This window comes from Protobothrops mucrosquamatus, unplaced genomic scaffold, assembly GCF_001527695.2.
Source record: "Protobothrops mucrosquamatus isolate PMUCROS unplaced genomic scaffold, P.Mucros_1.0 scaffold2329, whole genome shotgun sequence".
NCBI lineage: Eukaryota > Metazoa > Chordata > Lepidosauria > Squamata > Viperidae > Protobothrops > Protobothrops mucrosquamatus.
Genome location: NW_015388412.1, coordinates 44,737 through 114,772, shown reverse-complemented (window position 1 = coordinate 114,772; position 70,036 = coordinate 44,737). Strand labels below are relative to the sequence as shown.

Below are 70,036 nucleotides of genomic sequence, written 5' to 3'. Positions count from 1 at the left end.
TTGCTGATCCCTGAGTCAGGAAAGAAGTCAGTGGTCCACCACCACCACTTCTCCAGCAGGAAAAAAAAACAGAATTTATGGTTTGGATAAAGTAGACAAGTTTGCGCGCGGATTGAAGTTTCCAATCGCTCAAGTTCTCCAGAACGTTAAAGGAGATCTCACCGTTAACACAACTGTAGGATATTTGTGGGACTCTCAGTCTTCTGGAGTTTGTCTCAATCCTTTCTCGTTTTCCTTTTAGTTTTTGACCAGCTTGATGTAGTGTCTTACGAGGAGGTGGTCCAGCTACCAGCATTTAAGCGGAAAACTTTGGTGCTTATAGGTAATGAAGTCATACCTCTTCTTCAAGCGTTAAATCAATGAATTCCTAAGAAGGATTACTTGCCTACTATAGAAGAATGGACGTTTAAAGTGTCAAATTTAGCAGAAATGGCTAAGATTTCTGCCTATTTGAAGGATCACTCACAAGAAAGATACATTTCGGTTTGGAGAAGATGGATAGATTATATTCAGAATAAATACGGGACTAAAAAGTTCCATTTAGCCTATGAGTAAATTTTAGAGTATTATTAGTATTAATAGTTTATTATAGTGAAATTTTTATTAGTTTTAATTATACTATTACTTTTAGTATTAGTATTGTTTAACAATATGGATATTCCATTGTTTAATAATTAGGGTACTAATTTATGTTTTAATTATTATTATTATATTTATGTTAAAGGGGAGTTAAAGCGCATTATGGACTTGGTTATTTATATAGTTGGTTAATGGTAGTTAGATTATGATTATTATATTTGTAACCCTGTATTCAGCTCTGGGAAGTGGGGGGGGGGGTTAGGATGGGTTGTTTTTGGGGTTTATATTGTAACTTTTATAAAACTTTTCAATAAAAAAAAATGAATTCCTACAATTCTAATGTTTTAGACACCCAAGTTAAGTATCAGAAAAAAAACATACACTTTTTATCCACTCCCACGCTAACAATCGATATATGAAAATGTAGGATTTAAGTTTAAACTCAAGGTGGACAATGTTTCAGACCTTAGAGCTTGCACTGAAAGCAGAGTTTCTTGAAACTAATAGCAGCTTCCAGCCAATAGGATATAGGAAAACAGATAAAAATAACTCTTTGTGGTTCCTGACTTTTTTCCCCCCTTTCTTTTGGATCAGGAGCAAGTGGTGTTGGAAGAAGCCACATTAAGAACACGCTGCTCAACAAATACCCGGAGAAGTTCGGATATCCTGTTCCATGTATGTCTGCCCACAAGAAACCTACTCAATATGTCTCTTTGGGAGGAGACACTAGATCCCTGTTTTTCAAGCTTAGCAACTTGAAGATGTGTGGACTTCAATTCTCAGAATTCCCCAGCTAACAATGCTGGCTGGGGAATTGTGGGAGTTGAAGTCCACACACCTTAAAGTTGCCATTTTGAAAAATGTTGTTCTGGATCCTCCATTGGAAATTTGCCTGGCTCAGAATATGCTTCTTGGCTCTTTCCATCTGCATATTTTTTTAAGTTGGAATGTTTTATCCCACTGTTCTGCTCGCAGAGCTCCTCAAGCCATTATACCCATACAACTCTGATTTGCACTGCAAATAAAATTGGACATGCTATAATTTAGAGGTTTCCTTGGGGAGAACCATTAAGGAAGGGTTTTATTTATTTACTCACCAAATCTATATGCCTTGGAGAAGAGATTATATAGTCCAGCGATAGAAGGTAGTGTAAGAAAGAAACTCAAAATATTTCCACCTTGTTAGCATAAATTGGCACCAAGAAAACTTAAAAGGCTTTCCAAGATTGATGCCAGCCCTCTGAAGTAGGCTTGGTCAAGAAACAAACCTTGCATGGATTCCAAAAACTTTACTGTTTTATTAAAAGGCATATTACCAGAATCTTGAAAGTCTGGAATGGGGTCTCTGTTTTGATCCCCAAAGTCCCTTCCAACTCTGTTGTTGTTATTCTGTCCAGGTTCCTTTCTGTCTAGTCCAGGGGTAGGCAACCTTGGCTCTTTTATGACTCGTGGACTTCAACTCCCAGAATTCCTGAGCCAGCATGGCTCAGCTTGGAAACCTCTCCCTTTTCCCTCAGCATGGCTGGCTCAGGAATTCTGGGAGTTGGCCCACGAGTCATAAAAGAGCCAAGGTTGCCTAACCCTGGTCTAGTCTGATACTGAACAGAATCAAGGTGGAGTTATTTTGAATTTCTTTCTCACTCTTCCTTCTATCTCTGGACTGTACAATTGCTTCTCCATCTCTCTCTTTAATGCTCTCTCATGCATTCTCCAAGGCCACTTCTAAACTACTTAAAAATATGGAAGTCTGTGTCTTTTTTTATCTAGGGAAAAAAGAATAAAAGGCTTAGTTGGGATGGTGGGGAAAGTTTGGTAGCTACCTCCAGAGGTTGGACTGGCCATATTCACCCTACCCAAATTCCATACGTGCCCAGCAATTAGTTGCCAAGCCTGGTTGAACTGGTATTTCCATCTCGTTCCCCAGGTTCTTGAGTCACAAATTTTCCCGTGTATTTGGACTCAGGAACACAAATATGAGGACCTCTTGGGTTCACCCATCTCCACGTAGATGCAACAATTCACTTAATCGCACCTCCCAAATTATTCCATAATTTGAGCAGATGCTATGGGGACCCACCTCCTTACAGTTTTTTGTCATGTTGCGCTGATTTTCACAGATACCACTCGGCCCCAAAAGAAGAATGAAGAGGATGGGAAGAACTATCACTTTGTCTCCACAGAAGACATGACAAAAGAAATCTCGGCTAACGAGTTCCTGGAATTTGGAAGTTACCAGGGCTACATGTTTGGCACCAAATTTGAGACTTTGCACAAGATCCATCAACAGGGCAAAATTGCAATCCTGGACATTGAGCCTCAGGTAGGAAGAGGCCTGTCACTCATCTGTTTAATCAACAGGCACCCTTCTACTTCTTGCACTAAGAGAAAATAAAGAGGGCAAAAATGTAAATTTCATAAATGCGGAAGGAGCAGAGACAAGTGAGCCAAGACAAAGGACAGAAGTAAATCTTTCCATATTCTTCAATCAGGGGGTACCTTGCTCAATAGTAGTAACTGTGAGAGGGACCTCGCAGACCTAGTGGACAATCTCTTAAATATGAGCCAGCCGTGTGCTGCAGCTGCCAAAAAGGCCAACACAGTGCTAGGCTGCATTAACAGAGGGATAGAATCAAGATCACGTGAAGTGTTAGTACGGTTTTATAAAGCCTTGGTAAGGCCACACTTGGAATACTGCATCCAGTTTTGGTCACCACGATGTAAAAAAGATGTTGAGACTCTAGAAAGAGTACAGAGAAGAGCAACAAAGATGATCAGGGGACTGGAGGCTAAAACATATAAGGAACGATTGCTGGAATTGGGTATGTCTAGTTTAACGAAGAGAAGGACGAGGGGGGACATGATAGCAGTGTTCCAATATCTCAGGGGCTGCCCCAAAGAAGAGGGAGTCAAGCTATTCTCCAAAGCACCTGAAGGCAGGACAAGAAGCAACGGATGGAAACTAATCAAGGAGAGAAGCAACCTAGAGCTAAGGAGAAACTTCCTGGCAGTTAGAACAATTAACCAGTGGAACCACCTGCCTCCAGAAGCGGTGAATGCTCCAACACTGGAAGTTTTTAAGAAGAGACTGGACAGCCATTTGTCTGAAATGGTATAGGGTTTCCTGCCTAAGCAGGGGGTTGGACTAGATGACCTCTAAGGTCCCTTCCAACTTTATTATTACTATTACTATTATTATTAGCCGAAAGTGGTCCAAAACTCCTTTAGAAATTGACATACCATGTATCAGTTGGTACTGTAAAGCAAATTGAGTATGCACCAGTCAAGGGAAGACCACCACTTTCCTTTGTATTATCCTTAACTCTGTAATTTCTATTCAGATAAATATTTTAAGAGGTTAGAATCAAGAATAGAATCACTTTATTAAGCAGGCATGGAAATTAATCACCTCCAAGCTCTACCTTGACAGTCCTAGGCAGTCCCATTATAACTCAGGGAAATAGGCTATCTTTTTGATTTAAGGCAAAAATTTACTCTCTCCCTCTTCCTTTTGACAGACACTGAAAATCATCCACACTGCCGACTTTTCTCCTTTCGTTGTGTTCGTTGCTCCTCCAAAGCAAGCTGATCAGGTACCTGGTGGTGGGCCCTTAATGTGAAATTATGAATGCTTTTGGGGGGTTAATGAAGAAGCCTCTCATCCTTAACATTTAGTTCTCTTACGCAGTTTTTTGCCCAAGTCTTCACCTATGGCAGTGATGGCGAACCTTTTAGAGACCGAGGGCCCAAACTGCAACCCAAAACCCATTTATGCATCGAGTGCCGGGTGGGTGTGGCCCATTGGCTGGGCGTGGCCAATCGGGTGGGCGTGGCTGCGGTGGTAACGGCAGACTGGGTGGGACTAAAAAGTTCAATCAATCAATTCCAACTTTGCAAGATCTTTTTTTTTCCAGCAAGAAGTTGAAATTGACTGAACCTTTTTTTTTTTTTGTACATGGCGGCGGAGGCCTAAAGCGAAAAGGTTTTATAAAACCCAGCTGAAGGCCTAGGACTGGGGCGACGGCGCACGTGCCCACAGAGAGGGCTCTGAGTGCCGCCTCTGGCACCCGTGCCATAGGTTCGCCACCACTGACCTAGGGGGTTGCTAGGTGCATGCAGAGATGTGGCTATCTGAATTTCAGCAGCTCTGGGTATAGAATCTAAAACCTCTTAGTTGTTGTGATTTTTGGAAAGATTTTTGTGTCAACCATGACTTAAGTTGAGTAAAACCATGTAGAGGTGTGGTGTGGGTCTATACATATGTTGTATATAGTATGTTTAGGTGTGTGTCATGTATGTTTCACTTTAAGAGCGGGCAACTAAATTTCATTTTTGATGTGTGCCGTTGTGCCCACAGTAAAAAAAAATGACAGTAAAGGTTATCTTAAAAAAAAATACACATGCGGATTATTTAGAAAGTCGAAACCTTTTGTTTTCTTCAAATCAAATACAAGTAACCCTCAACTTACAACTGGATGCTTAGTGACTGTTAGAAGTTGCAACAGCCGCCTCCCCCCAAAGGTACTTATACCCTTGTTCTGAAATTTTGATAGCCACCCCCTTCAGTTGTGTGTCCACATTGCGGATACTTGGCAACCAGCCCACATTTACCTGTTTTTTGCCATTATGGTTGTTAAGCCAAGGGCAACCTGTTATAATTTTTTACGTCAATTAGAAAAGCATCTGTAGATAGAAAAGACAGAGAGAAGAGTTGGCTCTTAAGGCTGACGATCTTAACTTTTTTTGGTTGAGCATCTTGTCTTTACGGTAATGTCAAGAAGAGTTTGGGCGAAATATCTGCATGCTGTGCCGTGACCTAATCCTTGTGATTTTCTTTCTCTACAGATGGAAACCTTGCAGCAACTTCAAAAGGACACAGAGGCCATCCGGAGCAGATACGCCCATTACTTTGATTTGGTGCTGGTGAACAATGGGGTTGACGAGAGCCTTGAACACCTGCAGGCAGCGTTTGAGCGGGCATGCAGCTCCCCACAGTGGGTGCCAGTCTCCTGGGTGTATTGAGCTGGCAGCACCCATTTAGGCCACCTCATTGCAGCATGTTGAGGACAATCTTCCCTGCTCCATGCTTCTGCCCAATACGCAACCTTCTTGGAGCTGCACCGTTGCCTGTTACTTCCCAGCTGCAAAAAAAACATCCTTAGAAGAGCATCTATGGATGCAGCTTGCCCCTCTTTTGTTCTCTATTTCCATTTATTTGCAGATGTTAGCAGCAGGGGACAGTCTTAACAATACTCCTCTTCCACTACCAATAAGGTTTTAAACAGGGATACTAAAAACACGTTCTGCGCAAAAGCCATAAACGCCATGAATGTTAAGAGCCGTGTTTTAACTCAACACATTTTCCTAGTTTTTCTTTTCCCCGCCCCGCTTGTGATAGAGGCGTCTTTCAAACCTCTGCATGGATGAGATTTACTCCTTCACTCATCCTTTTTGGGAAGGGAACTGTGAACTGATGTTGAACGTCCCGATTTGAGTGTTCTTTTGCCTCCGTTACGAAAGTATTTGTTCTACACTACACCGAAGCACACCACCGGGGGGGGGGGGGTATGGCCCTCAAATAACTACCTTTGTAACAGGGATAAACAGGAGGGAGCATGGCTGACCATGTGTTAAATCTCATGCTCTTCTTGAGGATGCCAAAAATAGACAAATGTGCAATAGAAACATTCGGTTGAATCCATTACAGGGAAAATTTAACAAGCAGCAATAAAGTCTGATTCAAAAATGCGACTGGTTCACCTTACTGTCTGTACCCATCTTTTATGAAAAACTGGAAACTGAAGGCTGTAGGAGAGGCGTGTCAGATCATGGTGGAAGAGAACCGAATGCGGTAGCAAAATGAATGGACTAACCAATTTTTATTAAATGGCAGAAACTGCTGAAAGCGGATGAAATGGATCTGATGAGATAGGACGCAGCTTGCGGAGTCCAAGGGATGCTATCAAACTTCTGAAAAAAGTGGAGAATAGTTCCTCTTGGTTAAGGCACATTGCAAATTAGCTCAACCCGCAATTTAAGATGGGTGGACTTCAACTCCCAGAATTCCCAGACAGCACACGCTGAATTCATTACATCATGAAAACTATGGCAATGCTACCACTCTCTTCTCAGCCATAGGACTACAATGAATCTTGCCGATGAAATAAAGGCAGTCCTTATCTAATGGCCAGTTGCTTGGCGACTATTTAAAGTTACAACAGATCTCTCTCTCTCCCCCCCCTTCCAAAAGGTACTGATGACCTGGCTTCTGGAGTTTTAATAGTCCTCTTGTAGTCACATGACTTCATTTTGGGTGCTTGGCAACTGGCTGGCCTTTCTAACCAGTTGTGGTGCTCCATAGTTAACGTGACACATTTTTTTGTGTGTGTGTGTGTGCTAAAAACGGATCTTTTCTGCCCCCCAAAAATGCCCATAGAAATATATTGACTTGCTTAATAACTCTGGCGTTTCTTTAACCACCATTGTGAAAAAAAGCAGTAAAATTGGGTTGTGGGTGTCTCAACTTACGATGGAAATTCCAGGCTCCATTATGGTAGTAATTCGAGGATTAACACTATACTCTTGAGAATGGCAATCAGGAAAATAGTACCAATTCTTCCTGCCTCTCTATGTCAAGATGTCAACTGTTGCCAGTTCCTTCCTTGGGTTTTGCAGTATTGCAGCCCAGCCCAAAGAAAGCAGATTCGAAATCAGATATGTAAACTTTTAATTAGAAAAGTAGAATTGATTATTCTGCCTAGAAAGGGAGAGCTGGGTAAGACAGGACTAGCTCATCCTGCTGGGTATGGTGATGTCTCTACTACAACGGCGATCACAGAGATATGATTTGCAACCCTCTTCTGGGGACTGTTTGGGAAGGGAGTAAAAACATGGAGAAAAATAAATTCTGAATTCTGCTCTTGAGTTAGGCCAGACGGAACTAACAAAAGCTTTAGACCCAAGTGGGGAAGGCCTAGACCAGGGGTAGGCAACCTTGGCTCTTTTATGACTCGTGGACTTCAGCTCCCAGAATTCCTGAGCCAGCATGGCTCAGCATGGAAACCTCTCCCTTTCCCCTCAGCGTGGCTGGCTCAGGAATTCTGGGAGTTGAAGTCCACGAGTCATGGGGGGGCTATAGTTCCCCCATACTGGCTCAGGAATTCTGGGAGTTGAAGTCCATGAGTCATAAAAGAGCCAAGTTTCCTATCATCTAGGCCAGAGGTAGGCCACCTTGGCTCTTTTATGACTCGTGGACTTCAGCTCCCAGAATTCCTGAGCCAGCATGGCTCAGCATGGAAACCTCTCCCTTTCCCCTCAGCGTGGCTGGCTCAGGAATTCTGGGAGTTGAAGTCCACGAGTCATAAAGCGGCCTAGGCCTAGGCCAGAGGTAGGCAACCTTGGCTCTTTTATGACTCGTGGACTTCAACTCCCAGAATTCCTGAGCCAGCATGGGGGAACTATGGCCCCCTCATGACTCGTGGACTTCAACTCCCAGAATTCCTGAGCCAGCCATGCTGAAGAGAAATTGAGAGGTTTCCAAGCTGAGCCATGTTGGCTCAGGAATTCTGGGAGTTGAAGTCCACGAGCCATAAAAGAGCCAAGGTTGCCTACCCCTGGTCTAGACTTAGTTCTTAAGGGAATCAAGGCAAGTAGGGGGGGGGGGGGGACACCAGAAAAAGAAAAGGTTACAAAAACATTTTAAAAGGAAGCATCTGACAATATCAGGCTTAACTGATTTCTCCTCTTAATTAATCTTCACCAACCTTCAGCAGCTCTTCGGGCTGATAGGCATAGGAAGAGGGTTGCTAACCGTGCCAAGACCGAATATCGCCATCTCCCAGGTAGCACTCTGAAAGTCCCAAGGACCAGGGAAGCGAGTCTGCTGCCTCAATTATCTGAAACTATCCTTAGAACAGGACAGAGAGGGGGTGCCACACTTGGCTCCCCCCCCAAATAATTTGCACAGCAATCAGGACACGCCTCTACACGCTGCTCCAGTCTGCATTTTTTTTTGTCTGTCTGCGAAGGCCTTTGCGTTTTTCCTTCCCAAACTGGTCCAGGCTGCTGGCTCGGGATGGCAGTGAGGGAGTTATTCAGAGCTCTCCTCTACTTCTTCTCGTTTCTTCTTCTTCTTTTTCTTTTTCACGCTCAGATCACTGACCTGGGGGGGGGAGGGGGGGGAAGAAGAGAAGAGCTCAAAAAAAGAAAAGAAAAAAGATCCGAATTCCTGTCCCTCTTTTCTGGAGAACCCAAAGATTCCAATGTTATTTCCAAGAAGATTTAGTTCCCACGAATGCCAGCTAAAGGAATTTGAAGGTATATCGTGCAAGGTTTTTAGTCTGGCACAGCAATTTAAAAAAACCAAAACATTGTGTTAATTGTTGTGCCTCCCTTTTATTGCTGGATATATCCGATGCTGCTCTGGATACGCACGCCTTACTCTTGTGAATGGGCCGTCCCAGGTAAAATCTGTCACATCCCACGACGATATTTGCAGCCGTTTTAAGCGGGTTATAGAACCGTTTTGCTTTCCATACACTTTTCCAGCATTTGTGCATCAGGCTAAACCACCAAAAAATTTACCAAGGTGGTATGAAAATGCTGTACAGGTAGTCTTTGATTTATGACCGCTCATTTAGTGACTAACTGAAGTTCTGACAGACCTCCCTGGCGATACTTAGAACCCTGGATTCAAAATGCTGATGATCGCCTTAGCAACCAGGCAGCATTTACAGGTTTGTATTTCACAATATTTTGGCAAAAACATGCCCAGAGCAATTTTTTATAATAATAATAATAATAATAATAATAATAATAATAATAATAATAATAATAAAAAGTTGGAAGGGACCCTGGAGGTCATCTAGTCCAACCCCCTGCTCAGGCAGGAAACCCTATGCCATTTCAGACAAATGGCTGTCCAGTCTCTTCTTAAAAACTTCCAGTGTTGGAGCATTCACCGCTTCTGGAGGCAGGTGGTTCCACTGGTTCATTGTTCTAACTGTCAGGACGTTTCTCCTTAGTTCTAGGTTGCTTCTCTCCTTGATTGGTTTCCATCCGTTGCTTCTTGTCCTGCCTTCAGGCGCTTTGGAGAATAGCTTGACTCCCTCTTCTTTGGGGCAGCCCCTGAGATATTGGAACGCTGCTATCATGTCCCCCCTGGTCCTTCTCTTCATTAAACTAGACATACCCAATTCCATCAACCTTTCCTCATATGCTTTAGCCTACAGTCCCTTGATCATCTTTGTTGCTCTTCTCTGTACTCTTTCTAGAGTCTCAACATCTTTTTTACATCGTGGTGACCAAAATTTATTTGTTCATTAAACGACCACTACAAAAAAAAAAAAAATGTAAAATGGGGTCTGTCATNGGGGAACTATGGCCCCCTCATGACTCGTGGACTTCAACTCCCAGAATTCCTGAGCCAGCATGAGGGAACTATGGCCCCCTCATGACTCGTGGACTTCAACTCCCAGAGTTCCTGAGCCAGCATAGGGGAACTATGGCCCCCTCATGACTCGTGGACTTCAACTCCCAGAATTCCTGAGCCAGCCATGCTGAGGGGAAAGGGAGAGGTTTCCAAGCTGAGCCATGCTGGCTCAGGAATTCTGGGAATTGAAGTCCACCAGTCATAAAAGAGCCAAGGTTGACTACCCCTGGCTTAGGAGAAGAAAACAGGGGCCGTGGATTCACCAGCCAGAGGAGAACTGAATGGTCCCGGGTGGATCAGAGATCAGTTGGCAGCTATGTTGATCGCCCTTCCCATAGTCAAAATCCCACGGGGAATAAGACAGCAGCAGTATTTGTACAGATAACCAGAAATATATGAAAGCCGTAACGGTGATGCAAATGGCCCATGCGCTCATCTTTCTTTTAGAAGCCTCCGCTTTCAACTTAGTAACAAAAGTACCACTCTCTGTCCACAAAGAGGCAAGATACTGATACAGATAGTCCTCGACTTACGTTTCATTTAATGAGTGATTGAAGTTACAACGGGACTGAAAAAAAGTGATTTATGACCATCGTTCACTTGCAACTGTTACAGCATCCTCATGGTCGCATGATCAAAACGCAGGACTCTTGGCAACTGGCTTGTATTTATGGATGGTTGCAACATCCCGGGGATCACGTGATCCCCTTTGGCGACCTTTTGATGGACAAAGTCAACGGGGAAGACAGATTTCACTTAGGTTCACCAGGTTACTAGGTTTAGGTTACTAACTGAACAACTGCAACGATCCACTTAACACAGGCGGCACGAAAACGTCACAAAATCAGGCAACCTCTCCCACACTTAGCTACTGTCTCACTTAACAGAAATTTTGGGCTCCAGCGTGCTGGTAAGTTGAGGACTTGTCGTACAGATCTTTGCAGTAAATAAACCAACCTTGGGCATCCTCACTGCCGGCTCTTGAACCTCTTCTGGCTCCGTCTTCTCTTCGACTTCCTTCTTTACCGAAACCCTGTGAAGAGGCAGGCGTTTAATTTGCACTTTCCCTTCAAGTAATGTGAAGGGCCAGTCTTCCCTGCTCTGCCCCATTTTTACCCCAAAGGGGAAAAGCGATGTCTGGAATGGCTGGCGTAGACCCCCACGGGCAGAGAGCCACAGAACAGCTTTCCCGGATTCATATAGCAGGCTGACTCCCTCTAGAGCCACGGAAGGCAGGCAAAAAAGGGATAACTGCCTGCTAACCCAAAGCAGCAAAGAGGACGCGCTCCATCCGCAGCGCCTTCCCACTTTTCCTAGCGCAGTGATGGCGAACCTTTTAGAGACCGAGTGCCCAAACTGCAACCCAAAACCCACTTATTTATCGCCGGGTGCCAGGTGGGCGTGGCCCACTGGATGGGCGCGGCTGTGGTGGTCATGGCAGACTGGGTGGGTGTGGTCACCTCGATGTTGCTCGTGGGGAGGGACGCCTGTGGGGGCCAGGAAGGGTTGGGGGAGATCCAGGGGGTCTCTGGCAGATGGGCAGTGGGCAGGAGGCTCATCCTGAGGGGTGAGGCGAGGCAATGCGAGGTAGGGCGGGGGTACCATTGTGGCAGGGCAAGGCGAGGCAGGGGCCGGGGCGGCTGCTGCCTGACACCATTGGCCCCCGCACAGAGAGGCCAGCGAGCGCATGAGGGCCGACAATGTCCGTCAGCAGCCACAGCCTGCCGGCCCGTCGACCGGCACACTCTGGGGCTCCCCAGCCTGCCCCCAGCAGTTCAGAGAAGCCGCCTCTGAGCTAGACGGCCGGCCGACAGCTGAGGAGGCGATGCAGTGGGTCGTGCCTGGGAAAAGGAGAGCATGCGAGGCCAGGAGGGATGGGAGGGGGGAGGGAAACCAGCCATGCTGGGATGCATCTGGCCACGTGGGACCTCGGCAAGTTAGCAGGTGGCTGGTTGAAGAGGGACAGTTGCCATCTCCAGGGCATGGTGCGCGTGCCCACAGAGAGGGCTCTGAGTGCCACCTCTGGCACACGTGCCATAGGTTCGCCACCACTGTCCTAGCGCGACTGAGTTAATTGGCCAGAAACCAGCGTGTCTTAAAACCGGTGCACAGCCATCGTTACCTGTTATAATCCACGTAGTCATTTTTCCAAGCTTGTGGGGTTTTTTCGTTAGGCTTGCCGCGAGCATCCAATAATCCTTGCTTGATCATCATCTTCTTCTGAGAAGCCTGGGGAGAAATGAGGAGACCGTTGAATTTCTGCATTGCCTTTGTCTGGTAACGCCGTGCAATCAGGTCCCACCGCTCTGAAATAGAAACCAAACTGCCATCCCATTTGAAGGCGGTGAGCCCCACAGGTAAAAAGGGATGTCAAAAAGGGCAGGGTGGCTTATGTGAGCCGAAACCTCCAACTGTTGCATGCCCAGTCTATGGTGGAGAGCCATCAGTTTTGGGTGATAGATGGGTGTCATCTTTGCACAGAGCGCTCATCGAGCTATTTTAAACATCATTTGGCTCGCCAGAAAGATTTCGCGCCAAGGGCTGCTGCTCGAACTGAGTCAAGCTTAAGAGCGTTCAAAACTTAAAAGGAAATCCCTGTTAAAAATCCAGGGAAAAAAGAGAGAGCGAACTCTGACGATGCCAGCGCCCTCAAGTCCATCTCTAAAGGCCTGGAAAGTGGATGACCCAGTGGGTCCCTTATATCTGGACAGTTCTGTGGCTCTGTTAGACAGAATTGCTACACAGAACCAAAACTCCTTCTCTTTAGAATCCAATAAAAGAGAATATTTGTAGCTCATGTTGAACTACGGGGTTCTGGTGCTCTCTGCGCTCAGCTCTTTTCTTGCAGACATTTTATTACCTGACTAAGTAACGTCATCATCATCGGAGGGTGGGTATTTTAACTCTGCGAGAAAACAACCAAGTTTAGAGAGCACTAAGGACCCCCCAGTCTTCAGAATCCTTCAAAGGCAAGTATAGCCAAGGGCTCCCCAAAACTTACTTTCGGACCAAGCCCCCACTTGCGAGGATAGGTGTCTCTTTCCATGATCACACGCTTGATCTTTGCTACAACTCCATGGTCACAGGTAGAGATCACCGCCGTTGTCATCAAAGCAATAGCTGAAGAAAACGGAGAAAGAAAAGCTGAGTATTCCTCAGTAAATCTGTCTTTACACCACCTCAAGAGTTACCTCTGCAAATGCAAATCAATTTGGGCTTAGCAAACCCCAAGCGGTTTAATTCTCTGCTTGAACTTGCGGAGCAGAAATACCAGAATTTTCTTTCCTTAAGGTAGTCTTATTACACCCTTTCTTCCTGGTGTCCTATCTTGAAAGGATTCTGTCTCTAGAACAGTGGTTCTCAACCTTTTTAATGGCGCAACCCCCCAACCGGTCGTAAGTCGAGGACTAAACCGGTCGTAAGTCGAGGACTACCCAACCGGTCGTAAGTCGAGGACCGCGCATGAGCACCGCGCATGCGCGGTTCCGCCCCCTGCGCCGGCCGAGGTTTAGCTGGCAAGTGGCAGAGACGGAGCAGACCGACCACCAGCTGGCCCAGCTCAAGGGAGGTAAGGCGCCCGCCAGAAAAGGGGGAAAAAATGGCGGACAGCCTTGCTTGGCGACCCCCGTGAAATGGTCGATTGACCCCAAATGGGGTCGCGACCCATAGGTTGAGAACCGCTGGTCTAGAAAGCAGATATTTTTCCCTTCTGAATTTTCACGTGGGAAACACACCAACGCACGCAAGCACGAAGGAAGAGATCGTGCCGAGAAAAAAAACACCCCAAGCTGTGCAGGAGTATCTATTATTATTTTTTTCTGCATTTCTGCGCTTAGGATTCGTCACTGTAGAAAGGCGTCTCAGAGCAAAATGTGATCAGACGGCTTCATTCTTCTTTGTTGAGTCAGGCCCCAGAGGAAAGGGGTCTGGCCCTGCTTCCTCTGCCCAGGTCCCAGTCAGCAGCCAGCCAAACATCCCCCACAACTTTCAGTAGAACACTGGAAGCCTGGAAGGTGTTTAGAAGCCACGGAACATCGAGGCTGCAGAAACTGAAGCCTCAACGCGACAGGAAGGGCAGAGCGAGCCGCACTCAGAGAATGGATAAACGTCATCATCATTTCACATACAGCCCTGAGCAAACGCAGGTGGATGCTGAGAACACGTTTCGAAGATGCGCAAGGACACACAAAGCAGGGCCACGGTTGTAGGGCCACGTTTTGTGAGAATCTCATTTCTGATCTACAGGAAATGCATCTCTTCACCAGCCATAAGTCCTGTAATTTCCCTGTCATGCCACAGCACCAGAGACGCGTTTACTTTGTCCAGAACAAATGCCCAGCAAAGTAAAATTTATAGCATCGTTTTAAGTGATCTCTGCGGTTGCCCTTTTCTATCCCAAAGCAGGCAAACACGAGATTAACCCCCCATTCTATCATGCCCAATTCTTGGAGATTGCCAGGACAAGTTCCTGCAGTTTTCCTGGCATGGTTTTTCTGAAGTTGTTTGCCATTGCCTCCCTCCTAGGGCTGAGAGTGTGTGGCCGGCCCAAGATCATCCAATTGGCTTTGTGCCGAAGGCAGAACTAGAACTCCTATTCACCCATTTTCTAGCCTGATGCCTTACCCACTAAACCAGTGGTTCTCAGCCTTTTTAATGCCGCGACCCCAACCGGTCGTAAGTCGAGGACTAAACCGGTCGTAAGTCAAGGACTAAACCAGTCGCACGTCGAGGACTACCCAACCGGTTGTAAGTCGAGGACTTTCCCTGCCCGGGAGCGCCACGCATGCGTGGTTCCGCCCCCTGCGCCGGCCGAGGCGTAGCTGGTAAGCGGCAGAGACAGAGCAGGCCGACCACCAGCTGGCCCAGCACAAGGGAGGTAAGGCCCCCTCTGGAAAAGGGGAAAAATGGCGGACAAAAAAAATGGCGGACAAAAAAATGGCGGACAGCCTTGCTTGGCGACCCCTGTGAAATGGTCGATCGACCCCAAATGGGGTCCCGACCCACAGGTTGAGAACCACTGCACTAAACCAAACTGGCTCTCTAAAGTTAATATATATTTTTAGAGATCTAATTACTTTTCTACCAGGGAACTTCTAAGTAGCATATGTAAAAGAAAGTAATTTAAACCCCACAATAAAGCAATTATTTGTCACTAGCTCCCTGTAATTTGTCTGTGATTTGCATTGCTAACAAGTCTGTCCATCAGAAGAGCAACTGCAGAAAACAAATTTTCTTCCCATTCTCACCTAGGCAGATAGCCTCCCCTTTTGTGGTGATCACCACGATCTCCTGGTTGACTTCAATCCCGTCGTCATACCGCAGTAATCCAGGAAGCATGATCTTCGCGCCATAGCAAATTGCATTCACCTGAACGAAAAGCAGTGACTAGCTTAGTGGGGAATTCCACATTTCAACCCAAACTGCTCCTCTGGATTTCAAACTCTCGCAAAACACGCGACCCCCCCGCTGCCTTTCAAAGCGGCGAACGTTGTGCACAAGGAGCAACAGACAAAAGCTACAACATTCCGTCTCGCCTTCATTAATTCGGCAGCGCTTTTCGTTCCCGAAAACACGCTTGACGGTTATACCGTGTTAGGCTCAAGAAAATGAACAGGGCCGCTTCGAAGAAAAGGCCTGCTGCAGCACAAAGAATTTTTAGCTTCCCTTAAAATGCATAATTTACATAAACAGGTTTGAACTTATTTCAGATTTTAAGTGACCCGACTCGGGAAACTAGTCGTCTGTAAAAAGTAATAATAATAATAATAATAATAATAAAAATACTGATTCCATCTCTGGCCTGGAAGCAATCCCAGGCACAAATTAATTATTTATCCACTGAATGTACATTGTGCTGTTTCATGTACAAGGTTAAAACAGCCTACAATCAACTGCCTCCTCTTGTTCATTCTTTTAACCCAGGGCCTTTCAACCTTTTCACCCATTGTACCACTTTTAAGGATATGGCAACATCCGAGTACCACCAGTCGCCTAGCAAGGTGTCAAAAACATGAGCAAAAAAAAAAAAAAAAGGAAAAAGGAAAAAAGTGATAAAGTACAGGTAATCCTCAACTTACAACAATTCGCTTAGTGACTGTTTGAAGTTACAATGACGCTGAAAAAAGTGCCCCCCAAGCCACAGCAGAGCAAGACACTTGCCTGCCCGCCCAGCAGCGCTCTTCCTCCTGTCCGAGGTTTTCATTGTTGTGAGCATTTCTGTTGAGGATTGGCAGCGGGGGTGGGGTGGGGTTGTTTGGTTTTTATTCCCCCCGTCTGCTGGGTGGTTGCAGCAGGTTTTGGTCACTTCACATGACCCTGGGACACTGTGACCGTCATAAATATGAATCAGTTTCCAAGCATCTGAATGTAAAACACAAGACCCTGGAGATGCTGCAACATTCCAGCTCATCGGCGCTTCTTCTGGGCTCAGCAGAAGCGCCAGGATCAGCGCCGAGCTCCAGCTGGAGCCTGGCGCTGATCCTGGCGCTTCCGCTGAGCCCTGACAGCCCTGCAGCTCCAGCCATCTCTCGCTCAGGCTTGTGAGGTGCTGCCACTGGTTCAGCTCATTCCCCTCCCCCACTACAACTTTTCTAGGATGGTCGCGTACCACCTGCCAGGTGCCAATGTACCACAGGTGGTACCCGTACCACTGGTTGAAAAGCCCTGTTTTAAGCAACGCCCTGGCAAGATAGACCAGCCTGAGCCAGAGCGACTACAGCTCTAAGTTAGAGCAACGCCATCGGTGCAAATGGAGAGGACTCACCGCACTATCTTTCATAACAAGCCGTTTGTGTGAAACCAACAACTTCTCCAAGGGGAAGATCACTCTCCGGAGGTAACTCTCGTCCTTGTTGTTGTCATACTGCCACTGAGCATCCAGCACATCGTGCATGGTCACCATGTGGTCCTAGAAGCAGATCTCTCTTAAGTTGGAAGTTTTCCACACATAAGATACATAGCACTAACACGCAGGCGTGTTATTAAACGTTTTAAAAACAAAGGTTAAAAACCGATGCAAACTAAAATAACTAAGGGAGAGAGAAAAAATCAGAAAGCTAAAAGAGTAAGTAAGTAGGAGAAAAATAGGGGAAAAAATACACTGATTTCCAATGTTGTTTACAGCAGTTATAATTACACTTAGTTCTTTCTCTAAAGTCACATTGTGACTTTCTTATCATCTATCCTATCTCATTATCAAAACCATAAATCCTAAGTACATTTTTTTGTTTTGTGCAAAAAAAAAAAGCCCATAAGGGGTTTTCAGTCAGCAATAAAGATATTGTCTTTTTTTTCCAGCTGGATCCGGAATCTGTTCTGACCAAGTATCACATTTTTCTGCATTTTAAAGGCCTTGCAATAACAGGCGCTCCCAAAGGCAAGCCAGAGCTGCATTAAAAGCATCGGGGAAGATTTTTAAGAAAAAGATAAAGTTTAAACCACAGATATTTTTGTTGGGTATTGTGGAAGATTTGGATGTAAAAGAAATGGAGTTGATGCTGAATCTTCTAACTGCTGCAAGATTATTAATTGCTCAGTTTTGGAAAATGAAATGTTTACCCACTATAGAAGAATGGGTATTTAAAGTCTCAAACTTAGCAGAAATGGCCAAGATTTCCGCTTATGTGAAGGATTACTCAAAAGAAAGATATATATTGGTTTGGAGAAGATGGATTGATTATATTGAGTTTAAATATGGAACAAAAACATATCATTTGGTTTTTGAATGAATTTTAGAGTATTATTTTTGTTTAAAAGTTATGTTATTTAGTTTTATTTTTAATATTCAAAATTATGTTATTATTATGGTATTTAATAATTGTATATTTGTTTTAAAAGAGAGCTAAAGGAAGTTATAGATTTGTTAGATTAATAGTTGATTAATGTTAGTTAGATTATGATTATTTTACTGTTAACCCTGTGATTGGCTCTGGGAAGTGAGGGGGGGAGGGATGGAGGGTTGGGTTTGGGGGAAGGGGGGATTTATATTGTAAAATTTTATAAAATTTTCAATTAACAAAAAAAAAAAAAGCATGAGGGAAGAACAACTAGTTCTATCACCTCATTTACTCACAGGGGGAACTAAGGCACTTACGTGAGCATTGGTGCAAACCCACCAAACGACCACAATTCTTTGTGCACCTTAAGAACCACTATAGCTCTAGGTAACAAAATTTACACATCCTCTTTCAAGGCCCAACAGAGACTCCACTTCCTCAGGGTTTTGCGGAAGAACAGGGTAGAACGATGACTCGTGACCTTCTTCTACCGGTCTACTATTGAAAGCGTTCTCACACACTGTATTGTGGTTTGGTATGCTGGTGTCATGTGTCTGAGTAACGAAACACTTAAAAGGACTTTCAGGCATGTTTTCTCCTAAAAGCATTTATTAAGATTACAATACGTCAGCATAGCATGGTGGAATGCTTAGGTCTGCTTCTCTTCTGTTATGCATAACATTCCAAGCATTTTCCACTCCCTTATTGTAAGGTCATGGTTCACATCTTCCAATCAACTTGGAAGATGTGATTTACTTCCGGTTTCTTTCTCCNGGGCTATCCTTATGCTCCTCCCTCTTTCCCAGTTGCTGGTTTAACTATATATATACCAGACAGTTCTGCACATTGTCAAAGCAAGAATATACAGTATTTGCAGCGTTGACAGCTGGCTTGACAGCCGCGGACAGGAAGGTATTACAGAGGGTGGTGAGGACGGCACAAAACATCGTGGGCTGTTCCCTGACACCACTGGATGACATTGCCAGGGCCCGTTGCCTTGGTAAAGTGAGGAAAATTCTCAGGGATGACTCACACCCTGGTTGGTACCTCTTTACTCTCCTACCATCAGATAGGCGATATAGAAACATAGCCAGCTGTACCAACAGGCAGAAGACCAGTTTTTATCCATGGGCTGTCAGGATCTTGAACGGGACATAATTTTGTGCACGACAGACTCGTGAGGCCAGCATGCTGTGCAATTAGCTCACAGGGTGTAATAAGTTGGGGGCTTGTAGTCACTGTGAGTTGTGGTGGTGGGAGGCACGGAGGGAGGCTAAGCCTTCAAAGCATTTACAGTCTGGGACACTCCACATCGTCCATCTCACTTGGATGCTTCATAATATTGTGGGCTGAGAGAGGCGCCTGGCAGAAAAATGAAACTTCCTACCCCAACATCTCCCAACTATTTGCTGTCCCAAAGTTTAATTACCAGAACAGGGAGGAAACCCTGAACTGAACTCAACCCTTTGGGTCGCTAAAGCCACCTGCTTGGAAGGTCACCTTTGGACCCACCTTCTCTCCCATGACCCCAGACCGCACTCGCCGGAGCTCCTGCATTTGACCACCGACGCCCAGCAACAAGCCCAGATGGACGCAAAGTGTTCGGATGTAGGTTCCGGCTTCACAGCTCACCCAGAAGATACCTGGAAAGGGAGAAGAAAAAGCTGATGCCAAAGAGAAGACGAGCAACGTTGCCGGTAAGGATCTGAGCAGGCTCTTTTCCATCCAAGCCATCAGGATTGGGTGATAGATGAAACGTCATCTTTGCCCAAGATGGGCTATGTCATCATTTTCTACATCATTTGGCTCAGGAAAATGCTAATGGTGGGAAGGACAGCAAAGCTACTGAAAAAGGCAGATTTGGAAGGCTGAGCTGGAGGGAAAGGGAAGCTGCAAGAAGGAACAGGAATTGGGTATGTCTAGTTTAACGAAGAGAAGGACGAGGGGGGACATGATAGCAGCGTTCCAATATCTATGGGGCTGCCCCAAAGAAGAGGGAGTCAAGCTATTCTCCAAAGTGCCTAAAGGCAGGACAAGAAGCAACGGATGGAAACTAATCAAGGAGAAAAGCAACCTAGAACTAAGGAGGAACTTCCCGACAGTTAGAACAATTAACCAGTGGAACAACCTGCCTCCAGAAGCGGTGAATGCTCCAACACTGGATGTTTTTAAGAAGAGACTGGACAGCCATTTGTCCGAAATGGTGTAGGGTTTCCTGCCTGAGCAGGGGGTTGGACTAGATGACCTCCAAGGTCACTTCCAACTTTATTATTATTATTATTATTAGCCCGACCCCAAAAGGGCCAGCCCTCCCCCCTCCCTGTCTGGGAAAAAAAGGGCGCCATTACCCAGTCTTCTTTCTGGATCATATTCAACCAGTTTGCTTTCATAAATGGTTCGGACTCTTAGCTGCCTCTTCACTGCAGCAATGAGGGGAGGCCTCTGAAAGAGGGCACCTGTCAGTGTTTCTATTGCCTACAGAAAGAAAGAAAAATTAAACATTATTAGGTCAAGCAGCTCAGAAGCCAAGACAGAAGGAATTTCAGTTACACCCTCGACCGATTCAAGGAAAACATCCAATCAAGGAAGATCAATGATGGCCAGGGTGGTTATTTAACCGTGCAGATCTTGAAACACCCATCAAAACTATAGAGCCACGTTCTCAGCAGCGTTATAATCTTTCAGTTCTACGATCACCAATCGTCCTAAGTTCAAAACACGGTTTGCTGGTGCAGTTAACATTTCCGTTCACAGCTAGGCGTAAAAGGGAAAATATCATTTCCAGACTGGCCAAAACTTACCCTCGAAAGTTGGATTTCACCCTCAATTGCATTGTGCAGCCGAACGATTCCCACATACTCTTTGCCTGGAAGATGACAGAAGAGTAGTAAGGAGGGGCCACTTGGATTTTATTGTTCCACCGTGAGGCTGAAGGCTTTGACTATACAGCAGTGCATCTTCTTTCTTATTAGAGACAAAACATATACCTGCACTTTGCTGGGACTTGACCAAACGCGTCGCTCGCTCAATGCACACAATCAGGCACCCGGTAACTTTGGGGTCCAATGTGCCGCTATGCCCCGTCTTCTCAACACGGAGAATGCGGCGGATCCAGGCCACCACCTCATGGGAAGATGGGTTGGAAGGCTTATCCAGATTGATGAAGCCCGTCCTAGGATAAAAACCAGCGATCAGATTGACGGAAATGACTTAACTGAGAAGAAGCTTGACAGGTTAAAAAAAACAACAACAGCGTAACATGTTTAAAGGCTAGCAACTGGGAGACCTTAGGCAAGAAGCCAGATGGGTGACCTTGGGCCAGCCCAGTCTCTCAGCCCTAGGAAGGAGACAATGGCAAACCATTTCTAGAATCTTGCCAAGAAAACTGCAGGGACTCATCTAGCCAACTGCCAGGAGCCAAGATTGATTTGAAGGTGTCCCCACCTGCTCAAGAGAGATTTTAAGCACATTACGGGGTTCACTGTAACTTTAAGCCACAATGAACATTTATCTTTATAATATTAAACTAGACTCCCTCTTGTTTTTGATTTGGCAACTAGTAAACATTCTCTAGATGATTTACTACACGTTATGTGCCACAACAATGGATGGGGTACCCTCGGCTAAACTGTCAAGTGTTATTAAAAAAAAAATGCCGGTGCTGGATAATTGTTAAAAGAGAGAGTCATGCTTGTAAATCAGTGCACTGAAAACTCAAGAAGAGGCCATAATACCCCTTCGTGATTCTGAAATTCCATAGCAAAAGTTGTAGAAGCAACTTTGTTGGTGACGACTTACACTGTGTAACATAAATCTTACCTTACATACTCAGAAATTTCTCTTTTTAAGGGGTTGCAGCCAGAAGGAAGAGGGGTGTAGTGTGCAGTCCTCACATTTAGCTTGTCAAAATTCTACAAAACCCCAAAGCAAAGCAAAATTATATTCAGTTTATAGTTTATACCCAAAATTGTTTAACAGATGTTATACATCTGACCTCACTTGGTGAAAAGCCTCAGCAAAGTGCCCTAAAGCTATCTCCCCTTTACATAAACTTCCTTGCAAAATAATATGCTCCATAAAGACAGCAATACCTGAAATTTACTCTCTTTTGTAGGAGAGATTGGTTTTTTTAATTGTAAAGTATCTCGTATCTGCATAAAAATACTGGCGTTAAATCAACCTATTTCACTATCTTACTTTGAGAAGCAAAGGCCATTGTGATGTATCCAGCTGTGGAACTCTTGATTCGGGCTTGATAAGGAATTCTTCTGTGTGTTGTATATCCTAAAAACAATTGAATTAGTATATGAATAACTGGGACTGTGAACAAGAATGTGGAAACTTCTCTTGAAGCTAAGATTGGCTTTAAGGTAAGCTGCCTCTCTCCAAAAGAGATGAAACACCACGTGCTAGTACCATATTATTCATTAATGACTTAGAGAACAGCTTTCAATAAGGAAATGTGGAAGCTGTAGCACATTCTAATCTCCCAAGATGGTAGCACCATCTTGTGGGGCTAAAGAGCTATGCAGGAACCAAAAGCTGGATGTGAACCAGGAATTCCATGACTGCAGGGCTAAACCAGGAAATCAAAAACCATCCCAGAAAAAGATAACAGCAAGACATTTCTAAACAGTTGCCAAGAAAACCACAAAGACCTATCAATGAAATCAGGAGTTGACTTTGATTCTAGGAAGGCTTTCCTTTTGCTTAAACTAGAAATGAAAAAACCATTAACTAACACTCAGATCATCCAACTTCTCTCACGATGCTTCAGAGAGTGCTTTTAAAAATAAAAGCCAGACGGGAAGCTATTGCCTAGCAGAATAGAACTTAGTCCAAGTCCTTGACTTATTAACCATTTGTTTAATGACCGTTTGAAGTTACAATGGTAGATAATGATATTGTAGAAGTGCTGATCTTTGTGTTGTGAGGTTAATAAAGTAGCAATATTCCACTAAATGCAAGTTAAGCTGTACTTTTAGTTGGGAACACTCATGGTATAACTGAGGATTAAAAGAGTTTGCTACATAAATTGACAAATTATAATCATTGGCCAACTCACTGCAACATCTTCATCTGGCAAAGACTTCTTTTTCTTCTTGTGTTTCTTAGAAACTGAATCTACAGTGATATAACAAAAAAAAAATTAGCATCTGTTGACAACTTAAAGACAGAAACAGATCTGGCAATGCTGTTGATTAGTCTACCAAAACTAAGTTTTAGTAGTTTGATTAATGCTGATGGTGTTTACACATATTTTAATAGAGCAGACAAAAGCTGGATGAATGAGGATGGCACAAAAAGGAGAAATATTGATACTTTTTGTGTCCCAACTTTATTTTTATAAATATCTCAAGGCGGCAAACATATTCAACACACCTTTCTATTTTAACAAGGACTTCCAACTGTTCTCGTAACCAGATATTTAGGGTTCAAAGAGGATGGAAGACTTTGAAAACATATACTTTAGAGAAGGTTCTCCATTTCACACACTCTTTATATAAATATATAAGGACAGGATAAATATATTCGCAGTCAAATGTTCAGCATCAACACAATTTGGTGGATTGCAATGTAGAGAAGGCTGCCCACCACACAGCCTAATCTTCCAAAATGGCCTACCAGGACCAAACACGTGTCTCCCTTCCCCCCCCTCTACCAACCTCTAACTCTTTGGAACAATACCATCAAGATTACAATAAACAACAGGCAACTCACATTAGACACAACCATGCAACTTAATGTTAAAGGTGTTCAAAAGCAGGGTAAAAAGAGTACTAACAGCAGGGAAGCATCGCAAAGCATTCATCCAAACACGTTAATACATGCATTAGGGTGGGTGACTTTAGGCCAGTCGCTATCTTTCAGCCCAGCCCAGCCCACCTCACAGGGCTGTTGTTGAGAAAAACAGGAGGCCAGAGCATTAGAAATGTTTGCTGCCATGAGATAGATAGATAGATAGATAAGAGAGACAGATATTAGAAAGACATGATAGATATAGATAGATAGACATGATATAGATACATAGATAGATAGATAGATAGATAGAATAAAATAAAACAATTGGAAATATAGATAGATTAAAATAATAGAATATTCTATTAAAATAGAATAAAATAAAATGATGATGATACGTCCCAGCATTAAGTTCCCTTTAGAAACGTTGATGCCAGGGCAGCCCCGGGGCCCTGCAAGGGGAAATTCGGGCTCCCACCCCGAAGAACAGTAGACACCTCCCCTTGAGCCCCCCAATTCTCCAAAGCCCTGTTGCGAAGTTTCTGCAACCATCTGCAACCTTTCCTACTCCCGCTCCGGAGCCCTGGTATCCCAGCATTGCACCCTCCTCCGCAGCCCCTGCCCTTAAGGACTCCTGTGCATGCACAGAGTGCATTTCCCCGTGCACCCGAGAAGCACGTGCTTCCCCTTCGCGGGCCTTTCGGAAACAGGGACGTCGGATCTAGGAGAAAAGGGACGCCCCGTCGTCAGCGGCGTGTGAGCCCCGATATCTTTTCACCCACGCCCCTCTGCCCTTCTCGCAGCCCCCGACTCCGAGGGTGCAAACCCGACCCGGAACGCGCGTCTTGCACCCACCTGTCCCGTCCGCCATTTTGCCTGCGCCACGCGCTGCTTCGGACTCACGCGCGCTCCTGCGCTATCCCGCCACCCCGCTGGGACCGGAAGCGGACTCTCCGCCCACTTCCGTCTCCAATCCCGGCAAGCAGCGCGCCGCAGGGGCGGAGCTCGAAGGATCATTGAGAATACCTTTCAACGGCCAGTAGGGGGAAAAAAATAACAACACATAGACTAACGAAAAGTAGACTGACCCCACACTGCTCGTTTGCGGGTCAACTTGAAAGAAAAATAGAAATAGAAATAATGGGAATAGAATAGAATAGAATAAGGAATAGAATAGAATAGAATACAGAATAAATAGAGAATAGAGAACAGAATAGAATAGGAAGGGATCTTGTAGGTCATCTCTAGTCCAACCCCTCACCCAAGTAGGAGACCCACCACCATACAAATGTTACAACACACACGTTGCAAGCCAAATAATGCTAACTGGGGGATTCTGCAAATTGAAATCCACACGTCTGAATTTTTTCAAATTTGAGAAATACCTTACTGGACTGACCTTATTTGCAACCTGATGGATGGTCTCTAACTCCGGTTTGCCCCCTCCCTATTAAATCTAACGTGAACTTAAATGGACTCCAGAAGACGGTAGAGGACAGGAAGACCTGGAGGAACGTTGTCCATGGGGTCACGATGGGTCGGACACGACTTCGCAATTAACAACAAATTAAATCTAATTGAGACAGAAGCAACAAGGCAGCAGGTTGGGGGGGAATGTTTGCTTTCTTTATTGCTTATGGGGGAACTTTGAGACCCCCAGCAATTAAATGATTTTTTTGTAGTCCACCATCCCTTGGCCCATATAGGCAGTAAATGTGTGCCTTGCATGGGAGGCTACTGAGGGTGAATCAGCTTCCCTTGAGAATATGTTATACTGGTACTTAAGACTAGACGGTACAGGAGGCAGCACCCTGCAGACTGACATCAGTTGGGAAAACCCTCTTTGTCCTGCAATGAATTTTGGCTCACAAAGTGAAAGCAAGTAGGACTGGGGACCAAGCTGATCTTTAGGCTGTCTTCTTTCAAAACAATGTAGAAGACATGCCCATTAATTATTAGAAGACCACTTTGCATTCTTCTGTAAGGATAGTCAATATTAAAAATCTCCAATACCAAGCCAAGTGCTTGGTGACTTCAACGTTCCTCCTGCAACAGACATGAGGTCAAATTGATACGTTATTAAAATACAGTATGACAGCATTTTACCTAATTTGTGATTTGTTGAATGGGTCACAATTGCATGTCACATAGATTAAGTCCAAATCAAACAAGCACATACGCTAGCAGCTATTGCATGTTGGTTTGAATGCTTTAATTGTGATGGGAAAAAATTGCAAAAATCAATCTGGCAAGATGTTTAATGCTGCAGCAACATGTCTCTTTTTACTCTGATAACATAAAGGGGCACTTGTTCAAAATGAACAGTATGTATTTAAAATTAAATATACCTTCAGGGAAAAGGTTACTTTTAAAAAAATCAGATTTTCCCACATCCCTATTAAGAAACCAGTTTATTTTCAAAGAACTCATGTCAGATCCAAATGAAATTACACAACAAGCTAAGACTCGAGCAAGGTAAACATTCAGATTATTTCAAGGCAGAAATGAATCCAGCACAGAACCCTGAGAACACAGCTTAGATGTGGGTTCAAACACAGAAATATTTTGAAACTCCTTCTACTCCCCCAAATTGTTGTTCAAGTCATCCATGTTGATTTTAATGTAGCTTCCATCAGAAGCACAGCGCTGAGAAGAACACAATATATCAAAATGGTATAAAGCTTTCCATCATCTCAAAACAAGAGAAACTTGCTGATCAGTTTTCAAGCCAACATTGCGAATGTCATATAATTTTCACTCGGGGCCTGTAGATGAAGGAAGAATTCTAAGAAGCCGTAAAATAAAATATGGGCCAACAGCAAACAACATGTGCAGTTCTCTCAAGCTCATAATTTAAGTTCAGACAATGACAAGCTAGAAAGAAGCAGGGACGTCGGAACACAACTCCTTCTGGCACAGGCAAAGAATGTGTTTAGAAATGGTAGTAATCCAACCTATTGGGTCCATAAGTGTCGTCACTTCAGCCTGGGAACAACATTGTAAATTTCACCTCCTTCTCACCGACTATGCAGAAGTTTATGGGAAGTTTTGCCCAAGTTCTTCAACTCTTCCCACAAGACCAGGGGTAGGCAACCTTGGCTCTTTTATGACTCGTGGACTTCAACTCCCAGAATTCCTGAGCCAGCATGGCTGGCTCAGGAATTCTGGGAGTTGAAGTCCACGAGTCATAAAAGAGCCAAGGTTGCCTACCCCTGCACAAGACCTATCCCTGGATGAAGATTTTTTTGAGAAAAAAAAACCACCCTCAGGAGCCCCAACAGTCAGAACCCCTGACCGGAGGGGCTGATCATCTCCTGCACCACCAAGTGCAGCAGGTTGTTCTGCTCCGCCGTGAGCAGCGGCCACAGCTCCTTCTGCAAAACCTTCAGCGAGTCCAAGTCCTTCTCCTGGCAGGCCATCACGGCCGACTGGAGCAGCAAGAAAAGCTCGGGCGGAACGTAGCCCGAGGCGGCGTCCAGGGCCTCCCAAGAGTACTTCTCCAGGGTCTGAGCGTGCTCGGGCAGCAGCTTGGACGGCGGCGGCTGCAGCAGGAGCAGGAGGAGCACGCGGGTGACCTCGCAGCCGAGCAGGTGGTCCAGGAAAGCGCCGGGCAGCGAGGCGGGAGAAGCGTTGGACGGGCCGCCGCCGCCGCCTCCTCCTCCTCCTCCTGCCTGGGCCAGCTGCTGGGCCTGCGTGAGCACCGCCAGGGCGCCGTCGTAGTCTCGGCCGAGCAGCAGGCAGGAGGCCACGTCGCGCAGCCCGTGCAGCGCCTCCAGGGGCAGGTGGGCCGCGGCCAGCAGGTCGGCGGCGCGCAGGAAGGCCGGCACGGCTTGGCCCGGCTCGCCGGCGGAGCGCAGCTCGTTGCCCAGCTCCAGCCACAAGCCGGCCGCCAGCGCCGCCTGGCCCAGGTCGACGTGGAGGCGGGCGGCGAAGGCCACGCAGCCGTGGGCGGCCGGCAGGTGCTCGCACAGGCCCAGCCCGGCGCCCTGCCGCAGGCGGAGCTCGCGCTCGTGGCGCAGCCAGAGCCGCGCCGCCTCGGCCAGCGCCGCCGCCTCGCCCGCCGGGTGGCCCAGGCTCTGGGCGCAGCGCGCCACCGCCAGCTGGCACCAGGCCGCGTAGGGCAGGCTCTCCTGGGCGCGCAGCTCCCGCGCCAGCGCCGCGAACTGCTCCGACGCCTCCGACACGTTCGGCTTGCGCAGGAAGCGCTTGCGCAGCTTGGACGACACCAGCCGGTAGCGCGTCAGGAAGTCGCCGCCGCCGCCCGAAGCCGCCTCGCCCGGGCCGAAGCCCGAAGACGAGCCGGCCCCGCTGCCCGGCACCGAGAGCATGGCGCCTTCCCTCTCGGAGGACTGCGCCGGAAGTGACGCCTCCGCGTTGCTTGGAAACGGCCCGGATGTGGAAAAGGGAGAAGAAGGCGGGGAAATGGCTAAGGCGAAGAGTGAAGGCCTGCACGAGCAGCTGATTGGCTAAGAGTGAAGGCCTGCACAAGCAGCTGATTGGCTAAGAGTGAAGGCCTGCAAGAGCAGCTGATTGGCTGATCTAAAATGGGGGTGGAGACCGCTCTAATTGGTTCAGGGGGCGTGGCCGCAGCACTTCTGGGCGAGTTGAGGCATAAATAATAATAATAATAAATCTTATATAAATAAAAATGTAAATGTAAACGTTTGTTCAAAATCTTAAATCTCCGAAAGTTCTTCACCGATTGCTTGGAAATTTTGACACAGCATTGCATTCGAATACGCGCGTGTTTTTATATACCTCCTATTATATAGATGTCACACCTGTGGCAGGTAAAAACATGCTTTTTTTGAAAAACAGCGCCATCTGTTGGACGTAAAAGCAAACCAGACAATCTTTATATCTGCACAGACAATGGAACAACAAAAAATATTGTATACCCACAAGCACTGTGAAATTAAACATAGTACAAACGTGCGCTTTCTCTTTTCTTTCTTTTCCTTTTAACCAGACTGAGCCACAGCAATGCGTGGTGGCCGGGTACAGCTAGTGAATTAATTAAATCAATCCGAATAGAGCTGGCAGGGACTTTTGGAGGACATCTAGTCCAGCCCCTGCTCAAACAGGAGATCCTATATACCATTTCAGACAAGTGGCTGTCCAATCTCTTCTTAAAAGCTTCCAGTGATGGAGCATCCACAACCTCTGAAGTCCAGCCGTTCCACTGGTTAATTGTCCTCACTGTTAGGAAGTTTCTCCTTAACTCCAAGTGGCTTCATAATTCACGCACGAACCTTGGTTTGTTAAGTAAACCCCAACTGGCTTGGGTTCAAACCACATACTTTGCAATGAAAACCGTGTTTTGCAAACAGTGGCATAAGGTGCCCGGTCCCTGCTGAAGCCTAACTCTGGTTTAATAAAACATCCTTGTTGGGGTTTGTATAATCTGGTTGTGCCTGTTCAAATAATTTGCCTTGACCTGTCCTAATGACATGGCTGGCAAGACATATTTGTGTTATTTGTGTCGTTCCAACAAAACCCAGTGTTGTTGGGTTTTTGCATCATGATGAACGACACAACACAATTTTGTATGAGCCCAGTGTCCTGAATTGTGGGAACCATCCAGTGCACTGAATATCCTCTTTCTAGGCTGAGAAGGGATAGCAAGTTACATGCTCGTCATTCCAATATTTTAAAATGTTTTGGGGCAGATTTACAAAGCAGTCCTTGGTTTTATGGCTCTTCCTGTGCAATAAACAGGGCTAAAATGCGTTGTGAAAAGTGAGCATTTCATAAGCCATGACTTAGCACAGTGGTGGCGAACCTATGGCACGCGTGCCAGAGGCGGCACTCAGAGCCCTCTCTGTGGGCGTGCGTGCCATGCCCCAGAGATGGCAACCGTCCCTCTTCAACCAGCTGCCCGCTAACTTGCCGAGGTCCCACGTGGCCGGATGCATCCCAGCATCCATGCACTCGCTGGCCTCTGTGTGCAGGGGCCGATGGTGTCAGACAGCAGCTGCCCAGCCCCTGCCTTGCCTTGCCCTGCAATAATGGCACCTCCGCCCTGCCTCGCCTTGCCTCGCCTCACCCCGCAGGATGAGCCTCCTGCCCACCGCCCCACCTGCCAGAGACCCTCTGGATCTCCCCCAACCCTGCCCAACCCCCACAGGCATCCCTCCCCATGAGCAACATTGAGGTGACCACGCCCACCTTGGCCACACCCACCCAGTCTGCCATGACCACCACAGCCATGCCCACCCAGTGGGCCATGCCCACCTGGCACCCGGCGATAAATAAGTGGGTTTTGGGTTGCAGTTTGGGCACTCGGTCTTTAAAAGGTTCGCCATCAATGACTTAGCACATTGTGTGAATGCAACCACATATATTTGGCCACATATATTTGGCCCCCATATATTTGGCCACATGGACCAGTGGCCAGCATTAATTTCTTTAAAATAGCTCTTTCTGAGTTGCCTTCACCTTGCAGGACAAGAGGAAGCAGCTGAAAACCCCTTGCCCACAAATACAGTAGCATCTCAAATTTCTTTTTACATTGTTATTTCACAGCTCTCCGACCACATCTCTGACTTGCAGAAAAGCAATGGCTTAGTTTCCTCACACACATGAACACACACACACACACACACACACAAGGATAGCCTGTGTGTGTGTGTATCTCCCATTTCTCCAGCTCAAAATATCTACGTATACTAACTGAAAATCCAATTCTTCAACCCCCAAATATTTATTACCATATGCATCCACACTGGGTCATTTCAGCCCTCCCCTCCATTTGGAAAAAAAATATGCTCTCTATTTTAATTATTATTTTTGTTCATTTGAATATATTATCAGCCCAACTTTAATGGACTCCAGCCATGAATGGGTCCTTCCTTCTGCCTCTTACAGACTGCCCACAACAGGCAACAGGTTGACTCACGCAGTTAGTTGTGGTAGCCAAGAAGACATTTAAATCTAAGAAGTGTTGACCAAGAGCCTACATAATTAATCACTGTGTTGTGTTTAGCTCTAGAGTCTAGACAGAACGTGATCCTGGGCAACATCTGGGAGACTCAAAAAACCTATCTATGGCATGGCTGTTGTTTCCCCAGTCTGTCCAAAGATATAATCTGAGCAGAAGAAAAAAGGAACTGAAATTGAATATCTCTTCTGTAACGGAAATATTTGAAGCTTCCTTATCTCTTTTATATGACTTCTTCTTTCATATAGGAATGTCAGTTTGTTACTGTCACTTTTGTTTATACTCTAGACAAAAAGTTCAGGAAAAGTCCATGTTCCAGTCTTCACCAGGTCCATAATAAAGGATGTTAGATGCCTCCAAATGGTTTGTGATGCGTTGTGTTGCAAGGTTCAACTTGTTCTCAAGACTAGCAGCCCCAAAATATTACTGGTACCAAGTTGCTTGCTTGGTAAAAAAAGGTCTGAAAGCCTATCGCTTCCAAGTTCTCTTCCATACTGGCAGTGACTAGCAAAGTTGGGCTGGTTTACATGATTCACCGAAATATCAATTCATATTTTAATAATAAAATGTATGTAAACCTATCCCAGGAAGTCAGTTTATATAAAACAGAAGGAATTTTTCCATCCATCCATTCCTTCTCCCATCCTTCAATAAACATTTTAAGAAGATACACAAATTATTCTACTTGCAATAGAGTGGGCTTTTTTGTCTAAAAGTCTGCTCAATTATGAAAAAGAACTTTAACTTTGATTTTATAGTATTTGTGTCTAGCTTCATCCGTTTTTCTACTCCAACCAAACTGTCTCTGTCTTTGGTACATACATTTTTCAGGTCCATACCATTCATTGCATCATGTAAACCATCACTGCAAATTATTTAAATTCTCAGCCACTAACATGGCATAGTGTACACAAAAGTACACACACATCTGTATAAAAGTCTGCACACATTTATATACCCGAACAACACACCACAAGCATTTCTCGTAATTAACCCAAAGATGCTTTTTCATGAGGCAACTGGACTTTCTTGTTTTTCCTTTGAAGACGTTTCACTTTTCATCCAAGAAACTTCTTCAGTTCTGAAGAAGCTTCTTAGATGAGAAACAAAACAAGAAAGTCCAGCTGCCTTGTGAAAAAGTATCTTTGGAACAACTATGACCTGGATGACTGAGAATCTCCATAGACATTTCTCGTAATGTTTATCCATAAATATATTAAACGATCAATGAACACCATATCCTTCCATTCCATTTTTAGGACAGTTTAGAACTATCTGCCAACCATTATGCTCACATATTTTACTTCCACTTTGTATTCCACTTTTACTGCATTCAGAAGGCCATCCTTTAACACTATATTAATGCATAGCATTCCATACTGTGGTGCACGCCCATTCACTCTTATCACATGCTTTCTCCAAACCCACAAACATACAATAACTGTTATTTCTCACAGTCAGGCATTTCCTAATAACTAGTTAAAGAGCAAACATCTGATCTGCACACCCCTTCTTCTTCCGTGTCTAGGTCAAACTTTAGACTGCCAGATTGAAGTCACCTTCTTGGTTTTGTTGTTGGCCAAAAATAAGCCATTATGGGTACATGTTTCTGGTAGTAGTCAACATACCAGCAGATGGGCCGGGCTCTGCCTCTCTCCACATTCACATAGCGTATTGTTATCTGCTAAGAGCCTCCACTTGAGCACACTGGTTTTACACCTACACACTCCAACTCTTAATCTAGTCAAAGTCCTCCAAGTAGTAAAAGGGAGGCCAGGTCCTTCAGCCATATCCTCCTTTAATGTTATTCCTCCTCCTCCTTTGAACACCACTGTCCTGCATAAAGTCACACTTGAATACCCCAATTTTATTCATTGCTACCTCTCACATCTGGTGCTATTTTGACTTTGTGTCCTTGTCTAAGTACAAGGAACTTAAGGCTTAAAAAAATTCAAAACCCTCCTACTACCAATCCAAAAGTCTTAACTCCCCCCCTTCCCCCCACCTTTTATTCTTCCTATTTTCTCTAAAAAGAAAGCAATCTATTTCCCCTATCTTCTTTCTCAGCTGCTTCACCTAGTGGTACACAACTGAGTAAATGTTCATAGGCAGTAAGCTCAGCCAACCACATCCATCTCGTTATCTTCGCTGACAGAGCTTTAAAGATCGGCAGGTTCAACACACATCTTAGGAAGTTCTCAGAAGAGACTTTGAAAAGCGGTGTGAAAGCCTCAATCGTCATCAGAGTGAATGTCTGAATGGAGATGTCAAGGTATGTGATGACACGAGCCATTTAAGTGTTTTTGGGGGTGAGGGTGATAATGGAGGGCTGAAGTGGGTTCAAGTGTGATTTTAGTCTCCGGGTTTCTAGTGATTAGTTTAGTGCTGCTGTTTCGATTAGTTTGGTGCTGTTCTTTCAAACTCTCGACATAATGGAAATCTAAGAAACCAGCAACCACACGCATGCCTTATTGACAAGCTACCAGCATTTAAAGATCAAAAATAACACTTCCAAGTATAGACAGTTCTAGGAACTACATTTTTTTTTTACTATTATTTTGCAGGCAAATAGGAACGTGTACAGTGATGTGATGGCCCATAAGAACACAGGATTTCTATTTTTGTTGAATGTTATGCTTTTTATCTTTTCCTGATGAAATACGTATATGGATTTGCTTGTGACACCTACTAATAGTTATAACTGCTTCTGAGATGGACTGTGTTCCACGTAGAATTTGCCCAGCCAATACATGCAAGCAGGCAGGGACCATTGTGGAAAAAAATAGGAATCTTGGGAGCTAACTGATTGGTTTCCCACTCTTACTTTGGAAGACTATACGAAACCAACCTGGGATTTTAAAATATATATTATCTCAATCTAGAGAGTACAAAAACCGTGTTCTTCCTCAGAGCCCGCAAAAAGGAGAAGCTAATATAAGACAGGCATCAATATTTAAGACTGGCCTTGGATGCCAGCATTAGGCTCGTTATGTTTTATGCTGATTTTAGAGTGTTTTATTGGCTATCCTTGTAACACACCTAGAATCAATAGACTAGATGGCCCACAAGCAGCTTCATATATAAATATATTTTTTTATTGTTTTAGCCATTCAGTCGTGTCCAACTCTTGGCGACTTCATAGGCAAGCGATCTTTTTGCTACTCTGTCAAGCACAGCTTTTTCCAGTTGTTGGATGTTCATTTTTATATCAGCTTTGATGGTATCAAGCCAGCGAGTTCTTTGCTCGCCCTTCTTATTTTACTAACCTTTCCTAGCATCACTGACTTCTCCAATGAATTTGCACGCAGGGCACAGCCAAAGTAAATCAGATGCATTTTTGTGATTCTGGCTTCTAGTGTTGGGTTTCAGCACCCCTCTGATATAAATAAACAGCAACATTATATTTAACATATGTTTGCAGACAACAGCATGTCAGCTTGCAAACTGAATGTGTGTTGGTATGCTAGACTTTCATTATGTCTCTGTCACCTCCGTCTCTCAAAATTAGCTGGCACTGAATCCTCCCACTTCAAAGTCGGGTTTAGGTATTTTAAAGCAGTTCTCAACAGTGCATCCCATTTGCATCTGCTGAGAAACAGACTCGGCTGAACCCGACAGAAATCCAGGAAAAATAACAACAGCTTTTCTTGGTGTTCTGAAGACAACTAAAGAACATGCTGTACGGCCCATTTGACATTACAATACACAATCAGCTGCACAGCAAACAAATATTACTTTTGTTCTTTTTTTGTCAAAACTATATTTGAATATTTTAAACAGTTAAAAAAAAAAAATCAGTGCATGCAAATGTAAAAAGCAGCTGGAACTCAAGCTTATTTAAATCTATGGACAGTTCTTAGCAACGTATCCTATCTAGGTATTTATCAAATGCATACGGGTGCCCATCTACCATGGGGACAATAACAAAATAAAAAACGTAACATTGAAATCAAATAAAAGAACAATGTTAAGGAGCTGGAACAAATATGCTGTCAATCATGCTGGTCTTCATTTATATCCTACCCCAGTGCCTGCAAATGGCTATTTTTTTTAAATTGCGTTTGAGTCAGTTTTTGATTCTTGGTGGCTGCCTGCACTAGATTCTGTGGTTTTCTTGGCAAGGTTTTTCAAGAGTGATTTCTTTTCCCTTCTTCCTAGGGCTGAGAGAGAAGGCTCATGGTTATCCAGCTGGCTTTGTGCCTAAGTTGGTACTAGAACTCAGGTCCCTCAGTTTTTAGCCTGGTGCCTGAACTGCTAGACCAGGGGTAGGCAACCTTGATTCTTTTATGACTCGTGGACTTCAACTCCCAGAATTCCTGAGCCAGCCATGCTGAGGGGAAAGGGAGAGGTTTCCAAGCTGAGCCATGCTGGCTCAGGAATTCTAGGAGTTGAAGTCCACGAGTCCTAAAAGAGCCAAGGTTGCCTACCCCTGCGCTAGACCAAACTGGCTCTTCATGGCCTTAAGTCATAGCTATTCATTTACAAAGCCAAGGAGGCTTGGAAAGTGGGGGCAATGGTTTTCAAGTCTGGAGTTCCATCCCTGCTAAGTTAATTAAGCAATGATGTTAATTAAGAAATTTATGGAATCATCTAATTATTTCTCCCATATTTTTTTTTCTCCACAGAGGTATGGACATCCATTCTTGTCTTGGGGAGAACCTCAGTAATGGATCTAACCTATCTTGTGAATCCACCTGTCGAATCCAGGATGGCTTTCTGACGGAGACCTTGCCTGCAATGTACTCAATCATCGCCATCATTGGTTTCCTTAGCAACCTCCTGGCACTCTGGGTCTTCACTTTGGGCTCCCTCAAGACAAACTCCATCACGGTGTACATGAAGCACCTTGCCATCGCCGACCTCTTGCTCTCCCTCTGTTTGCCCTTCCGGGTGGCTTATCAAAACCACAGTGGTCCCCCCGCTCTCTGCAAGATGGTAGGCATGATCTTCTACATCACCATGTACGTCAGCATTTTGCTTCTCAGCCTGATCAGCCTGGACCGCTACTTCAAAATAATCAAGCCCCTTCAACAATTCCGAATCCACACTAAGTCGTTCAGCGCTTCCATGTCCCTGGTGGTGTGGATGGTCTGCTTCATCACCATGCTTTGCTTCCTTTTGGACACGAGTAGAAGTGGGCCCTGTGGCCACAAGTGCTTCCATTTCAAGTACAGAAGCACCAGCGGAGGCATACTCAATTTGATGGCGGTGGCTTTTTTTTTCCTCTTGCTGTTCTTTTTCCTTTATTCCTACGCTAAGATCTCCCTCAGGCTCCGTGCAGTCTCTTTGAAGAAAACCCAGCAGCACAGTAAGAGGATGAGCACCAGAATTGTAATCAAGACTTTTGTGGTCTTGGTGGTTTTCATCGTATGCTTCGTCCCCTACCATATGGTCCGAATACCCTACATCCTTTCCCAAATGAGGATCATTTCTGAACAGAACATCCAGGCCCTCCATCTTGCAAACGAACTGGTCCTTTGCATTTCAGCCCTCAACTGTTGTTTTGACCCTGTGATTTTTTTCTTTCTGTCCCGCAGTTTCAAGAGATCCTTGCTGGACACCACTCTCCGAAAGCTAAAGTGGGTTTCTCAAAATAACCAGAGAGTATTGTACGCCAAATAATCGATTTCAGACTTCAGGGTAGAGAAGGACTAAGTTGCATAACTAGGATAAACTTCTGAAAGTGAGTTCTTCTTGCTAGATCAGCCGTCTTCAGGAAGGTGATGACCAGAAGTTGCAATGACTAAAAGCCCTAGTTAAGAATTTTTAATTCAACAAGTCCAGAAGACACCAAGACACAGAAACCTGACTTAGACATCACTCAGGGAAAATACTGATATATGTTAAGAGGAGACGCAAGCGACAAATGGGGTTTTTAATCCCTACTTTTAATCCCTATTCTATATTTGATTTTCTTTTTCTGAGAAAACCACGGACAAAGCAAAAAGAGGATGACTATTAAAAACAATTTGTGAAAGAAAAGCTAACAAAACTGAGCAGAAAACTGAGCGTGCTGCTTTTAAAAGTTTGTCAAGCTGTTCTTACTGTCTTAAATTTTTTCTTTATATTTGAGCAAAATTTACTCTCACTGATTCTACTTCTGTCTTCTAAGGAAAAAGGAAATAATAGCTTTTCTGGCATCTTTTAGCAAAACTAGGAACCAAAGGTTTAGGAAGCTGTTGAAACGCATCATTGTTTTTGTCTTTGAAGTTTCTACATATTCATCACTAGATTGTTGGTTGAAATGATTTCTTGCAAGTCCTTATTTGCTTACAGTAACCCTTTAAACGGAAACAATAATTCTTGGAAGAAAGACATTGCTCAATCACCTCTAAGAATGAAACAAAATCTTCCAAGAATTATTGTGAATTTGAATAGAATTGGGTATTTCTAAATGTCCGTTTTGGGGATTACTAAAAAAGGGAAAAGCTTCCGTTGCTAAAAGTTACACATTCCATGGACGGTGCGATGACCATTATCATTTCTAAAGAAACCCCAATATTTAAAATTGGTTTAAAATATTGTTTTATTTAAAGAATTTGGAGAAATTGATGGGCAGGACAGCTTTTACTGGAGAGCAATTACACTTGATGCTTTGGCTTTTTCAAAACAAAGATCAGAATAGACTTGCAGTGATTCTTAAGGCTTAAGAGAGGCAGGCAGCTAAAATTTGTAATGCAACATCCTTAGCAAAGGAGAGATGTGGTGAGGTATATCACATAAAAAAATCTACCACATACAATTATAACTGCAAAAAGCTAATTTTTTTTCCTCTGCACTGACTGGTGTTCAGAAAAACATTTAACAAGAAAATTCTTGCTATGGCAATGCAAGGTTTTCTGCTCGCTATTTCTTTCATTTAATTTAATCCAGGTTAGGCTACTTTTATTTTAATGTGGATTATGTGGTGGAATAGAGTCTGGATTCCCAGGAGGGAGGGGCTGCATTCCAGAGGACCAAGAGACAACAAAGTTTAAGTAGTTTGGTTGGGAGAAAGTTAAAACAGCTCCTCCCTAGAAGTTCTTGGAGTATATCTTTAATGATGCAAGTAGTTCACTTAAGTTTGGCAAGATTTCTGTGTATAGGCGAGGAAAAATAAAGAGAACTATTTGGAAATGATTCAGTTTCTTTCTTAGTTTTCAAGCCTGACAAATGAAAGAACATCTTTAAAAAAAAAATAGCCAGAGAAATTCAACTGTAAGACTTTTTGGAAAATGCACCTAATTTTCTGTTATTGTTACTTAGATAGGTTGTCCTCGAATCACAGCCCCCATTGAGCCCGACTTTTCTGTTGCCCAGTGAATTTTGCCCCATTTTACGACGTTTCTTGCCACAGTTGTTAAGTGGTTCACTGCAGTTAAGTTAGGCAACAATAGTTGTTAAGTGAATCTGGCTTCTCCCATTGACTTTGTTACCAAAGGGGATCACATGACCCTGGGACACAGCAACTGTCGTAAGTATGAGTCAGAGGCCAAGCGTCTGAATTTTGATCATGTGACCACGGGGATGCTGCAACAGTCGTAAGTGTGAAAAACGGTCATAAGTCACTTTTTTTCAGTGCTGTTATAATTTTGAATGGTCGAGGACTACCCTAATTATTTTTGTACACATATGCCATTGCCTTTATGAAACACTTGTTTTCTTACGCTCTGCAGATTAAGGTAAGAATAAACTAAACCCAGGCCAGGAATACAAACGCACAGAGACGAAGGTCTTGAGACCGTTTAATAATAAATAAATAAATAAAATAAAACTGAAATAAAAGCAGCTGAAGCACGATCTAGATAAGAGTTATATAAAACAAGAGCCAATGCAAAAGGCATGGAAGCTTGAAATGGGGGGGGGGGAAATCCATTTTTTAAAAAAAATAATTGTATCGGTTTATCAAAATATAAAATGCAAACTCTACAACTCCATTACTTTTTGCTATTACTTTTTTTTAATTTGTGTTTGTATTTTATATTTCGATAAACCAATACAATTATTTTAAAAAAAAGAATGTTAAAAAAAAAAAAAAAAAGAAATTCTGGTCCCAGTTGTGATTGCAATTGAGGATTGTCTTTGTCTACACAGTATGCGTGAACTGTTAAATAAAATAAATTCATTTTCCAAAAGGAAAAAAGAAAAAAGAAATTGTGTTTGTGTGTGTCGGGCGGGTGGGGGGTGGAATTTAGTCCAGATTCAATCCGGAAGGCTTTGAGAGAACGAAGAAAACTTCAGAGAGAATTGGTTGAAAAGAAGGTACGTCCTTTAACATTCAAACGTATAAACGGCACAACCCGGTGTGAATCGGTTTCTGTTCTACTCCTGGGTGCTCCTGGTTTGGTTAGAAAAAATGCTCCTCGGGCTTAGAGTTGGAGATTCGAAACTCTTTTGGTCTGGCACCTGCTTGCATAGAGCAAGACAATTTCACCAGCAAGAATCAGAGTGCAAGGAAATTTCTTGCTGTCTTGCTGGTGGGAGGCTTTTGTGGTTTAACAGCAAGCTGCTTGAACTTCTCCTTCTGAAAAGTTGCTTCACTTTTCTTTTCTTTTTTTAACAAATAGGGGCCATATGATCAGGTCTAAATTGTCAGGCTTTTTTCTTCTTCCCCTTTCCACATCAGCACTGCTTAAGCGGCACTTGTTCCCTTCTTATTTTTAAAAAATGCTGAAGGGACATTATTGAAAGCAGCTGCGGTTAAAGCTGGCCTCGGGCTAACCTTTTGTCTTTGGGGTTCCAGGGGTGTTTCCAACCTGGAACCCTATTTTCTTGGCAGGAATCATCGGTACGAGACCTCGATTTACAGCCGTTCCGTTGAGTAGACTGAAGTTACAACGGCATTGCAAAAGAGTGACTTTTCACCGTTGTTCCTACGTACGACCGTCGCAGCATTCTCTCGTGGTCACGTGATCAACATTCGGACAGGTGTCAAGGGGTTCATGTTTATGATGGTTGCCAGCGTCCCGGAGTCATGTGATCCCCTTTTGCGACCTTCTTAGGAGCAAAGTCAATGGGGAAGCCAGATTCACACAACAATTATGTTACTAGCTGAACAACTATAGCCATTCCCTTAACAACTTGTGGCAAGAAAGGGTACAAAATGGGGAGAAACTCACAACTGTCTAGCTTAGCAACAGAAATTTTGGGCTCAGTTGCGGCCATAAATCATGGAGCACCGTTATTAGGGCCAGTTTGTTATACGCTACCATTTTAAATAATCCAAAATATCTCTCTGGTGCAGTGCTGCGTTGGGACATTGAGGAAAATTCAAAATGAACATGTGTGATTAGTCTATGTGTATTTTCTGAGGTCTAAAAAAACCCCAAAACAACAATCTTAGAAATATAAAACATTGGGAAGAAGTACGTAACTGAATGATAAGCTGAGAATGATCTATGTCATGTTTGGGATGTGACTGAGCTGCGTGAAATAGTTAACTTTAATAGACTGTGGTTGTCTTGTGGGAATAATTCAATATTGTTACTTATATACGGACACACAAAACCCTCTACAGCCAAAACTCTATTCAGCTTTGCATTCTGCTCTCCTGTTGACACACTCAATGGCAACGGGGCCACCCCATTCCAGCCACCCATCTCTGGAGGCCGAGAGCTATCCTGGCTCAGAGCCAAGAGTGTCATTTTATCGTGCAATTTGTAGAGAACCAAGTTTTTATAATCTGTTCAAGACTTCTCACCCTGGGATGACCAGGTCCTAAAATCCACTAGCTGTGGAACATCTCCAAATGTCAATCTGTCTTGTCAGTCTTTAGCGTGAAATTTGCTACCAGTTCTACACAATTGCAATTAAACAGAGAATTTGACAGTGGAGAAAGAATTTGGGGAGACTTATACGTGTACTAAAGTGGTCCAAATAAGAGAGTGAGGAGAGGTGAGGAGAGAGAGAGAAAGAGAATGAGAGAGGGAGAGAGAGGGACGTGGAGAGAGGGAGGGAGGAAGGGAGGGGGAGAGAAAGAAAGAAAGAGAGAGAGAGAGACAGAGAGAGAAAATAAAAGTAATAACTAAATGTCATGCAAATCTCTGTGGAATATAAGTGAAGGAACCAGATCAGGAGGAGCTAGCATGAGAAAATTAAGCCCTATCTTTTTTGGGGGTTAGATGAGGTTAACCACGAGGCTTCAATTCAAAACATTTCAAAGAAAATAAGAAAAAAAATGAGAACATATAACCTTTCCAGATGTCAATTGCCCCACTTTTTCGTGACATGGTCCCAGGGCTCCATGACTCACAAATTCTTCTCAACATAAGCTTCCCGGAGTCGCCCATGTATGGCTACCATACCTAAATTTGTTCAATACATAAATAAATACAAGCAGTCCTTGACTTACAACTACAACTGAGCCCAAAATTTATGTTGCTAAGCGAGACATTTGTTAAGTGACTCTTGTCCCATTTTACGATCTTTCTTGCCACACTTGTTAAGAGGATCACTGCAGTTGTTAAGTGAGTAACACCGTTGTTAAATGAATCCAGCTTCCTCACTTGTCAGAAGGACGCAGAAGGGGATCACTGCGACTGTCATAAATATGAGTCAGTTCCCAAGCTTCTGAATTTTGATCACGTGACCCTGGGGATGGTGCAATGGTCGTTAAGTGTGAAAAATGGTCACCAGTCCCTTTTTTCAATCCCTTTGTAACTTCAAACGGCCACTAAATGTTGTAAGCCAAGGACTACCGATAAACCTTGAGGTCAAGCAGCCAAGCTAGATGCTGAAAGTATAAGACTTGGAATGTACAAATTTAAAACCCAACATTTCTTTTTGAAACCTAAGTCAACTCCCTTACACACAGTCATCTCTTCCGGGCTTCCTAAAGTTTTTATTTTTTTAAGCTTATAGCATGACTTAGGGTTTTTAATTCATTGGCCACACTTTGCAAAATCGGTTTAATAAAACGAAGCCGGAGGCAGCAGTTGCTCTCAGAAAGAAATATCGCTGAACTTTTTTTATTATTATTAGAAGCAGAGTAACAGGAAACAATTACAAAGTTTGATGGCTAACGGTGACGATAACAATCTTGTTCTTAGAGGAACAAATGTGTGGCCGTGTGAGGGACAGGATGAAGGGATCTCAGCTACTTATACACAAAGCCACACAGGTCCTCACAAAACCTACACAGAACACAACTCGAGTGGTACTTTTTGCAAAGACTTTCTTAGAAGTGAGTAAGTGTATTCCTGAAACTTAGCAGCTAATAAATACCAGACAGCTGTAGACGTAGCCTTGATCCAAAGATCATATTTGCACCTCCTCTACATTTGATGCATTCTACGTGGCCCTGAAGCTCATACACAGTTAAGAAAATCAGGTTAGAGATGGCCTCAAGTAACAAATATCTTGTGCTGCTAGAAACTGAACATTGTCTAAAAGGAGTGTTAAGAGCAAAAAGTGCTACTACAGCATCACATTAAAACGAAGTCCAAAACTACGAGTTAAGAAAGGAGAGAAGCACATACAGACCTGGTTCTTGCAAAGAACATCACAACTCAGGTGAGGTGTAGCTAAACTATAGCTGGGCAAAATGACCTCAACAGCAGCTTGGAGCTCATGAGATAAATACTGCTTCAGGGACAAGCAAATCTAAAATATATTCCTTACAAAACGTGAGCATCTTCAGGGAGAAAATTCAACTAGACTCAAACTGCTGATGTTCGTGTAGGATTCTACTTTCTTTCTTTCCTGCTCCCTTAGTGAAGATCTCAAATGTTATAGTTCAAATTATGACTCCTACAGTTTAGCAAGAGTCAAACTGTATCCTTCTAGACTTGGAGGAATCTTGCCAGCTTTCCCGCTATTTTAATTCAAAAGCCGCAAAGAACAGAATATTGTCAAAGGAAAATGGTAGCCATTTCCTGATGTATATAAGAACTGCAAAGTTCCTTTTCTAGCAGTTTTGCATGTTTAATATAATTCTAGAAGGACAAAAAAAAAAGGTCTCATTTACCTGAAAAGGATCAAGTGCTCAGCTCTGAACATAGGAAAGGTGACTGATTTTCCCTAATTACCAGAAATGTGTCAATGAGAGCCAATGGGCTTAACCAAGTTTGGCTGAGCTTGGCCATGACCAAGGTTGGCTGACAAACATGAACAAAGATGGACCTTCTCGTGGTTAAAACAGCCCTCCCACTCCTAAAATAATGCACAGATTAGTTTTCAAGTTTGAAGACCAACTCAACCACAGAATTTGCATCCCAAGTTCTGTGAAAGCCTTCCATTCTTCATTATTAATAATGAAAATGTCACTGCAAATCCAATATAAAAACAAAGGCAAGATATTTCTATTTGGTTTGAAGGAGAAAAGCTGACTTTGGCTGTTTCTTGTAGGTGCTGTTCTTCCACAGAATGACAAATCTTGGCTTCCTATAGACGTTCTGGGCATCCCTGTTGGATCATGCTCAAGAGATGCAGTGGGAACGGGTGTCTCCGATGATGGCGGGGTGCAAGCTATGATCATCATCCATCTCTAGAAGGAGTAATGGTCTAGAACTCCTTGTTCCTAGTCAAGGACCCGGTTCCTAAGGCTAGGAAGCGGATAGCGGAAGCAGTGTCTCCACTCAGATCTTTGAGCTAATCATCTCAGCTTCAGCTAAAAGCCCCACTTACTTTTCTTCGGAAGAGACGGCACTGCTGAGAAGGCCAATCAAAATGAAACATGCAATTATTTTCACCTAACTTGCTAAGAGGAATAATCAAGTGTCTTCTTTCTTTCTCTCTCTCTCTCTCTCTCTTTCCAATTGTTTGAGCTTTAGTTCAAGAACACGGATTGGCAGCTTCCAGCTTCTTAGAGATAAGGCTTCTTGTTATCAATAAAGAAAGATCCTTCAAAGGAAAGAGCAGAAAAGAAACAAAGCAAGGAAATTATGGTGGGGAAATCCCCCCACATAGACTGTGCTTCCTTCCAACATAGAATGGGTGGCAAAGAAATTCTGGAGAAAGTTGAAGCAACGACCAAGATGAAGAATGGACAACGGAGTAAGCTAGAAAGAAATGCAGTGCTATAATTATATCGTCATCCTTATTATTATTATTTTTAATAGTGCTGGGAAATCGGGACTTAATGTTGTCTTCTCTCCCCAGATCTGTTTGTGTTCGTCCTTCCTTCCTCCTGCTCTAAAGCTTTCTGAAGCAACTTTCCCATCCCATGGGAAGTTTAACATCACCAGCAGGCAGCAAAGAGAAGAGATACAAAGAAGCAGAACCTTCCAACATTGGGTACCAGTGTAATTTGGAGGTCTCAAAAGGCTGGAAGAACAACAAACACGACTTTCAGATGAACTAACTCAACTTGCCTTGAGACTCTACCACTTTTCAAGCATGTACATCAGTAAAACCTTGATGTTTTTGTACATGGGCAGTCTCAAGAGGACAGGGCCGCTTTCAATAGCAAAAGGCACAAGAGGTGGTAGCACCTTGAAAGTCAGAACTGGTCTCTACATGGCTCCCCAGTCCATCTGACCCGAGCTGAGCCAATGGGCTGGGCTTTGGAAACCAAAGAGAACCAATCAGGGAGTGTAGAATGGGGGGAGTGAAGAAAAGGCAGTAGACTTTATTACTTGTTCAATCATCAAGTAATGCTGGGAGGACGTCTTCTCTCTTGTGACCAGAGGCCAGATCTGTGAGGTATGCATTTTTTTTCTCTCCCATTCCTGAATCAGTAGCTCCAGAGTATCAGAAGCCCCAGCCACCTTAGGCTTGAAGTCCAAGGAAACGGGCTGTGTTTAGCACGTCATCTCTGGTGAGGTAGCAACCACAAAGCTGGCGATATCCTGTGAAAGATTCTCGGCCATGCAGCACTCGCCAATTGTCCACAAAGAGGGCCTACAGATGGAATGAAAAGGAGAATTAATCATCATCATCATCATCATCAACATCATCATCATCATCATAGGAAGAGGAGGAGGAGGAGGAGGAGGAGGAGGAGGAGGAGGAGGAAGAAGAAGAAGAAGAAGAAGAAGAAGAAGAAGAAGAAGAAGAAGAAGAAGAAGAAGAAGAAGAAGAAGAAGAAGAAGAAGAAGAAGAAGAAGAAGAAGAAGAAGAAGAAGAAGAAGAAGAAGANGAAGAAGAAGAAGAAGTTGGAAAGGACCTTGGAGGTCATCTAGTCCAACCCCCTGCTCAGGCAGGAAACCCTACACCATTTCAGACAAATGGCTGTCCAGTCTCTTCTTAAAAACTTCCAGTATTGGAGCATTCACCGCTTCTGGAGGCAGGTTGTTCCACTGGTTAATTGTTCTCACTGTCAGGAAATTTCTCCTTAGTTCTACCTTAGTTCTATGTCTGTACCAGTGATTTTAACTAAATTAACTCAGTAACAGGAACAGAGTTGGAAGGGATCTTGGAGGTCATCTAGTCCAGCCCCCTGCTCAGACAGGAAACCCTATACCATTTCGGACAAATGGCTGTCCAGTCTCTTCTTAAAAACTTCCAGTGTTGGAACACCCACCGCTTCTGTAGGCAGGTTGTTCCACTGGTTAATTGTTTTGTCAGAAATGAAGAAGGCTATGTAGATAGTCCTTGACTAGTTCATTTAGTGACTATTTGAAGTTATGATGGCATTGAGGACTGCCTGGCTTACAAACATCACTGGGGCCTGGACTTCCATCACTAAGCAAGGAGGTTTTAAATGAGTGTTGCCTGATAATAATGATGATAAAGTTGAAACGGACCTTGGAGGTCATCTAGTCCAACCCCCTGCTCAGGCAGGAAACCCTATACCATTTCAGACAAATGGCTGTCTGGTCTCTTCTTAAAAACTTCCAGTGTTGGAGCATTCACCGCTTCTGGAGGCAGGTTGTTCCACTGGTTAATTGTTCTAACTGTCAGGAAGTTTCTCCTTAGTTCTAGGTTGCTTCTCTCCTTGACAAGTTTCCATCCATTGCTTTTTGTCCTGACTTCAGGTGCTTTGGAGAATAGCTTGACTCCCTCTTCTTTGGGGCAGCCCCTGAGATATTGGAACACTGATTTTACAATCTTTTTTCCGCTGTGGTCATTAAATGAATCACATGACTCCTAAGCATCTCTGGCTTCCCCTATTGACTTGGCTTGTTGGAAGCCAGCTGGGGAGGTCGCAAATGGCGATCACGTGACCCTGGGACACTGCAGCCGCCAAGGGCCTGAATTTTGATCACGTGACTGCAGGGATGCTGAACCAGCTGTGGGCGTGAGAACAGGGTACGTTGAAGGTTGCTCTCCGAAAAGTAAGCTGGGTCTGAACTTGGTGTTTTTCTTGGGGGGAGGAAAGGATATCGGGAGTTTTAAGGGGCCAAATGGGTCTTAGCCAGCTTCTCCCACAAGCCACCTTCTAACTTACTTTGCCCGGTTTCAGTTTGACCCAGAGCTCGTTTTCTGGCCTCCGTAGCTCAGCAGTGAGTGTGCGGTGCGCAATGTACCAACGGTGCACAGTGTCATGAGGCACTGTGTTAATGACAGCTCGGTCGTAATTATTGTACCTGAAGAAGAAACGGAAGACTCGTTAAACGCATTTGGTTGCAAGGGGCCACACTAGCTAAACCCTTAAATATTTCAATCATCATTGGCCAAGCACGATCAAGCTGGTTTTATACATTACAGTCAGTTCCCCCTGGGGCTGGGGGATGGCTTAAAACCATTGTTAACCAGGTTCATAGGTAGGAATCCATAAATCTCTTTTCATCGTTTTATCTATTTCTTAAGAAATGTACAAGTGTGAGATGGCTTACAGGGAAAAAATAAGAGTTAAATTTGTAAATGCAAATGTAATTAATTTTTGAGAAACTCCTCACCAGTAAGAATATCTAGAATTTGGTGGGAGAAATAAACTAAAATAAGGATTGTAACAGGATCTAGAATAAGGCAACCAGAATGACTGAATAGAAAAGAAATATTATACTGACATGATTATTATTTTTAGGAATATTGGAATATATATATATGTATATTCAATTGTTATTTATCAAAACAATAAGAATTGTATTAATTCAATGTTTGCAAAAGAGGATATTTTGGGGAAAGAGGAAATCAACTAAAATTATTAATTATAGAAATTAATTGTTAATGATTGTTTTACAAATGTAACCCAGACAACACAGTTCACCAATTATTAAGGGATTTATGTTTTTAAAAAAATTCAATAAAATATATTACAAAAAAAAAGAAATCCACAAACCATGATTAACAATCTACAAGAAGTAAATTTACATCATAATCTGAGCCAGGAACAAGAAGATCCTGCTATGGCTTAAAACAGGGGTCCCCAACGCCCGGGACGCAACCCGGAACTGGATCACGGCCTGTTCGGAACCAGCCAGCACAAGTGGCAGATGAGCACCCCCATGGAGTGCCCACTGCTCGTGTAAATGGAGATGAGTTCCATTTACACGAGCGGTGGGCACTCTCTCATGCACATGAAGCTTCACTCGTGTGCCTGTCACTCACACAGAACCATTTCCTCTCCTCCCCCCCACTGGTCCGCAAAGCTGAAAGAATGGGGACCAGTGACCTAAAGGGCGATGTCCACATGAAGGCAAGGTCTTAGCAGACGGCCATTCCCCCTCACCTGATCAGGTAGAGCTCCTTGTTCCAGGGGTAGATATTCAAGACAGGTCCAACCCCAATCATGTGGTTGTGGCAGCTTCCCATGTTCTCGATGTATTCGTGCTTCAGCGGCACCTTTGTGAGAAGGTCAAAGTCTTCTGGGGATTGCTGTAGGACTTGCTCTGCTGCGTAGAAGCCATCCACCAGGAGTGTTCTGCCCCCTGTCCCTTCATGCCTCAGGCAATGGAGTACCTGGATGCTGAGAAGAAACACTCAGTTACCATACAGGTAATCCTTGACTTACAACCACAACTGAGTCCAACTTTTCTGTTGCTAAGCCACTGTTGGTGGGAATGTTCTTAGTGATTCCTTGAGGAGGCTGTGGTTTACTGTTTGTTTGTTTGTTTGTTTGTCTGAGTTGGTTTAGTGCAGGGGTCTGCAACCTTGACAACTTTAAGACTTGTGGACTTCAGCTTCCAGAATTCTGGAAGCTGAAGTCCACAAGTTTTAAAGTTGTCAAGGTTGCAGACCCCTGGTCTAGCATTAATCTTGGGGTTAATCACCAGGATCATTGACCAAGATCTACTCAGAGTCATTGACAGAGATGGGTGATCATAGAAATTGAATGAATGAATAATCTCTGCTTATCTGGATGTTGAGTAATACTAGATCAACAATACTAGACCAACAACCAGGCAGTAAATAATACACTATTAAGGAACTACCAATGGCAGATCAAGCCACCTGTATGCAAACCTCATTCCCTTCTAGCATGGATGAGGTTACCTAGTTGAAGAAAACAACCCAACTCAGAGAGTACCAAGGGCCCCGCAAAATAAATAGTACCCATATGATTCAGTTTGAGATGAGCAAAACATTCTGAGGTTCCAGTGCCAAGTCATGAGCCATTTTCTGAGGTTGGGAGAGGCAGTTTCAACGGAGAAACCGTGTCAGAATGGCCCATACTCCGAGCTGCACTCATCTTTTTCGTAGTATTCTGCCTCGTTGGCAATTGGCCCATACCCACAAGGTTCCTGAAAGTAAGTGGTATCTGTATGACGGTCCAAAGCCAGTTTGGTGTAAGCGGTGTCTCCTCGGGAAAAGTCAGAGGTGAAATACCACATCCTGCCGTAAATGGTTTCTCTAGAAGAGGAGAGAAAAGAAAATGAGAGAAAGAGACAAAGAAACAGAGACCAAGAGCCAATACTTGAGTTGACATCAACTCTTCCTACAAATGTAGACCTTCTGGATAAAATCAAAAGCATAATTGCCCGTGACACTACTCTAGTTAGACACTATTTTAGCCTTGAGACTAAAACATATGAAGAACGGCTACAGGACTTGGGGAGACATGATAGCAGTGATCCAGTATCTGAGGGGCTGCCACAAGGCAGAGGGGGCCAGGTTGTTCACCAGAGCACCAGAAGGAAGGACGAGAAACAATGGTTGGAAACTGACCAAAGAGAGAAGCAACCTGGAATTAAGGAGAAACTTCCTGACAGTGAGGACAATCAACCAGTGGAACAACTTGCCTCCAGAAATCGTGGGCGCTCCACCACTGGAGATTTTTAAGAAGAAACTAGACATTCACCTGTCTGTGACAGTATAGGTTCTCCTGCTTGAGCAGGGGGCTGGACTAGAAGACCTCCAAGGTCCCTTCCAGCTCCTATTCTATTCTAGTTCACAATTCCCAGTAACATCTGGAAATGTGGAACTTTTTCTTGTTTGGCCAGGAATGATTACAGCTGTTTCAATCCTTATGGGTGGGGTAACACAGTACAGGTAGTCTTCAACTTACAACAGTTCATTTAGTGACCGTGCAAAGTTACAATGGCACTGAAAAAAGTGACTTATGACCATTTTTCACCCTTACGACCACTGCAGCATCTCCACGGTCATGTGATCAAAATTCAGATGCTTGGCAACTGGCATGTACTTATGACGGTTGCAGTGTCCCAGGGTCACGTGATCCCCTTTTACAACCTTTTGACAAGCAAAGTCAATGGAGGGAAGCCAGTTTCGTTTAACAACCGGCTTACTAATTTAACCATTGCAGTGATTCACTTAATAGCTGTGGCAGGAAAGGCCGTAAAACGGGGCAAATTCTCTTAGCAAATCTTTTGCTTAGCAACAGAAATGCTGCTCAATTATGGTCCTATGTTGAGGGCTACCTGTACTGGCAGAATTATAGATAAAGTCAGACGAATATCTTTAATTGTGTTCATTAAGGATCAGAAGTCACTATTTGAATGGTTTATTGCAAGTTAAACATCCACAATGTAGCATCGGATCGTAAAACTACTTTTCAGTCGACAGAATTGGGACAACAGAGGGCGAGACCTTGTTGTGGTTTCCCTTATTGTGCAGAGATTTAATTCATTGCTCGTTAAATCTTTTTCTTTCAAAAAAAAAAAAAAAAAAATTTTTTTTTTTTACTAATCCACGACATGTAAGTAGTTTGCAAATCGGAGTCATCTTTCATCCACATGCAAGGGGCAATCTTTGAAAAAAAACATCAGGTCTAAAGCAGTACAGCTCACAGAAAGCTACAGAAAGCTACCGGAACTGGAATAGATTGAAGCAAACATTTGCATTCAAGGCCAAGGTGATGAATTTTGGAAATTCCCAGATTAAAAAACAGGCCTCTTCTGAAATAATTTAGGCTAAGGGGTTTGCAATCCAGGCAGAGAAGGAGAAGAAAGTAAGAAAGAAGCAAGGGTTGCAAATCCTTTTTTTCTTAAGACGCCAGGTCAGTTCAAGGGTCAGCCTGGCAGTTTAATTTTGATTAGATGTGAGATGTGTTTCTCTGCCCTTTCCTCCCCAGCCGAGAGAACATTTTTTGATCTTCAGATCTCCCAGGACTGGGCTGCCCTTTCAATCTGTTCTGTCAAAACAGGAAACAGGGCTTGCCCCGACCACTAAAACATTCCCACCCTACCACAAGAGCCATTCGCTGCAGTCTCATTCTGAGTCCACATTTCTTTCACCCACCGAACTTCACCTCTATGATAATCACAACAAAAAATGATTTTTGTTCAATACTTGAGCTGATAAAGAAATATTGTTTTCCATTCTTATTTTTGATTGTTCTGTGGGTTCTGTAGTTTTGTTCTGGTATGTAAACAGAGACCTAAGACTAATCACAGCAGCTTTAATACGAGAACTGAGCACAATATTTATGAATCTTAATTGCAGAATAAATCATCTCATGCAGGTTTTGTACATTTTTAATGAAAATTTCACGATGTCAACAAGAATACTATTTACCAGTCATGCTTGACAGAATTTAACCCTCATTCTTCACAGAAGAGTTTCTTTTTTTGCATTTTTGTACCAAGTTATTTATCAGTTTTGTACCATTTACGGCTTATTTTCTGTATAAATGCAGGCATTTTTCTATGATTTATATCATTAAAGGAACTTTAAGCATTATATATATACAGTATATATATAAAAAAAGAGCTGGCTTTTCTTTTTAGCTCAAGGTCTTTTACGACCTTTCAGAAAAAAACAAGAACAGGATTTTTGCTTGAACAGTGCATTACTAGCCTGCAAAGGGTAGACCTTAATATCTTAGCAAAAAAACAAGCCTGGCACCATATTTAGGCAAAGAAGAGATAGCATGGCTATAATTCAAGAGAACCCAGAAGCAATTGATGGGACAGATATAGTACAGGTAGCCCTTGACTGACAACCTTTCATTTAATGACTGTTCAGAGTTACAACAGCACTGGAAAAAGGGACTTGTGACCTGTCCTCACTCTTGCAACCATTGCGGGATCCCCACAGTTACATACTCAGAGTTCAGGTGCTTAGCAACAGGCGTGTATGTGTGTAAGTACGGCGTATGTACGATGGCTGCAGCTTCCTGGATTGTCATTTGCAACCTTCCCAGGGAGCTTCCGACAAGTAAAGCCAATGGGAGAAGCCCGATTTGATTAACGACCGTATGATTCACTTAACAACTATATTAATTTGCTTAACAACCGTGGTGAGAAGGTTGTAAAATGGGGGCGTGATTCGACTTAACAACTGCCTTACTTAACAAGGGAAATTTTAGAGTAAGTCAAGGACTACCTGTTATTAGGAGACTAACTCACAGCTTAATGTGCTTGACCTCCACATGATCCCAGGTTCAATACAGGTAGTCCTCGACTTACAGCAGTTCATTTAGTGACTGTTCGAGGTTACAATGGCACTGAAAAAGTGACTTATGACTGTTTTTCACACTTACGACCGTTCCAGCATCCCCAGGATCATGTGATCGAAATTCAGACGCTTGGCAACTGCCATGTACTTATGACGGTTGCAGTGTCCCAGGGGGTCACGTGATTCCCCCTTTGGCGACCTTCTGACAAACAAAGTCAATGGGGGCAGCCACATTCACTTAACAACCAGGTTACTAATTTAGCAACTGCAGTGATTCCCTTAACAACTGTGGCAATAAAAGTCATTAAACGAGACAACACTCACTTAACAACTGAGCGTTTCATTCAGCAACAGAAATTGGGGGCTCGGTTGTGGTCGTAAGTCAAGGACTACCTCTGTGTCTAATACTTTAATCGCATTTGAATCTAAGAGAAACGTCTCAAAAAGAAAAGAAAAAGAAAAGAAAAAAAGAAAAGAAAAGAAAAGAAAGAACAAAGAAAGAAAAGAAAAAAGGAAAGGAAAGGAAAGAAAAAAGAAAAGAAAGAAAAGAAAAAAGAAAAGAAAAGAAAAAAGAAAAGAAAAGAAAGGGGAAAAGAAAGAAAAAAGAAAAGCGTCAGAATGAAGAGTAAGGCTCCCTCCGATGAGCCACGGTTACCTGATCAAGCTGATCCTCTCCGCTATGATCTCCGTGTCTTCCTTGGTGGGAGGAACGTCTTCCACGAAGGCAATGCCGTACAGCAGGAAGTTCTGCAGAAATTCCCTCAGTCCCTCGTTGGTTTCCAAGAAGCTGTGGTAGTTCACGGAAGGCACTTGAGCTGCCTGGTAAATTTCGGCGTTCCACAGCATCCGGGGCTGCATGATCTGCTGCTTCTGTCCCTCGTAGCTGTTCTTCAGCAGCCATTCCAGGCCATACTTGGTCACGTGGCCATCCGGCCCTGGGGGAGACGGACAGGATCAGGGGAACCTTCCTCGAGACACGGGGGCTGTACCGCTAGGCTCTCAGTTCTGCACGTTTGCAATGGAACAGAGCATTTGACAACGCAGAAAGAATTTGGGGGGACTTATACGTGTACTAAAGTGGCCCAAATACGAGGGAGAGGAGAGAGGTGAGGAGAGGGAGGGAGGAAGAGAGAGAGAAACAGGGAGAGGGAGGGAGGAAGAGAGAGAGAGAGGGAGAGGGAGGAAGAGAGAGAGGGAGAGAGAGAGAGAGAAAGGGAGAGGGAGAGAGAGAGAGAGGGAGAGAGGGAGAGGGAGAAAGAGGGAGAGAGAAAGGGAGGGAGAGGAGAGGTAGAGAGAAAGGGAGAAAGAGAGAGGGAGAGAGAAAGGGAGACAGAGAGAGAAAGGGAGAGGGAGAGAGAGAGGGAGAGAGAAAGAGGGAGAGGAAGAGGGAGGAAGAGAGAGAGAGAAAGGGAGAAGGAAAGGGAGATGGGGAGAGACAGACAGGGAGAGAGAGGGGGAGAAAGAGGGAGGAAGGGAGGGAGAGGGAAAGAGGGAGGGAGGGAGGAAGAGAGAGAGGGAGGGAGGAAGGGAGAGAGAGAGGGAGAGGGAGAAAGAGGGAGGGAGACAGAGAGATGGAGAGAGACAGAGGGAGAGAGGGAGGGAGAAAGAGGGAGGGAGGGAGAGGGAGGAAGAGAGAGAGAGAGAGAGAGAGAGAGAGAGAGAGAGAGAGGCAGTCTCCAGAACCATCTCCCACTCTGCCTCTGGAGACATATAATTCCAGAAACTCACAGGTGACAAAGAGAGTGGCTTCATCGACTCGCACCACCTGGGGCTTGATTGTGAGGTCCACACTCGCCGTATCCAGACTGCGTTGGTTGGTCTTGGTGTTGTAGCAAGACGGCGAGCGGCAGTGGTCCCGAAGCCAAATGTAATCGAAGCGCATGAGGGTGTCCCTGTATTTCACCTCTAGGAAAAAGAACAGGTTTCCCTCAGTCAAAACGAGTGGCAAAAAGACAGCTTTCCAATTCCCCTTAAACTACGAGCATATTTTACCATCAGGGCAACTTGCAGAATAACAGAGTTGGGAGGGACCTTGGAGGTCTTCTACTCCAACCCTCTGCTTAAGCAGAAGACCCTATATCATTTCAGACAAATGACTGTTCAATCTCTTCTTAAAAACCTCCAGTGATGGAGCACCCACAACTTCTGAAGACAAGCTATTCCATTGATTGATGGGCCTCATCGTTAGGAAATTTCTCCTTAGTTCTAGGTTGGTTCTCTCCTTGATTAGTTTCCATCCATTGCTTCTTGTCTTACCTTCTGGTGCTTTGGAAAATAGGTTGACCCCCTCTTCTTTGTGGCAGCCCCTCAAATATTGGAAAAAAGCTATCATGTCGGCCCTACTCCTTCTTTTTGTTAGACTAGACCGGGGTAGGCAACCGTGGCTCTTTTATGACTCGTGGACTTCAATTCCCAGAATTCCTGAGCCAGCATGGCTCAGCTTGGAAACCTCTCCCTTTCCCCTCAGCATGGCTGGCTCAGGAATTCTGGGAGTTGAAGTCCACAAGTCATAAAAGAGTCAAGGTTCCCCACCCCTGGACTAGACATACCTAATTCTCTCAATCGTTCATCACACAGTTTTGCCTCCAGCCCCCCTAATTATCTTTGTTGCTCTTTTCTGCACCCTCTCTAGAGTCTCAACATCTTTTTTTGTATGGTGGTGACCAAAACTGGATGCAGCTTTCCAGGTGTGCTCTTGTTTGGCAACAGAGGTCCAGGTATCCACAGGTATACTGCCAGAAATATATGAACCACATCTGAAGCTTGTGGGTTGCCTTTTTTCTGGGAAAAAGTTCTGGAAACAAAGTGCCCTGTTTTGCAAATAATTACCAACATGCGCTCACGCTTGGTAATGTTTCACTCAAAAGAACCGACAGAAATAATACAAGGCAATGATATTTACTGCTAGACAATGCGAAGTGTCCTGGATTAGAAACCAAAAGACCAAGAGTTATGCTATGGGCCTCCCTTAGGCGCAAAGGCCAGTTGCGTGACTTTGGACTGGCCCTTCCCTCTCAGCCCTGGGAACGAGAAGGCAAGGGGAACCACTTTGGAAAAACCTTGCCAAGAAAACTGCAGGGATGTTGCCCAGGCAGTGCCAGGAGTCCAGACAGATTTGAAGGCATTTAAAAACAAAAACAAAAAAAAAATACCCTGTTAAAACCAGAATTAAAACACTATGAAAACATGTTAAAAATAAATCATTGGTCAAATAATTAATTAGTCAATGAAAACCTGCCTGGGCAGCAAATGTGTGATTAAATAAAAATGTTCTGAAAGGCTAAAGACAGGGAGCTGGTCTAATCTTGCTGCTGATCAGATCTTTCAGTATTTGACTGAGAAACTCTGAAAAAAAAACCCCAACCAGTGGACTTAATTGCTCTAGGTATGTTGTGACTCAGCCTGATTTCTTGTGTTCTTATAAGCTTCCCCATTGCCCGTCTACTGAACAAGCTGCTTAAGCATCTAGCTCAGGGGTAGGCAACCTTGGCTCTTTTATGAATCGTGGACTTCAACTCCCAGAATTCCTGAGCCAGCTATATTGACTCAGGAATTCTGGGAGTTGAAGTCCATGAGTCATAAAAGAGCCGAGGTTGCCTACCCCTGATCTAGCTACAACGCAAGTGTGGGTATTTATAAAGCCAAGATGGCATATTTACATGAAAGGGACGGAATGAGACAATTTGGAAAGAAGGTTATCTCAAGATTTGCAGGACTCTTCCCTCCTTCCCTCCGTTCCCCATCCTCCTCTCCTCTCCCCTCCATCCCTTTCTTCTCCTCTCCTCTCCTCTCCTCTCCTCTCCATTCGATTCCTCTCCTCTTCTCTCTCCTCTCCTCTCTTCTCATCTCCTCTCTTCTCCTCTCCTCTCCATTCCTCTCCTCTCCCTTCGATTACTCTCCTCTTCGCTCTCCTCTCCTCTCTTCTCTTCTCCTCTCCTCTCCTCTTCTCCCCTCCCCTCCCGTGATAATGCTGGAATGCACCAGAGGATGGACCATGAGCATGGAGTAACGTTCAAGAGTAGGACAAAGAAGACTAGAAAGGAGAAGGAATAGAACGTAGGCCTTTGGAAATGAGCATGACCAGGCGGATGGCATCCAGAGCAGGAACTCCCCCCACCCCCACCCATGAAGCATAGAGGTGCTCCTATCTACACCCATCTCTTTTGAACCCCCTTGCCTTCAAGGTCCAGTTCTTACCTAGGTGACCATCTTTTAACTGCCAGGCACAGCTGGGTGAGGTGGGGACTGTGTGATGCCCGTGGGTCGAAGCTGGGAGAATCCTGAAACCTTTCTTCAGCTGCTGGTGGAAGCTGCAGAGCACCTGTCTCAGTCGACAGCCCCACATCCTGGGGAAGGGAGACCCAAAAAGAGAGAACCATCACTGACTCCTAGAATCAACTGAAAACGCAAAGCAAACTCTGCAATCTGAGCTTAGCACTGGAGGGTCAATGGAAGAGAAAGAATGCAGGTCTCTTTGTAACCCAACATTGCAACTTGCCATCCAATTCTGAAGCTGCAGCAAGCTAGTGAGATGGGAGCCCCGAGAAACCAATCTTCGATGGACTTAATTTCTCCCTTGTAGAAACTTCGTAGGGTGGTGGGGGTTTTGTGGTTTCTTGTCGTCCCTCCTGTAGACGTGAGAAGGTCTACATCTGTTCCGGCGTCCTCTGTCAGGGGTTATCTTCTATTAGAGACATCGAGTCCCTACTTGGTGTCTTTGGAATTACGCAAGACTCGAACCAACGAACGCACTAAGATGTTTCATTACCCAACTAGATAACATCTTCAGTGTTCAATCAGTGCTTATCAAACTTCATGGTTTCATATAGATTTGAACATGGCACTCCCCGGCATGGGTAACACTATATCCGCAGCATTTTTCCAGATTTTTTGACCTGTAGAAACCCTTCTTATTATCTGCCCCATGATTCTTCAAGTTGGAGAGGCCATAAGGTAAATGTAAACACGGCCGGCATTAAAAACTCCTGCGTTGTACCTCTGATATGTGTTTACAGCTTAAATTACAAACTGAAAGTCAGAGAAGTGAGTGCCTGCATGCATGTGCCGTAATTAAGCATCAGATTTAGGAAAGAGTGCAGAGAAGAGCAACAAAGATGATTAGGGGGCTGGAGGTTAAAACGTATGAAGAACGGTTGCAAGAAGTGGATATGTCTAGTCTAGTGAAAAGAAGAACCAGGGGTGACAGGATAGCAGGGTTCCAATATCTAAGGGGTTACCACAAAGAAGAGGGGGGGTACCCATTTTCCAAAGCACCTGAAGGCAGGGCAAGAAGCAATGGATAGATACTATTCAAGGAGAGAAGCAACCTGGAACTAAAGAGAAATTTCCTGACAGTGAGAACAATTAATCAGTGGAACAGCTTGCCTCCAAAAGTTGTGGGTGCTCCATTGCTGGAGGCTTCCAAAAAGAGATTGGGCAGCCATTTGTCTGGAATGGTATAAGGTCTCCTGCTTGAGCAGGGGGTTGGACTAGAAGACCTCCAAGGTCCCTTCCAAATCTCTTATTCTGTATTTTGGAGGTAATTCACTCCATCCAATAAAGATTTACAAAGCCAACCCTTGGAAACTTTAAGTAAGCTTTCAGAATAATACTTCTAGGCTAGAATTGCCAAATATGTATCACAACTGAGCATTTTAAACCTAAAATTTGCTCCTTGATCTTTGCAAGGCCCATCTTCAAAAATAACCCCATGTCAGATGATCAACTACTCCCACATTATGGGAGATATTATAGATGAGCACAGTTTCCCCAATCAAAGACTGCAAAGCAGAAATCCACCCTCCAAATCTACATCTTCTAGATACAAGTGGAGATATTTAGATATGGTTATCTCTCTTGGATAGGTGGAAATCATGACATTTGGACTCCAGAATCTTTATCTGGGAGGGAAGGCTTGAAACTTTCTTTTATAGAACAAGAGAAACAAAACCACAAAAGCAAATCAAAGGTTAGAGGAAGGAAGAATGCTATTATCAAAAGGAATGACATAGCATTTTTCTAGCTGTCCTATTTTTAAACTTTAAGATATCTGCCTGTGCAATTTCTCTCAAGCCAGGCATTTTGGTGCATGCTTTGAGAGACAAACTGCTTTGCAAAATTCTGGAAAAACGGGCACTTCAGCCCAGAAAGACATTCCAGTTCATATACTTAGGACAAACGGATGCTGTACAAAAACTCAGACGTGAATATATTTCTCCAACATCCCTGCCTTTGAAATTTATTTTTAAATATGCTGACTTGGCCGTAGGTTCAGTGGTGTAAAAACCCCTTAGCTCAGTTGCCCAGAAATTCAATTACAAAACAGTGGGAATTTCTTAATCCCAGAGGCACCAAACAGAGACTAATTTACAACAAATCATCTAAGTCATTTTAATCAGAGATTGATCTTATTCTCTAATCATCCAGAGGGCAGAATGAGAACCGACAGAGCTCAGTTGCAAGGAATGAGGTTTAGGTGAGATGCCAGGAGGAACCTGTTGACTGTACAAGCTGTTAGCCGGTGGAACAGCCTGCTACATGATGTGGTAAGGTCTCCTTCACTGGATTTTGTGACTCATTCAGAGGCTAAACGAATGATTCGGGCAGATGAAAGCTATTTACAGGGAGTTCCTGACTTATAACAGTTTGTTTAGTGACTGTTCGAAGTTACAACGGTGTTGAAAAAAGTGACTTATGACCATTTTTCACACTTATGACCGCTGCAGCATCCCGGTAGTCACGTGATTTACATTTCGATGCTTGACAACTGACTCATATTTATGACGGTTGCTGTGGCTGGCTGAGGAATTCTGGGAGTTGAAGTCCACAAGTCTTAAAGTTGTCAAGTTTGAAGAGCCTTGTCGTTAAGTCAAGGACTATAACTCTGTGCTATTTTCAAAGAGCAAGAGGCATAAATCAATAATGATTTTTATTCGACCAAATTAGGTTGCCCCAGGGGACATATACAGTATTTATATATAAATACCCCGGTGATTGGCCCAGAAGAGGTGATTTTCAATCACTTGCTTTTATTATTATTATTATTATTATTATTATTATTATTATTATTATTATTGCAGAGATTCTGTTTTGGTGGTTCTTCAGTTTTTTAAAAGTTCTGTAAAATCACAGACGGTGAAATCCTCCTAAAATCCTTTAAAAAGCCAGAACTGAACATAGCCATCAAGGTCACTGAATCCCAGTTCCTTCCCAATACAGGGAATTGGCTGAAATCACCTCTCTAATCCAGTATAATTTTTAAAACTCACAGACAAAAGAATCTGGATTATCCTGGCAATAATTATTCTTAATATTTAGCAAACAAATCTTTGGGTTGAAATGTAAACTTGTTGGTTCAGGTTTTATCCTCTGGAGGAACAAGAAACCCATTTGCTCCATCATCTGTTTGGCAGCTCATCAAAGAGATTCAAAATGTCAGATTTTTTGGCTGAACACTAACCAATTTTTTTTCCTTAGGATGGAATCGCCAAACCCTTTAGTCATCTTTTTCACTCTCCGTGTATTTAACTTGCCAATTCCAATTCATTTATTAAGATGCCCTTAATAATATTCTTGCTTTTTTCCATTTTTTAAAAAGCACTTTTATGCCTTGTTCTTTCCTAGAGAATGTATGCCGTTGCCTCATAATTTTTTTTGTGCGTTATTCTTTTTTTTTGGTTACTATTTAATTCAATTTAAAATTCACTAAAAAGACGCCCTTGCTAAAAAGTGATCTTGATGCCCTTGTTTCCAAACACTTTGGAAGGGAAGAAGGAGAGGAAGCTTGCTTTGAGTCATCCTTAGTGTTTCTACATTTAAGAGTCACTTTGGAGAGCGAGGTAAGCAGCATATAAATTTAATAAATAAAATAAACTCTTCCTGCGTGCTATTTTTGTTTCGGGTCTTAAATGTGCTACCTAGGGCCAGAAAAGCAAGAGAATAAAAAATGATATTAAGGATATCACAAAAACAGCAATGATAATAATGACAAAAGACCAAGCTCTTGTAAACTATTTGGTGGCCCCGTCCTTTACTTCTTTGTTCTTTTAGACTATAAGAAATCCTAGTCGAATTCTCACGGTCCAAGAACTTTTTCGGTCGAATCTTTGATTTACTGAAAAAGCAAGTTTTCAGAAAGGTTTGTGAAGGGTTTCAAGAATTTTGTGTTGGACAAGTCTGTCTGGACGACCCACTAAAGAACTCAATGTCTCCCCCGGGTCAAAAGCCCTTATCTCCTTCCCAAGACACAGCCATCAGCCCTCTCTGTTCCACTATCTTTGTCCACCAGAAACCAACACCAAGCACCATTCATGGTGGGAACCCCCCTTGTCTTCTGCTTAATCGATTTCCTCCTGGCTCTCATCCAGCTCCTTAATTCAATTCAGAACTTGGAAGCTACCCAAGAGACACCTAAAAGGGACGTGGTGTTTCCATTTTTATTAGAACTTTTGAGAGTTTCCATTCTTTCTTCTAGCTCTCCATATTTTTCTCTTCTTTCTAGCTTTCTCATTGTACCCTTCCTCCTTCCCTGCCCTTCCCTCTTCTTTCTCTCCCCGCTGCAGGAACAGAATTGCAAGCTTACCTGATATTCTCAATTCTTTAAGGGCTCTCTAGGAGAGGGAAGGTGGACACAGGACCAGACGGCTGTTTCCTAAGCCCAGCACGGGGCCATATTGCTCTCCACCCGCTTCTTACAAACAGCCGACGAAACGAAAGGATCCAGTTGGCGTCACTGTTCAGAACTGGAACTTTTGTTTTAAAAACCCAAGTCTGAAAGTTTGGCTTTCCTAATTCTGCGTGTTTTGACGGAGAGGCTGGCCATGTTGTCTGTCTCTCTGGGGAAACTGAAATGAGAAATCCTCCTAGGATCTGGTGGGTGGCAGACAGGCAAAGCAGCTTAACAAGGAGTTTGCAGCTTCAACAGCTTTTCCCAGCCAGGCCCGATCAGGTGAGTCACTTGGAAGAGGCACCCTCGGCTATATTTCGCTTAAATGCCAAACGGGAAGAAGGTGAACAGGAATCAAAAAAACCTCCAGCCAGTTCTTCAGCAGAGGTCAGAGCAGGGGAGGACCCGCGCTCCAGCAGAACAGGCCGTCCACAAAAGGGTAAAGTTTGGGGAAAAAAATGCAAAAAATGCAATAAAACGGGAGTCCGTGTCCACCACGAGAAATCACCTCTTTGGTTCCTTCCCCAACGCTGCACAGGGGCCAAGTGGTGCTTCAGCTGCGGGCTGGCTTTTTAGCTGCTGGGTTTTTTAAAAAAAAAAAAAAAAAAGAGGGGAAGGGGGAGAAAAGCAGACAGCCTTCCAGTGAGAAAGAAAAGCCACGTTAATTTCCAGCCCTCTGGAAGAGCAGCTGTTTGCTTTGGGCCCAGACAGAGATAGAGAGAGAGACACAGACAGACGTAGGCGCTCGAAAAATATTCTAGCTCCCTCAAATGTCATGAATGAATGAATTCTGGGATCTGCTGGGAAGTCTCTTCCTTGTCGAAATTCAAGGAGAATGTTCCTTCCTTCTGGTTAAGATTCCCAGAGGTAGCAAATTAAAGCAGGGGGGGGGAAAAGGTTGAGTTTTGTAAACCTGAATTTTGCTCTCCCCAGGAATAGCCTATTTATATAACACATAACCCTGGGCAACTAATACGCCTGTGTCTGGTTTGTAAGGAAAAAACAAACCTTGGTTTATTAGATTTACAGAAATGGTTCTTTCCTGCAGAACTGGTTTGCTTTTAAAACGAATGTTGTTTTCAAAGCTCTATTATTGCCAGAGGGTTGATTGCACTTATTTATTTGGCACCTTGCTCCAGACCCTCGTCTGGAAGGGAAACATGAAACAACAGCAGCGGAAACCCCTTCACTTCATTTCCTAGAAGTGAAATATAGGGACACTCTCATTTGGTCACAAAGCCAAATGAGACTGTCCCTACGTTTCACTTCTAGGAAAAGAACGCGCTTCCCTCAGTCAAAACGAAGGGCGAAAAGAAAGCTCTATACTTAAACTATGAACACATTTTAGCATCAGTGCAACTTACAGAATTACAGAATATTTATAGATATTAATAATAATAGTAAAGTTGGAAGGGACCTTGAAGGTCATCTAGTCCAACCCCCTGCTCAGGCAGGAAACCCTATACCATTTCGGACAAATGGCTGTCCAGTCTCTTCTTAAAAACTTCCAGTGTTGGAGCATTCACCGCTTCTGGAGGCAAGCAGTTCCACTGGTTAATTGTTCTCATCATCAGGAAATTCCTCTTGAGCATTAGGTTGGATTTCTCCTTAATAAGCTTTCCTCTGTTACTTCTTGTCCTGCACCTATTCTCTTTGGAGAATAGATCCACCCCCTCTGGGACGCCCTTCTGCTCCCAGCTGCTGCTCAAGCAGGAGACCCCATATCATTCTGAACAAATGGCTGCCCGGTCTCTTCTTTAAGATCTCCAGTGATGAAGCACCCACAACTTCTGGAGGCAAGCAGTTCCACTGGTTAATTGTTCTCATCATCAGGAAATTCCTCTTGAGCATTAGGTTGGATTTCTCCTTAATAAGCTTTCCTCTGTTACTTCTTGTCCTGCACCTATTCTCTTTGGAGAATAGATCCACCCCCTCTTCTCTGTGACAGCCCCTCAAGTATTGGAAGACTGCTATCATATCACCCCTAGTCCTTCTCTTCACTAGACCTGACATTCCCCGTTCATTGCACGGTTTAGCCTCCAGACCCCTTATCATCTTGCAATAAAAGGCTACTCTGAACAATAAGGAACACTTAGTCCCTTTTTTGGCCAAAAGCACTTATTGGCTTACCTTCCCAGAGACTAAAATAAGCATACAGCTCTAACGCACGCACGCATACAATGTTTATCCAGGCTGCAATAATGGAGAGAAATTCAGATATTAGGTTACTTAACCTTCTGCCCGTGTTTTCATCCGAGTCCCTGAACATTTGAAAATGATTCATTAGAACAAACCTCAGCTGGGAAAAGTCAGATCAGACTCAGATTGCATCAAGAGATGTCAAAAGAGAGAGTAATTCCTAGGGATTCGGGAAAACAAACAAGAGAGCAATTTGGTTTGTGTGGTAAAAGATTCCTTCGCACAAACATAACTGCGCCCCAACAGAGTAGATCGCAAACTTCAATTTTCTCCCAGCAAAACATCCTACAACTGACCAATTCAGGATCATAAACAATCTGGGTATGCGAAGCAACAACATCCATCAACCACACCCATTAGATGTGTTAGATAGGGGGGTGTCTATGGAAGTTGTAGTCCAAGACATTTGGGAGTTGAGTTCTGGGAGTTGAAGTCCACAAGTCATAAAAGGGCCACGTTTGAAGACTCCTGAACTAACAAATGGAACATAAACTAACCTGGTTACCTCTAACGGCATTAAATATCTGAAATGCCCCACCAGCAAAGCTCATGCTGACCGGTAACTGATGGTTTAGATGCCACGTAGTCATTTTCAACTCCAGATAGATTTGACTGGCAATTATGGCAATTAAACTCCCAGCACATCCGGAAGGCACCAGATCATAAATGTTTGAAGAAATGGCACTGCCAAAACCTCTCAACTGTTGATACTGAGCTGACTCAGTATCTGTTAAGAGGTCTATATTTCCCCTTTGCGCTCTCTCTCTCTCTTCTCTCTCTCTTTCTTTCTCTCTCCTCTCTCTCTCTTTCTCTCTCTCTCCTCTCTCTCAAAACTGAAATGTTTTTGTCCCTGTCCCTGGTCAGTTCCATCCCTTGAAAGAATGGAAACAAACAGGAAAAGTGACCCAACAGGCTCAACTCTCAGCAAAGGTCACCATCCAGGTATTTTGATAAAAGTTATCTTCCTGATCTGTGGGCAGGAACACCCAGGGTCTTGAAAACCGCATTGCTTTCCACCAGATACAAGGAATCTTCGAATTGCAACCATTTAAAGGTTCGGCGGTGTTGAAAAAAAGGGACTTATGACCGGTCCTTGCACTTACAACAATCACAGCATCCCTGTGGGTCACATGATCAAAATTTGGTGCTTGGCAACCAGATGGTTGCAGCATCCCAGCTCAGGTGATCACCATGTCCATCTTTCTCAGGATGCTTCTGGCAAGCAAAGTCAACAGGGGGGAGCTGGATTTGCTTAAGAACTGAGTGATTCGCTTAATGACCGTGGTTTAAAAAGGGGGGTAAAATCGAGTACCACACATCTAACAAACCCATCGCTTAGCCATGGAAGGTCTGATCCCAAATGTGGTCGTTCAGTCGAGGACTATTTGTACAGGTGCCCTTCAAGATACGCCGGGGGGGGGGGGGGTTAGGAGATTTGGGCTGCATGAATGCCACTAACCACTAGATGGCACCAAAGGGAGGCTGAGAAATCTGAACTCTTTCCTGCCATCTAGAGAGCACCAATATATTTGCAGCTCCTAGCTAGACATTCTGAAATAAAACAGGACTGGAATAGCTCGCATGATTTTGAGCCACAAAGCCCCAATATGACAGGAAGGCACCGGTCTGAGGAAGATTAGGGTCCAAGTTTTGAATTACTAGTGGCGGAAGAAGGAAGCCTTGTCTGCAGAAAATCAGCCCTCTCTTGTTAAATATTTGAAGCCGGAAGCATGTGCTAGGAAGAAAGAACCGAACTCAGTAATTCTCAGATGGCATTCAGACTCAACAAGGGTGAAGATTAGGCAGCTGGTGAGAGAGAGAGAGCAAAGCAGCCGATTCTGCACAAGACTTTGCAGAAGAGGGATGCAGATGTTGGAGGCTTAACAAGTCCTTGCTGGCTGAGGCTCATGGGAGATGAAGTCCAAACTCTTTGGAGCACACAGCAGTCAGTTTCCCCTTCCTACCATGATTTAAACCGCCTAAAGCAGCTTCACAGATTTTATTTTCCTGGGCTCCAAGATCACCGCAGAGGGGGACTGCAACCAAGAAATTAAAAGACGCTTGCTCCTGGGGAGGAAAGCTATGGCAAATCTAGACAGCATACTAAAAAGCAGAGACATCACCCTGCCAACAAAAGTGCGTCTAGTCAAGGCCATGGTTTTCCCAGTTGCAATGTGTGGCTGTGAAAGTTGGACCATAAGAAAGGCTGAGCGCCAAAGAATTGAGGCCTTTGAACTCTGGTGCTGGAGAAGACTCCTGCGAGTCCCCTGGACTGCAAGGCGATCTAACCGGTCAGTCCTAGAGGACATCAACCCCGACTGCTCTTTAGAAGGCCAGATCCTGAAGTGGAAACTCAAGTACTTTGGCCACCTAATGAGAAGGAAGGACTCGCTGGAGAAGAGCCTAATGCTGGGAAAGATGGAGGGCAAGAGAAGAAGGGGACGACAGAGGATGAGGTGACTGGATGGAGTCACTGAAGCAGGAGGCGTGAGCTTAAATGGACTCCAGAAGATGGTAGAGGACAGGAAGGCCTGGAGGAACGTTGTCCATGGGGGCGCGATGGATGGGTCAGACACAACTTCGCAACCAACAACAACAACAACAACAACAACAAAGCAGCTTCTTCAGAGGTTTAGAAGCAGGACTTCACCCAAGGCATTCCCGGTAAGAATTTGGCAGGATGGAACAAACAAGCAGGACTTGCAAAAGAGACGTTTGCCCCAAAGCCCAATACAGCTCAGACTTAACAGTGGCTGGCTATTATGGGATACCTAAACAAGAGGAGACAGGACCGCTTAGCCTCCCATTCTGGGTCAAAGGACATGGGAGCAAAATCTTGAAAAGAGGGCGACTTAGGGTTGAATAGCAGGCGAGGGAGATGAAAGGAAAAAAAGGAAACAACCGCAAAAAAAGAGAGAAAGAACTACAGTCTCTATCTAAGATTCTCTTGGCGAAGAAATGGCTTTATTCCTTGCAAATGCTTTCATGCCGATTCCATCACCAAGACCCTATGCAGAGCAAACGTACTCTGGACATGTTCAGAAACACTCTTCCTTGCGCTTCTGAGGCTCCCTCTCAATGAAACCCGGTAAAAGACCCCTCCAGAAACCCTGAAAGTTCTGGAGCCCCCTCCCCAACCTTCCCTATTTCTTTTCTCTTGCTGCATTTCATTCCTGCAGCAACCGAGACGCGAACTTACCTCGCAGGGTCTCCGGACGGGAGAGGGACTCCTGCCCCGCCCCGCCCCTCCAGGAGGAGAACCATAGAGCGGCGGGGCAGAGCGGACCCAAGGAATGCCCCGCCCCTAAACGAAAGAAAGGGAAAGAGAGCGCAAAGGGGAAGAGATGCACGCTCCAAGACACTTCCGGATCCCAACAGAATAGATAAGATAACCTTTTATTGTCATTTTTTTTTTTTTTACTGTGGGCACACTGGCCCACATTAAAAATGAAATTCTGTCGCCTGCTCTCAAAAGTGTACAATACGCGTACCTAACACACCTATAGACATGATATATACATAAATATGTACATACCTGCACCCTGACATATAAATACATATAAATATTAATCACTGTCCCTCTTGAAGACATAGCGGAAAGAGGAAGCGTGAGAGATCATGAAATCTCCCTGTCTTTTCCACCTTTTGCTTGGAGGGAAAGGAATAATTGCAGATTGTTATTTGCAAGATCCTAAGTTTTAGTCTTGTATGGCCATCTATGGCTTTATTATTCATAATAATAATAATAATAATAATAATAATAATAATAATAATAATAATAATAATAATAATAATTTGAATTATTATTATTAGACTTGAATGATTACGTTTCCACCAGGCTTAGACTGTAAACCTAACTGTAGATTCCCACAGTTATACTAAGCTTTATTTACCTAATTTATATAGCCACTCAACTCTAACCGTATTCCTATTCTACTGCAAATATTCCTATTCTATTGCTAATGCATTTTAAGATAACAGATTCCTTTTCGGTTTAGCTATTTGGATTAATCTTACTGGTTTCATAGATGTCCTGTCCCTACTTCTGTGTTATATTTCATTACTGTATGCATATAGGGAACTCTGATTGGATCCTACCGTATTTTATTTTGTGATTTGCGGGTCGATAACCGAAACAGAATTTCTGATTTTCTAGCGTCTTTTGCTCCGCAGATGGAAGTGGTCTCAATAGAAACCGGAAGTCACGTTGTCCCCGCTTGAGCCTCTATGACAGTGTTTTTTAGCCTTGGAAACTTAAGGTATGTGGACCTCAAGTCTCAGAAGGAATTCTGGGAGTTGAAGTCCATTCTGCTTAAAGTGGCTAAGGCTGAAAAAAGCTGCTTTACTGTACTGTGTGGAGTGGAGGGCTATTCACCCCCAAAGCTCTAGTCTTCTACACTGTGATTTCCGTTTTTTCCAGTGACATTAGTGGTTCTCCGACTGGCAAATACAGAGGTTTCATTCACAATGCCCCTGCTTTCTCCAATGTTGCATCCAGCCACATTTTAGCCATGCATATTTTAGCTCTCGATCCCTGTGGTTAATTTTTGGTTCCATGTGTTGTGACACCACAAAATATTGGCTGCATGAAGTAAACCCTGGTTTTAGTACAGTCACTCAGCATGTTGTGCAAAGACAGCCACAGAAAAAGAAAAAGCAATAAAATGCCAAATGAAACGCCTCTTTGTAGCAATTGCGTTTTAAAACCAAACAATTTCATGTCAATGTCCATTTGCTGATAGGAAACCAAACTAAAGAATAACATCCCAGAAATGCTTGCAAAGGTATCAAAACCAAACAACAAAGCATTTCTTAAATGTTACTTTTCTAAGTAACATTCTAAGCCAACACTTCTATATCCTTTTACTGTACTGTACTCAATTCATGTATTTAAGATGTTCTGCGGGGTTCTTTTTTTAAAAAAAAAAAAAAGCCATACAAAAAATACCTGGAAAAGCATTGGACCCGATAGAAATAGATAGAATCTCAGTATGTCAATTACAAAAGTTGTATTACCCTACTTCCCTAGCAAGGATACAATAATTAAAAGTACCAAACCCAGTCAGACTTATCTGGTAGGCTGTGTGTAAAAATACTAATAGTATTAATCATAAACACAACAACGTGCAAATAGAAATAGAATGACTGTGGCAAAAGAAAGCAAAGGTAGTACTAATAGTGGTGCCTTGGGTGCAATCCCAAAACATCTGGAGCACCAGTGGAGCATCATTGGCAAAAATCACGATCAAGTCCAGTCAGGCCATTCCGGGCACCAGGATCTCAGCCTGACCTCTTGCAAGTATTCTATAGTTACTTTTTGAAATTTTCCTTCATCTGTTTCATTTTAAATGATTGTTTTGAATTTTGCTTTTACGCTTTGTGGAGCTGGCCGGAGTTGAATAAATGGAATTAAGCTAAGCCTGAGTGAAAGTCCTTTTTTACCACTAGAGGCCGTTCTACTCCACGATTGAAAGAGGTTGGGTCGTTTCCTCCCCTTTTTAGCCTTATCCAGAAATACTGAATACAGAGCCATTAGCAGGAAAAAGTGTGCTTGCCTTCCAGATCTGCAGTTCTGTCGTTACTTCTGTGTCAGTGACCAGAATGGGGTTTGCGAAAGTTGAAGAGCAGCAGGTTAAGAGTGCTGCAAGGGGCAAACTCATCCATACATTTGCTGTTGTACCCAGTGACTGGGGAATTACATGGGAACATGCCTGAAAGTCTTAGCAATTGTTGTTGTTAATTGCGAAGTCGTGTCCGACCCATCGCGACCCCATGGACAACGTTCCTCCAGGCCTTCCTGCCCTCTACCATCTTCTGGAGTCCATTTAAGCTCACGCCTACTGCTTCAGTGACTCCATCCAGCCACCTCATTCTCTGTTGTCCCCTTCTTCTCTTGCCCTCCATCTTTCCCAGCATCAGGCCCTTCTCCAGTGAGTCTTAGCAATTAATGTCTTAGCAATTAACCGGAAGCTTTTTTTAAAAAAAAATGAGGGTACAATTTGAACAATATTCAGATTCCTTGAAATGGAGGAACCCTGACCAGTTTCCTGCTGATATTCAATTTTTTTCTCTCCCGAATTGCATTCCACAGGCGTGGAAAAGTGATCCCGTTTGAATTGCTCTGTCTGATCCACATTTGAGGGCTGGAAATGAGCTAGCAGGATTTTTTGTGTCACATTTTCTCCAGGAACTCCTTTGTCTTCCTCCCCCAGCCAGCTTTGAGAAACAGCATCACCCATTCCTTCAACTGCTTTGACATTTGCTGTGATTAACCTGGTCAGGTTTTCAGAAACGTGCTAGGAAGAATTCAGCCCCAGTTGTGATCATAGGTCAAAGGATACCTGAGTTTAACAAATTATAATTTGAGGAATCCTGAAACATAAATGTCAACCCAGCTTTCCCTTACTTCACTGGTGCATTTTTCTTCTGACTGGCCCCGTGTCAAATTCAAATCAGAAGTCGATATATCAGAATAACAGAGTTTGAAGGGACCATGTAGGTCATCTAGTCCAACCCACCCAGGCAGGAAACTACACCATTTCTGACAGATGGCAGTCCAGTCTCTTCTTGAAGGCTTCCAGCGATGACATTGACAAAAGTCTCAGGTGCAACTTTGCTAAATTAGAATCTTTTCGGCAGACAGTAATAAGTCTTACATACAATGTTTGATTGTCCAGTGAAGATCAAAAAAGACGGAGTCTATATTGAAAACTTCCGGTAATGAATCTAGAGCTGAGCAAAAATTGAGGATTTCATTTGCGTTCCTTTCACTTCCTGATCCTGGCATTTGAACCCTAATTTCAGAAAAGCCGCTGGAGCGACCCGTGAATCCCAAGAAATCCCAATCATTTAAAATATGGCTAGTGTCGATGGAGAATCTCCATCATCCAGGCCATGATTGTCCCAAAGGTACTTTTTCCAAAAGGCAACTGGACATTCTTTGTTTTTCTTGAACTTCTTCAGTTCCTATTGCTGGTATCCAACTGGTTGTTCCCACCCACCCACCCCCTCTGCTCCAATGAGCAAGGCTTACAAGCAGCTTTAAGATCCAGAGGGACTTGTTTTATCACTGCCTTGCTCTGGGGGCAGAAATGGAAGCGCTTTCCAGGGCCTCTCATGCCGAGAGCGGTTCCCAGAGGAAAGAAGATGGTGACTCACTCCATGAGCTCAAAGTTTAAGCATTTCTGGCCTCCCTGAGAATGTTTCACAGGCCCTGCTTGGGATTCCGGAGGGCTGCTGGCACCTCTCAGGGGGGCTGTGGGAGGGATCCGTTCCAGCCCCTGGCGGGTGGTGGCCAGGCCCGGTGTCCATGGGAATGACCCCTGTCTCTTGAACGGAATCCTGTTCCTTCTGCATGTTCACACCACTAGCTCCTTCACTTGGCCAAAAAGCACAGCCCTCTGTTTTCAATTTCCCCATCAAGAACCAGGGAATAACACGAAATAACAGACTAACAGAGCTGGAAGCGACCTTGGGGGTCTTCAGGTCCAACCCCCTGCTCAAGCAGGAAAGTCTATACTATGAGATGGTATAGGTTCTCCTGCTTGAGCAGGGGGTTGGACTAGAAGGCCTCCGAGGTCCCTTCCAGCTGTGTTAGTCTGTTATTACTGTGTAACAAACCAATAATAACCGCAAACAATGCAAAAGAAAGCACAGGCAGTCCTCAAGCTACGACTGCAATTGAGCCCCAACATTTCTGTTGCTAAGTGAAAAATGTGTTCCGCGAGTCTTGCCCGTTTTACGACCTTTCTTGCCACAGTTCTTAAGCGAATCACTGCAGTTGTTAAGTGAGTCACACGGTTGTTAAGTGAATCTGGCTTCCCCGTAGACTTTGATTGTCAGGAGGTCGCCAAAGGGGATCCCGTGACCCCAGGACATTGCGACCGTCATAAATATGAACCAGTTGCCCTGCGTCCGAATTCTGATCCTGTAACCATGAGGATGCTGCAATGGTTGTAAGTGTGAAAAATGGTCAAAAGTCACCTTTTCCGGTGCTGTTGTAACTTCAGACAGTCACTAAATGAACTGTTGTATGTCAAGGATTACCTGTACAC

The 70,036-nt window shown here is 43.9% G+C and overlaps 5 protein-coding genes and 4 non-coding genes across 9 annotated transcripts in view; 2 read left to right on the top strand and 7 right to left on the bottom strand.

Moving 5' to 3' along the window:
* MPP1 (membrane palmitoylated protein 1) overlaps positions 1–6,311 on the top strand; it is a 27,822-nt gene extending 21,511 nt beyond the window's left edge. Inside the window, exons 8-12 of the mRNA XM_015824725.1 lie at positions 242–322; positions 1,174–1,254; positions 2,697–2,899; positions 4,095–4,169; positions 5,422–6,311. Of these exons, the coding sequence (XP_015680211.1) occupies positions 242–322; positions 1,174–1,254; positions 2,697–2,899; positions 4,095–4,169; positions 5,422–5,598 (617 nt within the window). The 3' untranslated portion in view covers positions 5,599–6,311. The remainder of the gene's footprint in view (positions 1–241; positions 323–1,173; positions 1,255–2,696; positions 2,900–4,094; positions 4,170–5,421) is intronic.
* Positions 6,312–8,586: 2,275 nt separating this feature from the next.
* DKC1 (dyskerin pseudouridine synthase 1) lies at positions 8,587–24,468 on the bottom strand. Its single transcript, XM_015824714.1, has 14 exons — positions 24,376–24,468; positions 22,847–22,905; positions 21,979–22,065; positions 21,601–21,692; positions 20,769–20,953; positions 20,583–20,647; positions 20,130–20,256; positions 19,294–19,424; positions 16,770–16,913; positions 15,253–15,373; positions 13,008–13,126; positions 12,129–12,235; positions 10,964–11,039; positions 8,587–8,737 (listed from the first exon to the last, which is right to left on the bottom strand). Exons 1-14 carry the CDS (start codon positions 24,389–24,391, stop codon positions 8,666–8,668), a joined length of 1,401 nt encoding a protein of 466 aa, XP_015680200.1. The 5' UTR covers positions 24,392–24,468; the 3' UTR covers positions 8,587–8,665.
* On the bottom strand, positions 12,445–12,521 carry LOC114923198. The gene has a single exon (XR_003810585.1). It is a non-coding gene; the product is annotated as a small nucleolar RNA SNORD83 (small nucleolar RNA).
* Positions 13,879–14,129, bottom strand: LOC114923201. Its single transcript, XR_003810588.1, has one exon. It is a non-coding gene; the product is annotated as a small nucleolar RNA SNORD17 (small nucleolar RNA).
* On the bottom strand, positions 19,122–19,253 carry LOC114923200. Its single transcript, XR_003810587.1, has one exon. It is a non-coding gene; the product is annotated as a small nucleolar RNA SNORA36 family (small nucleolar RNA).
* LOC114923199 lies at positions 19,510–19,588 on the bottom strand. The gene has a single exon (XR_003810586.1). It is a non-coding gene; the product is annotated as a small nucleolar RNA SNORD83 (small nucleolar RNA).
* A 2,324-nt stretch (positions 24,469–26,792) lies between the features above and the next one.
* Positions 26,793–27,848, bottom strand: LOC107295398 (factor VIII intron 22 protein-like). The gene has a single exon (XM_015824713.1). The coding sequence runs from the start codon at positions 27,846–27,848 to the stop codon at positions 26,802–26,804; it is 1,047 nt and encodes a 348-aa protein (XP_015680199.1). The 3' UTR covers positions 26,793–26,801.
* A 7,241-nt stretch (positions 27,849–35,089) lies between these two features.
* LOC107295396 (probable G-protein coupled receptor 34) lies at positions 35,090–36,082 on the top strand. Its single transcript, XM_015824711.1, has one exon. The coding sequence runs from the start codon at positions 35,090–35,092 to the stop codon at positions 36,080–36,082; it is 993 nt and encodes a 330-aa protein (XP_015680197.1).
* An 8,011-nt stretch (positions 36,083–44,093) lies between these two features.
* TMLHE (trimethyllysine hydroxylase, epsilon) lies at positions 44,094–65,192 on the bottom strand. The gene is made up of 8 exons (XM_015824724.1): positions 65,182–65,192; positions 55,316–55,464; positions 52,847–53,023; positions 51,774–52,053; positions 47,993–48,112; positions 46,992–47,228; positions 45,768–45,906; positions 44,094–44,278 (listed from the first exon to the last, which is right to left on the bottom strand). The coding sequence occupies exons 2-8, from the start codon at positions 55,461–55,463 to the stop codon at positions 44,147–44,149; spliced, it is 1,233 nt and encodes a 410-aa protein (XP_015680210.1). The 5' UTR covers position 55,464; positions 65,182–65,192; the 3' UTR covers positions 44,094–44,146.
* Between the last annotated feature and the right edge of the window lie 4,844 nt (positions 65,193–70,036).

Coding starts and splice junctions, on each gene's coding strand:
- LOC107295398 (XM_015824713.1), bottom strand. CDS start 27,848: ATGCTCTCGGTGCCGGGCAGCGGGGCCGGCTCGTCTTCGGGCTTCGGC.
- LOC107295396 (XM_015824711.1), top strand. CDS start 35,090: ATGGACATCCATTCTTGTCTTGGGGAGAACCTCAGTAATGGATCTAAC.
- DKC1 (XM_015824714.1), bottom strand. Junction 21,693..21,978: donor AATGGCCTTTGCTTCTCAAA/GTAAGATAGTGA, acceptor GGGGTTTTGTAG/AATTTTGACAAGCTAAATGT. Junction 11,040..12,128: donor GACTACGTGGATTATAACAG/GTAACGATGGCT, acceptor GCCTCTTCACAG/GGTTTCGGTAAAGAAGGAAG.
- TMLHE (XM_015824724.1), bottom strand. CDS start 55,463: ATGTGGGGCTGTCGACTGAGACAGGTGCTCTGCAGCTTCCACCAGCAG. Junction 53,024..55,315: donor GTTAAAAGATGGTCACCTAG/GTAAGAACTGGA, acceptor TCTTTTTCCTAG/AGGTGAAATACAGGGACACC. Junction 47,229..47,992: donor TACTTTCAGGAACCTTGTGG/GTATGGGCCAAT, acceptor GTTTCTTCTCAG/CATCCAGGTACTCCATTGCC.